This window comes from Chiroxiphia lanceolata, chromosome 7, assembly GCF_009829145.1.
Source record: "Chiroxiphia lanceolata isolate bChiLan1 chromosome 7, bChiLan1.pri, whole genome shotgun sequence".
In the NCBI taxonomy this organism is placed as follows: domain Eukaryota; kingdom Metazoa; phylum Chordata; class Aves; order Passeriformes; family Pipridae; genus Chiroxiphia; species Chiroxiphia lanceolata.
Genome location: NC_045643.1, coordinates 24,970,012 through 25,034,610, shown reverse-complemented (window position 1 = coordinate 25,034,610; position 64,599 = coordinate 24,970,012). Strand labels below are relative to the sequence as shown.

The following is a 64,599-nucleotide window of genomic DNA, read 5'->3' as shown; positions in this document are numbered from 1 at the left end:
TGCAGAATTAATAAATACAAGCAATTTTAACCTTAATTAATTTATTCAAATTAGCTCCTCTGTGACTTAAGAAAGGAGCAGAAATAATTCCTAGTATCTGCATGTAGTAAAGAAAAAAGTGAAATATTTCATATAATGAGCAGTATCATCCCAAGGCACACACAGTGTCATCGCTAAACGACATCTCAATTCTCCCCAAACATGTGTTGGTGGAGCTACTTTCAGTGACTCAAAGCAATAATAGCACTGGTTCCTCTCTAATGTGATTAAACACCACTGAAGTGATGAACTCTAATATCGAAGCAGGCTCTAAGGCAAAAGTTTCATGACATAGTGGTGACTTCAGCCAGCCCCATAATTACAGCAGGATTGCTCTGAGGCTCCAATTCCACCCTAAAACCAAGCCTCTTTCAATGGCTAAATTTGCCATTTGTTTCAATAGGAAGTAGTAAAAATTTTAATGTCTGCCTTGAATGTCTAGCACAAAAAACCTGCAGAAATCATTGCCATCCTGATGACTCCTTTCCCTCCAAGGGATTACTACAAAAAATAACTGACAAGGAAAGCTTGAAATTATTCTTCCCCTGCATCTGCATCTGACACTGTCACATATCTGCTAGTGTCATGGGTTAACAGCAATTTACACAAATAAATCCCAAATCTAATCCCTTCTTCCCTCTCAAATAGCAGCTCCCTCCTTCACACTGCTGCTTTGTCCCCCACAGCTGTACAAACTGAGAACTCACAAGAATTAAAAGATTTAAAACCTGATGTCCCATCCTCCACATTGCAGACTCATTTTTAAAGTGCATCAGAGTCGATATTTCTCTAAAGATCCAGTATTTCATCCTTTCACTCTAATTTCAGTCTGCTTCCAGGTGCAGGCAAGCAGAAATTTAAAATGGGCTCCTCCTCTCGCAGCTCAGAAAGAGCCTTGTTTGGTGGCTGAAGACTCCTCATTCCCTCCCACAGGTCAGTTGGAGGGATAAGGAATAAAATCCTGTGCTGTGAGGATTAAATTAGATTATTAGCCAGCGTGTGCATGCATACGTGCACGACGCTGGTGGGGGAAGGATGAAACAGGGAGGATACAAAAGGCTTATCCTTGCACATCCGCAAATCAAATCCTTCACACAGTGAGTTATCCTGGCTGTCTTGTCCTGAACAATCCCACTGCATGAAAGCGCTTTCCAGAGATGCTGCAAACACAGCTGGATTGCTAATGGCTGCAAACAAAGATTTACTGCACAGGCAGCGGTGGGATAGAGAGAAAGACTGTGAAACAAAGAGCATGTGGAGAACAAGATGGATGAGATTCTGCCTCTGCGATAACCCAATCTGAAATTGGCAGCAGCCAGTACATGACTTCTGGGAAAAATGTTGTGGGTTTGCTGTGTCTTATAATACATTTCCCCGCAGTTTCTAAGGTACCATTTCATTTTGTTGGTATCTACTTTGTACTTACTACCTCTTCCTAAAACACCAGTATTAACTTTTTTCAAGCACTATTTGATACTTGGGCTATTGTTTTCCTCAAAGCAAACATATCTAACACTATCTCTCTGGTCTTCTCCAGGAACCCAGGTGCTCTGCAGTCAGTTGAGCCTAACTATTTTAATTAATTTTAAAGCAAATCAGCCCTACGCCACTGCTAGTCCTATAAAACATAATAAACAAATAATCTGTTGTAACAGACAGATTTAACAACTAATCCAGAAAAATCTGCCAGAATTATTTCAAGTGTAGAAACATGTCTCGGGTTTTCATTTACTTAGCAGTGGGAAATATTTCACCTCTCGTGATACCAGGCTGAGTGGGCCTTGCATCGTCTCCTGCAGAAATCCCTTGGCTAATCCACAGATTTAGAACCCATGAAGCAATCCTAAGTAGAAACCCAGTTTTTAGATGTAGGAAGAAATTTTTAAATCTACCTTCCAAAAAAGTGCAATGTAAGAGGGTATGTTTTTGCTGCTGTTGTTTTCTCATTTCTGCCATATGCAGAAATTCCTCTGCAGTTCGATGGTGCTTGCTGGGTGCTTGCTCCCTAATCCTGGGGGCTGCAGGGCTGCCTCTGCCCGGTGACTGGGATCACGTTGCCCTCCAGTGGCTGAACTGAAAAACCGGGATAAAAGCCCACTGCAGTATTTTTTTTCTGCTTTAGAAATGCCTCCAAAAAAGTCTGCACACCATGAGATTGTAAGAGACAATATTAAGAAATTATGTCATGCTATTTTTAATATATTAATATAAAATTAATCCCTCCCTCCCTGTTCCTTGTAGGTATGCAATCTGGAACAATCTTCGTCCACAGGAATTCATGCTATTCTTTCTCTGGCTTGCCAGGCTTATATATTGGGGTATGGGAAAACATTTAATGAGAAGCCAATACAGCATTTTGGTTTGCCCCTATATTTCAAAGTGTGGCCAAACCCCATTTTCACAGATTGTGCAAAGCAGTTTCTCAATAATACATGACACTGTAACATGTAAGTACTTCACAAAAGTACTCTCAAAGTTTATTTCCAATGGCATGTGACATGAATGCTGATAAACTAATATGTGGCAACAAAGCCACAAGGATTTTAAAAGGTACAAAGGCCTATGAAGTCTCAGTGCCCCAAGGAGATGCCTTGCAGCTGATTTTTTTTGAATATTCAGCATAATAAGGCATTTTCTGTGTTGAAAGTGAAGCTCCATTCATGAATGCCTGTGAGGGCTCAGCACATACACAGATCTGACTGCATCTCAAATTTAGCACCAAGAAAATGTGACTCACACAACGAGCATTTAGTGAGACTTGGGTTCAAGTGATTTGTAAATCAGATTACAGGCAACCTGCTGAACAAAACCGGAGAGTTTAATTCTTAAAATACCATTCAGTTACCACAATCATAAGAATTTCCTCTTTCACTCTGTGTCTCCCAGTTTTTGTAACAAATGAGGCAAGAGTCTCATGACGCCTTCAATGCACGGCCCTAATTTTATCCCAATATGGATTGAAATAGACTATGACATTGCAGGGCAAAAAACACCTGCTTCTGTTCAAAGTATTTGGTTAAGGCTGCAAGAGCAACTTTAATGTCAGAATTTCCTCTCATTTTGGAGCTGGACTTTTGCAGCTTTAATGTTCTGTTTGCTTCTTACAGAAAACCACATTAGATAAATAAAATGAAATTGCTTTATGTAGACTCCTCCTGACAGTTACATGAGATTCAGCTGGGAGGAAAACTTTGGACCCAGAGCATATGCTTCTGCCTTTTGAGCTAATTAAATAATTGACAGCTGTGGAAGACTGTCCATTTCCAAAGGTCATTTGCAATCAGGCAGCAACACAATTAACACTAGCAACAAAAAGTGACTCGAAATAAAACAGGAAATGTCAGAGAGTGCTTAAACAGTAGAGATGTTTTCAAATTAATTGAGCCAGGTGAATTCCTTCTAAGGCAAATATAAAAGTGGCTAAAGCAAGCTCAGGAGCATTAATAATTTCCCTTGGAAAGATGTGTGAGATTACAAATATAACATCTACTTTAAAAAAGGATGAGAGAGTGCAAAGATGTTAGGGAGTTATAGGCTATTTGTGTTTCAGATGCTAGAAAGTAGCACAGCAAATAATCAAACCTTCGATAGGTGCTCAGAAGATAATAACTAAAAAGAAAACCAGGATTTTTTTAAAGGACAAATGGTGTTAAATAATCACACACCTTTTTTTTAATTATTATTTTATTTCTTTTTTTTTTTTATTTGGTAAGAGAGAAAAGGCCTTTCTAGATAGAAATTATTTATCTTGATTTTAATGAGGCTTTGATGCCGTTTTAAATGACATTCTCATATGCTGGTTGGGAAGTGTATATTTTGGTGTATGAAAAAAGAGCTGCAAACGCAGATAGAATGATATGTCTAGAGCTATATCTAGAATGTCTAATGGTTATTTTCAGGAGTGGCCATCTCGAGCTGAACACTGTTCTTTCATGATGCGGCTGAAGACAAAATGGTGCTTAGGAAATGGGGAGATGTCCCCAAAGTGAGGGGAATGGTAAGCACAATGACTGAGAAGATTAGAACTAAAAAAGAAATTATGATTTCCAATTTCATGAATGGACTGAAAAAGGAAAGAAGCCAGGATTCAACCTGTTAGACAAATGTGTCATTCAGTTCACAAGGAATAACAAACAGCAGGTGGAAGAACTACTGGCTGGGCAGTAATTCTGCGGGACAGTACGTGCACGCAATGGAAGACTGATTGTCAGCTGTGACTCATGTGAAAAAGGTAAATATAGCATGGAGAAAAGGAGTTGTAAACAGTTTGCTTGCTTTCCCCCTCTGTGGCACTTGATAAGGCCTCTGCTGGTCTATGACAGCCAGTGGAATTTTTTCTTTCTGCCTGAGAAATGTGTAGTTATTTCATAGTCTGGAGAAGAGAAAGAGACTGCTTGGAGAAAAAGAGGAAGCTGGAAATTTAACAGCTGGGATGGGGGGTGGTGTAGGAGTAAAAGCAACAGTGATGCTCTTTTGGAAGAGGAACTATGAACATGGAGCCTCAGAGTCTCTCAGCTCTATGTAGAAGAATTTGTGGAGCAATTTCTCCTTTGTGGTGATGTGGGATTAGGAGTTCTGGGTGTGCTGCTTTGAAGTAGTTTGTGTATCAGCTGTGATCCACCCATTTGTCACTGTTCAGGAGCCCCTGAGCTGGAACGTCCCTGGTAGCATGCACCAACATACTCACCTAACCCATTACCTCTCCTTACTATGTTTTTCTTTTTTGTTTTCAGGCAAAGTTGGATGGTGTAGTATAACCCTATTTAGCTTTCTAATTTTCCTACTGCAGAGATTTCTTTGTTTCCTAATATACTAATTTCCTTCCATTGCATGAGCTAGGCTGAAAATGGGCAGACGAATAGATGGGAACTGTTAAACCTCCTGAAGGATTTTTTAAAATTATTTTTCAGTTTATTAAAGGCACAGTTTTGTAGTGTGCCAAGTGTTCATGAATTATAGACAGAGGATAAGCCCTGTGCACTTACAGCTGATCCTCAAAGTCAAAGACCAGTTTTGCTTATGAGAGCGGAACCAGCATTTGAGATCTTTTCCCCGCAGGTGTATTTCACAGAAACAGCTAAGGAAAGATTGTGTTAGGCTTGTATCCCTTGGGAAAGGCCATCAGGAATCACCAAACAGGCATAATAAATACTAGTGTTGGTCTGCACCACAGTTTTGGCATATGCTTGCAAGCAGGTGTTTGGAAAGACCTCTTGGGAGAAGACAACTGTGAGCACCTCATGAAACCCAACGCAGGAAGATGCTAACAGATATGCTTCCAAGCTTTGTTTTGCTTTGTTTTGGGTGCCAATTTCCCATCTACTTTGTCTTTCAGCTTGCTGCCAAGCTTGTACTGATGGAAATACAAAGTGTCACAGTGTCCTTGCCCTGCTTTGTTTATCTCTGTAGGAAATTCAGTTCATAATTCCTAAGTTTGCAGTTAGTGTCCACTTTTATGTATGAACCCAGGCAAAGAGTAGGTAATGATTGCAAAGTTAAAACTATTTTTCTGGAGAAAGTTCTACCTCACATAACTCTTTCAATAAAGATATTGGTCAAGATCCCATATGGCTATGGTATTCTTCTTTCCACCAGGCATTTATCCAAAGTTTTACCCTGTGGGTAAAGAAGGAGAAAGGCCAAGTCATCAGTCTACTTTTACATTGAAGCCATTCTCATTTGCTCAGAGCTGCCATAAGCAGCTGGGTCTCAGCTATAACTGTCTGGATAATACATTCCTTCTTGTAAAAAAAAAAAAAATAATAAAGGGAAGCCATTTTCCTTGCTACCTTGTAAAGGCATAGAATGAAGTTAAACGCAGGGCAAGCCCTTCATTGCTACTTCCCAAGAGTGTGCTTATTTCATCCAGGCTTGTTTTTTGGGGGAGATATAACCCAAAAAGGAGTAAGCAGAGCAAGGAGTGAGAACATAAATGGAACTGAGGTCTGGCTCGCTTTGGTGCAAATGAGATTACAGCTGATCACCCTGGATCCTGAGTCCTCTGAGATATCACACATTTATTATTTATAACCAGAGACTGACGTTCTATAAAATGGAAATGGCCAATTAATCACAAGTATCTTTTGGCAAGCTTTTGCAAGCAAAGAACTTCGAATCTTCATCCAGGCTAACCAAGCTCCAGTGACCCCAGATGGAGTTGATTAGTCAAATCTGGTGATTGCCTATAAGGGAGCTCTGTGCAGACTTGTAAATGAAAAAGGAAATGGGGATTAAGGTTTGTTTCAGGAATGATTAGACAGTTTTTCCTTTGAATGGTGGAAATAGCTCTGAGGAAATCTGACAGCACGAAAATGCAAAGGGGGAATGTTTGGGTTTATTGTTTGTGTGTTTTGCCAGAGAGCTAAAAGCCCCAATTTATGTCAGACTGAGAGTTAAAGGATAGGAAGATCACAGACGGAGTTTGATGGTTACAGGTATCTGTGGTTTTGCTCAGACTTTGTAAAGGAACAGGGTGCTGGTATCTGGGCTGGGCATGCAAACCTCCTGCAAAGCAGAGGTTACCACTCCTGGCCCAAATTGGGTTTTCTTGAATAATATTTGGAATTACTACTCTAGCTGTGAGAGTTTGGACCAAAGCCTGGGATTCAGCTTTTTAAATCAAATCTAGGATTCAGAGAGGACTATGAAGGGGTTTGTGTCAATATTCTGTGTCAGCAGTCGGGGCAGCATAAAAATAAAATGTTCATTGATTATGATGCCTTGCAAAATGCTTTTCTGCTGGTGTGTGAAAAACCATTGTTGATTAAATGGATCAGTTCTTCTTTCTCTGTTCCTCTCGTGCGTGTGAGCACATCTGTGTCTCGTGCCTAGACTGCAAGCTATGTTGGAAATCAGTTGAACTGTAGTTTTGGCTGGTTGTGAGCCTAAGGAAGGGCTTTTGGACTAAGATAGCATCATGAATAATAACGATAGTAAGCAGACCTGATTTTCTTGGCTGATTAATCTGAAATCTCCTTAGAGACATTCAGGAAGACTATGCATGGTTTTCTCTGGCAGTAGCTGACTGGGTTTTTTTGTATACCATTTTCCCCTAAAATGTTTGTCGTGTTGCCAAGCTGCTCTGTTCCTTTGATATGCAAAGCACCTTGAAGAGAGAATCCTTCAATTACCACTATTCCCAAAGCATGGCCATGTAGTAAGGAGGGAAAGGGGATTTTTGTTTTCAGACATCTCTCAATATAAAAAGGAAACACTTGTGTTTGCAGGATTGTTCTCCTGGTAAAAGGCTTTTGGAGTGTTTGTGTGAGATTTACTCTTTTGTAGCTATAGTAGTATCACCACATTGTGCTCTGTTTTGAGAATACTTATGGACAATAATGTGAGTTTTGAGATATACCTAGAAGTGAAAGAACACTAGCAACAATACCCTCAAAGGACACGGGGAAGGTAATGCAGAACAAGAAGTACTCAACATATGTGATGAAATATTTGCTGTTCTCATATATCTCTGGTGCCAACAAGCACCAAGATATACATGATACAGCATGTATTATACTTGGATTTTTAGAGTCAGTGGGTTCCAGTTCGATCAAACAACTTGGATGCAGTGTAGTTCAGAAATTCTCTCTGTTGTTAATGGTGAGGAAATCTACTGCTTAATGAAACAATCTTGGCCTGCTGGTGATTCATGGGCAAAATGCAACTTATGAGATGCTTCCAGCCAGTCCAAAGCCTTGTCCTGGTGGTGACAGGGAATGGCTGCTCCCTCAGCAGGCTGTGTCCTGTGGGACTCTGTGGTGCCGTGAGGAGGAGGCTAGAGAGCCCTGGGGACAGGCTCTGTGGGGTGGTGTGCTGTGATGGTTTTGTAGAGTTATTTTTCTTCACAGCAGCTGGTATGGGGTTGTGCTTTGGATTTGTGCTGAACACAGGGTTGATAATACAGAGATGTTTTTGTTATTGCTGAGCAGGGCTTACACAGAGCCAAGGCCTTTTCTGCTTTTTGTACTGCCACGTTGGCAAGGAGGCTGGGAGGAGACACAGCCGGGACAGGTGACCCAAACTGATCAGAGCGGTGTTCCAAACCATATGACATCATGCTCAGTGTACAAAGTGGGGGACGTTTGGAGTGATGGCATTTATCTTTCCAAGTAGCCATGGGGCCCTGCTCTCCTGGAGGTGGCTGAACACCTGCTTGCCCATGGGAAGCAGTGAATTAATTCCCTGTTTTATTTTGCTTCTGTGTGTGGCTTTTGCTTTTCCTATTAAACTGCTTTGATCCCAACCCACGAGTTTCCCTGCTTTTCCGCTTCCAATTCTCTCCACATCTCGCTGGTGGGGCAGTGAGTGAGCAGCTGCGGGGCCTTGGCTGTTGGCTGTGGTTGAACTGGAATGGGTGAGCCGGGAGGTGCTCCAGGGCAGGGCAGCACAGGAGACCCTCTGGCGCTCACACTTGCTCTGCCGCCACCTCTCCTCGGGGACCCCAGTCCACCCAAACCGGGTTTATGTTTGGCTGCTCGCTATGCGCACAGTCACAGGCAGCGCCGCGGCCGCCGTGGCGCTTCGAGGGGGCCCTCCCGTGTCCCGCCGCCAGGCGGCGCTGCCGCCGCCGCGGAACGCGAGGCGCCGCCGCCGCGTTCCCGGGGGGCCGCGTTGCCGGGCGGAGCGCTGAGCGCGGCGCACCGCGTCCCGGCAGCAGCGCCATGGCGCCCGGCGGAAAGGTATGGCAGGGGAGGGCTGGGCAGGGGAACGGGGGGCTGCCGGGGCTGGAACACCATCCCTCACTCCGGTGACTCCTCCCCGGCCGCCCTCCGAGCTACCAGGGCAAAGCTGAGTAGCTCCAAGGGAATGCAGTATTCCTGCAGCATTACTTGCCATTGCTCTTGCTAAAATAACTAGAACTGGTTTTGCCCTGTTGAAAACGCGGTTTGTGTGCCTGTTATGTTTAAGGAACCCTGTTGGTGAAAGCTGCGTTAAGGTCTCTTCTGATACAGGGCAGTTCAGTATATGTTAAACACAGGTTTTGCGTGTGTTTAACACAGGTTTTTGTCTGTGCTGCTGTAGCCATCTCTCTCTTATCATAACTCTTTATTATAACTTCTTCGGCACGGAGAGATCAGAGGTAAAGGCAGGTTTTTTCCATGTCCACCCTTATTAGAGCTTGAGCGAAGCAGGTTGGTTTAGCTCAGGTGTGACAGTGTTGTCCTACAGACACACATGCTGAGCATCTTAAAAGCGATCACCTGAACGCGGCATTACCGGGTGCTCAGAGATAAGAAGCACAGAGGTTATAACAGATGCAGAGATGTACAGAGGAGGATTACCAAAAGAGAGGCCGGCCCTCTTCCTTCCTCTTTCCCCTTGATAGAAGGAGGATTCCACGTACCCGAATGGGCACCGAGCTGGGAGATGGCTGCCTCCCAGAAAAGCATGTCAGCACTTGCCACTTGATCGTCTTTTTTCTTAAGCGAAACAGCAGCTCTTCACTCCTGCGCTGTTTTTGGTTTCTTTGCTGTCTTCTTGCCAGCTGTGAATGGAATTTTACCTGTTTTGGACAACAGGATTGATTCAGCTGCCAGCCATTGTGTGTCCTGAGGCAGGACAGCAACAAAACAAGGCTCTGCAGTTGCTGATAGAGTAATTCCCCAGGCTGGCAGGTAAGCAGCAACAAGGCTCTTGTGAGAGTGAAGTGCAGCCTCAGTTACTGCCTCTATTCCACTCTGAGCTTCTGCACACCTAGCTGACTCCAGAGGCGTTCATTCCTGGCTCCCAGACAGGTCATTGGTGAAGGCAAAGTGAGGAACAGAGTGCCAAGACTGAGTATAACCTCCTGGACAACTCAGGCTCCTCAGCCTTCTTTCTCTCTTTCTCTTCTCCTTCCTGTTCTCAAAGGATGCAGGGAGTTAAACCAGTGTTTGTTAAGCTGACAGGGGAGGTGCACAATGTGTTGTGTTCTTTTGGTCTATGCTTGAAAAGGTACTTGTAATTGCTTGCAAGGCAATATGCAAAAGAGCTTAGACCAACACCTTTTTTTATGTTCATCCCTTTTGCTTTGCAAAAGCAGACTGTGCATCTTGTGTCACTTGACAGTCTTATGATTTATTGCCCACATCCTTTTGGTAGCTTCACTTCTTATGGAATTGGATATATTTTGTATTTTAAAAGAAGGTGACTGGTTACAATCTAAGTAATACCTAACTTTCCTGTGTTCTGCCAAACAATAATTTTTTGCAAGCAGTGTAATTTAAGCCACTGGCAGCCCATCAAGATTTTATTGTATATTTAGGGAACCTTGGTTTAATCAGTGACAATAAATTTGAGCTGGCCTTGGTGGTGCTGGACATAATTTTGCTGAATTCCTCTTGCAACTGCATTCAGATGGATGATAAAATTATTCAGATTAATCAAGGTAAGTGGAGTCTCTGGAAGAACTTTAGAGGAACTTTCCAGGACTTGAACAAGAGAAGTGACAAGAGGCAATTTTACTGTATTCGTATCCTGGTGCATAAATCAATTTAGGGGAAGACTTGGGCAATGTTATGTGTAAATCAGTTAAAGTGATGATCAGAAATACAAAAACATAGGCTAGCTTGGAGGATTTAAACCCCTAAATTGAAATTGGAATTCATCCTTGCAATTTTCAACTAAAATATCTTTGTTTAATTTCCTACTGTAGAAGAGCCCTTAGATTCCTAATACATTTGTGGGGTTTTACAGAAATTGCCCCCTGGACAGAAGATGTAAAGAAAGATTTTTTTTTTTGTATTTTCCACTGAAATGTCTGGAACAGGTACAGGATTAAATAATTTTCTGTTCAATACAGTTATATCAGTTCTGTCATTGTGTCATATTAATAGTTACTGTAAAAGAAACCAGTAGTGATACAGTTTGATTTTCAGGTTTTGTATGTACCCTTTTAACCTTTTAAGTAATTATGCTTATATTGGCCCTTTTTCATTCTTATTCAGTATTGTCTTTCCTTTCCAGGTGGCAACAGTGCTGTGCCTGGATGTGGGCTTTACAATGAGCAATTCTTCCCCTGGTGAAGAGTCCTCACTTGAACAAGCCAAGAAGATTATGACAAAGTTTGTGCAACGACAGGTATGTGTGACTTCATATGTGTAAAAAAAGCTGTTAAAAAGGGAGAAGAGGCAATAGCATCTATGAAAGATTTTCTTCACTTACTAATAGTTGAAATAAATGAGAAATGAGTAAGAATTAGTCCGTTTTTTATGTAGGAGTAACAGTGCTCTTTGTTTCAGCTGTATTTTTTTTGCCTGAGGTTGGATTGGTCATTATTTTTCTTCAGGGCAGTGGAAACTTATAGGGAAAACAAGTACTATTCTCTTTCTCTAAAATGTTCCCACATTCCTAATACATACCACCCTGAAGACTCATTTCATGTACTAAGTCAGCCAATTTTACTTGTTTTTCCTAGGTCTCCTCATGTCAATCTGTTAGTTGAATTATGTCTCGCTTAGTGAACTCCCTGTAAGATGATGTTTTGAGAGGATAGCACTGAAAGTAAGGAAAAGTAAATCCATTGTATTTGGCATTAGTTCAGGTTGCTGAAATCTGCCTAACATAGCTGTGTATGAATCTACCTGTGTTTTTTACCTGTTTTTTATTTTCTGTGTCTCCAGGTTTTTGCTGAGAGTAAGGATGAGGTCGCTGTAGTTTTGTTTGGCACTCGTGGTACTAGGAATGGTCTTGCCAGGGGGGACCAATACCAAAACATTACTGTACATAGGTCACTAATGCTGCCAGATTTTGATCTGCTGGAAGACATTCAAGATGTGATTAAACCAGACTCTGAACAAGCAGACTGTATCCTTTTGCTGTAGAACACTTCTTGAACAGATTCAGCTATGTAGGAGACAGGAGGCCAGTGTTGTGAAATGGGCTCAGATTTGCCTCTCAAGTTTTAACTACTATCAAAGTTAAGCTAATTTGTGGTTGTAAGTTTGTCCAAAAGCAGATCAGCTGCTTTTTGACATTCTTTTAGGCTAGCAGATGGAGTCTTGGCCTTTGGGAGTAATTGCTTTTACGAAGTGTTCTGCTAATTAAGGAGAACAAAGATAATATAATTTTAGGCCTCAAATAAACCATGTGTTTTTAAAAATAGCACTGCAGAATTTGGTTTATTCTTTTTAATAAAAAATATTATTTATGCAGTGTATCAGCAGAAGTACCAGAAACCAGACTGTCGTGGTTTAAGCCCAGCTGGCAGCTCAGCCCCACGCTGACACTCGCTCGCTCCCCACCAGCGGGATGGGAGGAGAATTGGAAGGGTGAAAACTGGAAAACCCATGGGTTGAGATCAAAACAGGTTAATAGGTAAAATAAAAGCCACACATGCAAGCAGAGTAAAACAAGGAATTCATTCACTGCTTCTCATGAGCAGGCAGGTGTTCAGCCATCTCCAGGAAAGCAGGGCTCCATCAGACCTTAGACCTAGGAAGACAAACACCAGAACTCTGAATGTCCTCCCTTCCTCCTTCTTTCTCCCAGCTTTATGTGCTGAGCGTGGTGCCATGTGGTGTGGGCTATCCCTTTGGTCAGTTGGGGTCAGCTGTCCTGGCTGTGTCTCCTCCCACTTCTTGTATCCCCCCCAGTCCTCCTCCCTTGCAGTGTGGTACAAGAACCAGAAAAAGCCTTTGCTCTGTGCAAACACTGCTCAGCAGTAACTAAAATATCTCTATATTATCATCTCTGTTTCCAGCACAAATCCAAAACACAGCCCTATACCAATTACTGTGAAGAAAATTAACTCTACCCCAGACAAAGCAGAATAGAGATTTATCAGGTTGATTAATGTATAAAGTACTTCTAACATTGCCAAAATCACTTCCTGGTTTGAATGTTGTTCTTGTTTGAATGTATTCTGTTGTTAGTTGCACGAGGTGTAGAGTTTTAAAAGAAGGTGATCTATATAGTGTTCCTTTGTGTGTTTCAGGAACATACAGTTCAATTTCCTGTGTTGTCTTCCCTTTTTCTGGCCATAAAATGATTGCTGTGAGCTCCACTCAGGTAGTCAGAGCTGTTTCAGAGAAGTGTGCAGCCAGTCAGCTGGCTCACATGTTCCCAGTTGTGATGAGGAAGAAACCATCAAGAGTTTATCAGACACAGGTGGTTTGAAGGAAAACTTGCAGGAGAAATTGGTATCATATATTTGTTGGTAGATTCAAAGGAACATTCTAAAGATTATATTGTTCCTTCATTGGACTTGAGCCTCTCATTGACAGTTGAAGGATTGGGGTCTGAAGCAGACTTTTAACTGTTTCATCAGGTAAATAGGGCAGAAATAAGATCACAAAACAGACAAGTTATGCAGGAACCTCTTGCACAGTAGTCACTTTAGAAGTATTTATCGCAAAAGAGTGTTCCTTAACTAAAATGCGTGTTTGTCAGTGTTTGGGGGGAGTGAAAACATTGTTTGAAACGTTGTTTCAAAGAAAAAACACTTGTGACGTGGTTCATGTTCTAAATGACGTTTTTCTTAAATTTACTTAGTTCTGGATGCAATTATTGTGTGTATGGACTTGCTTCAGAAGGAAACAATGTGAGTATGTAACTCAAAGCCTTTTACAGAATTCTGACTTTGCACTTTGAAGCTGATTTGATCTGATGGTCAGTATTATATTTCCAGTATGTGTAAATATGGAAAATGCTTTTTTAAAAGAACCAAACATTAAAAATAAACAGCACACTAAAGGAGTCTATCTCTGAAGAGTCCTCGTGAGACATCTGACTTCTCTAGACAATCTGAGAGCTTTCTGAGGCAGCTGGTAACTTTGTAGTACAGTCATGAGCCTATTAATGCCGTTATAGAAGGCACAAAGGCTTCACTTTCTGTCACATTCTTTGTAATCTGTTTTCAAAAAGCATTAATTCGCATGTTAAAATGCTTAGGAAAGGGCCATCAAATTTATATTGCATATGCTACAAATTGAACAAGAAAGGTGACTTTGTTCAGCCCAGGAATTTGAAGCCTGTTGGAGGTAAGGTTTAAGTTTGTAAATGTGCAGACTACGGGGAGTGAACTTGTAGGACAAAACACTTTAAGGTGAGAAAAAATATTGAGACAAGTGTTACAAAGTTGTCAGTGAATGTATTTAGGCTGGAAATGTGTTTCTGGCACTCAGTGAACTAATGGTTCAGGGAAAGAAAGGTAACTGTACTTCCTCTCAAAGCAAAGCTTGAACATGTTGCTAAAAAGGTTGTATGATCTAATCGTGAGTGCAGAAGGTGAGACTTAGTGATGCAATTTGTATTTTTGTGAATAAGGTCTAATCAGTGTGGAAAGCTGAATCAATTTAAAGGTTAAAACTGAGTTGTGAATTAAAATCACTGTACTTATGGCAGTATAACCTTAAATATCTGTGGAACAACTGGTTTTGTTGTTTTGTAGGAAGTTGCCTATATAAGCTAAAACCTTTGATATGGAGTTTACCTTCAGCTGAGAAAATACTGTAGGGTAAAAAAATCACCCTTATGCAACAACATGCAGGTCACAACTCTGTCATTTTAACTGAATCTTGTTTTGTCACTGGCAGACCTTCCTGATGTGTATTGGTACTACTTCTTAGTGTATTAAGTGGTCTTGAAAGTCCCTGTTATCCACTGAATCTACTGAATTAGAGTACTGAAATGGAATCCCCACTAGCAGCAGTAATTTAAAATACATTTTCACAAGAACATACTTACAGCTGCAAAGGAAATATCCAGTATAACCAATAAAAAACCTAACATATTTTGTTAACATTTTATCTACATTGGTGAAAATTGGCAGAATTCCACTCATTTAGATGTAGTTAGTGATTTATACAGTCACAGGGCTAGAGTCCTCAATTTTAGGGGGTAGGAGGAAATAGGGGGAGTCATATAAAGATAAAAATCCTATCATAAGTATGGTAACCTATGATAGAATAGCTACTACCAAGTAGGTTTATTTGTTTGGATTTTTTTCTTTTACAAGTTAATTACTTTGGTAAAGCATCAATTTTGTAAGGAAATATTTAGCAAAAGGCCTTATAGATAATATTTTCAATATATGTATTTTTTCTTATACTTTAAGAGGAAAGAAATATGAGAAGAGACACATTGAACTATTTACAGACCTTAATAGTCCTGTCAGTGAGGATCAGCTGGAAATTATCATAGCTAACTTGAAGAAAACAGGAATTTCACTTCAGTTCTTGTAAGTATGAAAGTGACTGTTATACATGATACCATTTCTTTAAAGGGAAACTATTATGCTTTCTTAATAATGATCTTGAAAGAGCTGGTGATCTGTTGGTGTATGGTTTCTGTAGAGGTGTATCAGTAAGTAATATGGTTATTATAAGTACTTCTGTCAATGATACATGCCATGAAATCCAGTTATGGACCAAGTCCTCCTGATTCAGTGATGTGCAAATAAATGTTAAGATGATGGCTTCTTCTCCACTTATGGTTATAGCTTAGAGCCACAGTCTAAAATGGGAGACAAAAGATCTGTATAAGCAGAGAAAGGGGAAACAGTGAGCCAGAAATAGCCTCAGAAACAGTGGGTTTATCACAGCAACAGCCTAGATCCTTTTAGGTAAGGAAGTTACTGGGAAAAATTAATGAGGTAGTGTTGCAGATATTTATAGCCTGATTCTGATGTCAGTAGAAGAGCAAGTCTGAAGAGAAGGGTTTTATTCACAACAGTGGGCTTGGAAAATGAAAACGATGTCTTACATGTTATAGCAGGAGTCCCTTGATTGTCATGGTATGGGCATTGATCTGAAGATTCAATGTTGGTGCTGAGATCTGTATTAGCTGTTGCATCTGATGGTAACATAGGAAGCCATAGGCCTTCTGGAGAAATTTGTTTAAAAGCAAAACTCTGTGTGAATGTTAATGTTTGCTGTTTATAACAAATAATGTCACAGGAGAAAACTGAAGCCGTAGTTTTACTTACGGCCATTTTAGTATTTACTTTTACCTAGATCCAGCATTCTGTAAGGAAAAATGCTTGAACTTAGTAAATTCATTGAAGCCATTTGCCAACCCATCTGCAAGATAACAGAGAGATTAGGTAGAAAAACATGACTGAAAATCATGGACTGATCCTCCACAAAAAATCTTTTTTTACCTGTGCTTAGGGGAGGCTGAAAGTAAAAATGTCAGGTTCTGTCTACACAACAAAAACAGGTGTGCTTGTAATGTGCCTTGACATGACCCTGCTGCTCATTTGAGCCGTTTTTGGCACTGGAGGCAGTGGAGGTGCAACACCATGAATCCTCCAGCCAGTCAGAGTACATCTTTTGGAGACCTGGTATTTAGCTCCTGCTCCCTTGTTTCCATACCTGTTTGCTGTGCAGGCTAGCACAGATGCTGATACCACAAGTTAATGTCGCAGGTTTTTTGTGTGAGATTTCTGATACATCTTTACATTTTCTTTGTAACATAGCAAAGAAAAAAACCCCTTGGCTAAGAGAAACTCAAGGGAAATGTTGCTGTTACAGCACTGGCTGCAGATTTACACACTATCTCCCAGCCACACGAACAAAGGATGATTTAAGAAATACATGTACGAATGTAAAATACTCGAGGTGCTAGTTTAAAAATAATTTCTTGCTGAACCTTGTCATTTTATTATGGCCTATACTTCCATCTCTTATGCTCTGTTTATAGATTAGGTTGTAACTTCTGGCATATAGTTGTTTTTCCTCCCTGTTATCAGGTGCCAAGCACACACTGAGCACTGTGCAGGGTTAGGTATTATGCAGTTCTCATCACAGTAGTCTCTAGGCATTGTATAGTGAAAGTAGCCTAACTTTTTTGTATCAGAGGTTTGAAACTTTTTGCTGTTATAGTGGCTTTAAAATACTATTTCTTTATTTATCAGTGGATGCTGCTTCCTAAAAAGGTACCTAACACTTTGCTGAAGCTTGATCTTTAATTTTGCTTTATGTGACATTGTTGTGTGTATTGTTAACTCTGCTTATTATGTTTCTTGATGGATAAGTTTCGTGAGGACTAATGAGGTGGAAGTATGGTAAAGATCTGTAGGCTGCTTTTTTGAAAACATAATACAGTGGTAAAGTTATTTTACTTTGTGGAAATGTGCTAAAAGGCATCATGTGGTTCATTTAAAATTGAATCAGATAAAAGACTTGAAAAATCTGCAGGCATTATGAGGGCCACAGAGTAGAGGATCTTACACATCTTTCTTTTCTGTGTTTATTATACCTAGTTAACTCTCCTGTATTTTGAAGAGCAGCAAAATCATTTTATCTATAACCCCTGGCTAAATTTTTAAGTCTGATTCATGAAGTGCAGGAAAATGTGTCATCTTCAGTCAGAAATCCACCAAGTGTTGTAAGCTATTAAAATCTCAAAGAGTAACATTTATTCCAGAAAAACCCAATAGACTCACTGCAGAGAACTGCAGTCCCAGTTGCTGGCATTTGGAGCCAATACAGAATCACAGGCCTGGAATGGCCTTTAACAAGTCATCTAGAGCAATCCTCCCCTTCAGACTGGGTCAGCTGTATGCATGTCATCGCTGACCAGTGTTTGTCTAATCTTCCAGTAAAGATTTGCCGTGAGAGTGGAGACTCTTTTCTCTCCTCAGGCAGTTGATTTTAGAGATTATGGTTTGAAATACCTTTATGAGGTTTCTTGAATATCTGACCTGACTCCATGATGTGATTGCAGTGCAGGCTGAATATGAAGAACTCATTGTTTCCTTCTTCTCTGCAACAGCCTTTTATATGTAAGACTGTCTTGCCATCTGATTCACTTCTCTATGGGCTTTATTTTGTTGAATCTTTTTTCATGGGTCTTGGTTTCTAATCAGCATTAACTTTACTATGTAATCCATTCCTGTATGTGGATACCTTTATTGATGCATGATACCCAGAAACGGTGCATCACTCTGATCAAGATGTTACCAATGCCAACTAGACCCAAAATACTACTTCATTTGTTTTCCAAGCCATGTGGCTCTTTATACATCTGACTGCAGCTAAATAGAACTATTGATCCTGATAAAAATTTTGTTTTGTTTTGATTGGTTATTTTAATAAAGAAAAAAGTCAAACTAACTGCTTCTGCTTGTGTTCTTAGTCTGCCATTTCAAGTGGTTATTGATGACGGAAGTGGAGATACAATTGCCAGTGTACATTCTCATATGCACAGAAACTCATTTCCAATAAAGAGTTTAACTGAACAACAGAAACAGGGTATTGATGTGGTGAGGAAACTCATGCATACTTTGGATGAAGAAGGAGGGCTGGAAGAAATTTATACTTTCAGGTAAACTTGGCTAATCCTGTTTATTGTACTATAAATTTACTTTCTGATTTCTTCTCTGAAAGATGAAATTAATTAAGTAATCAATCCCTTGACTTACTGTTTCACTGAAGTCAGTGAATTTTATAACTTATTGTACACTTAGTCCCTTTCATACAGCTTCTTCAGTAGCTTTAGAATAAGTACAAGAGCTTACAGATTTCAGAGGAAAATGAATTTTCTATATCTATATTTAAAGAAAAAAAACGGTTTTCTTCCACCTTTATTGTTGGAAGATTTTGGAGGTAATGTTTATATATATGGCATTTCAAAAGCATGTTATGGAAAGAGATGAAATTTGTGACATAGTACAGCTAGAACATTTGCATTTCATGGTTGCCTGTGTTCCTTGGTCTCAGACTTCTTTTAGCTCACTTGTTTGATAAACTCCCACAAATGTTTTGAGTAATGTTTGTTGAATCCTGCTCTCTAACCACAGTCTGCTGTGCCACTGTGACAAACAATATACTTTTTCAGCAGCATTCCTAATGCAAGATTTAAAAGATGATTTTTCACTTCTTGTTTCCCCAATGAAAGAATAAAAATTTGTGTGTTTCTGAAAAAAATATAGCTAATGATATATCCAAGACTTTTCCACATAGGTGTTGTCTCAGCTGGGCAACAGGAAAAATGCATCTACATGCCTTATTGAAGTCTGTGTTACTGACTTAGTTTCTTTTCTGCAGTTATGAAGTGTAGTGTTTTAGACCACAGGAAGCTCAGCAGACCATAGCTGTAATGTGATTAAACAATGTAATTTTTACATGAGGGTGGTACCTGTAGGGTTACATGCTGTTGTTCATCATTTTATTTGTGGGGTTTCCTTTCCTCACCCAACTCAGCTGATGGACTTCGTACCTCAGCAGCCAGTTAAACTGCTACTTGGGCATTAGTGTGCATTAGTGAAGAAATATGTATCGCTGTGTATGTGTTCCATACTAGTCAAGAGAACAGTCTGAGTCTCTAGAAAAAAGCAGGCTTTGCCATTGCATCAAAAGACTGCACAGAAAATTGGTATCTTTCCTGGACCGTTTATCCTTTAGGATAATCCATATGCATGAAGCTACCATGTGGCTTGGCCTCTTCTTTATACTTTTTTATCCCAGGCTGTTGCTGCTGTATAAGCTGTTTTTGTGCCATACTTCCAGGGGAAATCCAAAATCTCTGGATAAACAGGCATTTGGCTAATAGATTAAAGCTTTGGTTGAAAAAGTTGTTTAAGAATATGTGAGGTTTTAGATGCAATTAAGTTGCTTATCAGGCTTTAAGAGGCCAGCTTTGCAAATCTGTCAGGATAATTGATCAACTCAGATACAGTCTTCATTTTCCAAGAGTTATTATTCCTGCTGGTAAAAATATTTCAGCACTTGTAAAAATAAATTAGCCATGCCAGGAAAGTAAGTGAGGAAATTTTGTTGTGATTTTTTTAAAGTTGTGATATTCTGGACAGGAATATCCCCTGCCTCTGGGGAAAGGGAATGGAGACCAGAGGACAAGGAACATGTTCTTAAAATACAAGTTGAAATGTACATTTACTAGGGTTTGATTTTTATGAGCCATCTTTGATAACAGGCAGCATTTTTCTTCTATAAGAAATTAAAGGATAGAGTTAATGAATTGAGCTTAAGTGACATTTTTAGGCATTTGGCACTTACGTATTTGATTTTCACATTCATCCTGGAATCTATGTGTTGCAGTACTTTTAATGACGTAGTAACAGATTCTTTTTAAAAATCCTATATCGGCGTCTTTATTGCTAGAAAAAAAAATCCTCCCTTTCTTCCTTTCCCTAGGGAAAAAAAAATAAAAGAAGAAATTCAGTGTTTATCTCATTATAAAAGTCCCAGTGCATTTTCCCCTTTCATTGTGCTTCTGGTAGAATTTTAAAAAAAACCTGCTCATCCTCAGAAACCTGAAAAGTAGAATGAATATTGTACTGGCGTTTTTAGCAGTTGTACTTGATTTCTGCCAGACAAGTGCTTTAATCAAGAGAGAGGTAGATTTTGGGTTTTATCATAATGTGAAAAAGATGAGGTCAGCATTGTGCTGTGCTTCATGCAATAAAAAAATTTGAGAGCTTTCTCTGTGTTGGAATTTTACAGCAAAATAGCCAATATAGTTTGTATGAGCTGAAAGCTGTTCTGAGGTGTCGACCTATTTGAATTCACAATGATATATTATAATTTACTGTAAATTTTTAATTCTTGGACTCCATTGCTTAAAGCTGTGCAATTAAGTTAACACTTTTTAGTATAAAATCATTACAGTTCTTTTTTTGGTGTGTTTTTTTAACTTGTATGTCTACTGATTGGGCTACAAATAATCAAAGTAACTTCTTTCATTCTGAGAAAATACCCTTAAAATAATGAGTTCATTAGTACTGTATTAAAAAAAGTGTCAAAACTTAAGTTCTACAGAAACAAAATACTGTTACTTGAACCTGAATTCTTCACCTTCACCGTAGAAAACATTTTACCACTTAGAGACCCTTTTCTAATTTGTGTTCTTCAGTTTTAGCTACATGTCCTAATTGGGTGAGCGCAGATAAATGTAAGATGCTTAGTAAACAATTGTGTAGTTTCACCACAAGACCTAACACAGCGTCTTTGAGCCTTAATGTCACACCACCCACACTGTAAAGGCTCAACATGGGTATAATCTACTGTACCACCTCTTTTTTCATTCTCTTTTGTGACAAAGTTTAATGATACAGTTTATTTTCTAATGCTTAATGCAGTCTAAGCTGAAACAGTTGGACTTATGCATTTCCTTAAAGAGAGTGTATTGTCTATAACATTTTATTACAATTCACCAGAGTTCATTTGTTTTCCTGATTCCTTCCTTTAGAGAGAGTCTGGAACGTCTTTCAGTGTTTAAGAAAATTGAAAGAAGGCCTATGCCTTGGCCTTGCCAGCTCACTATTGGTTCTAATCTGTCCATAAGGATTGTGGCCTACAAAGCGGTAAGTTCATAAAATCATATATTTTAATGTAATTTGGCAGCAAGTTGGGTGCAGCTGCATCTTTTTTTCCTTGAAGTTAAGAAAATAAAAGGTAAAACAACAACCAGATAATTAGGGTAGAGATTTCTATGTGCTTAGAAGCCAGTACATCTAAAACTGTGGTTTCCACAGCAACTTTAATTCACCATGTTGTATACATGTTAAATAACTAAAATTTACAATGTACAGAAATAGAAGTAATTGCTGTCTATGCTGTGACACTTAATGGTATTGAAGTCGATGAACCTGATTAAGAATGCTGTGATTGTTGAAGCTTTACATTCAGCATCACTGATATGTCTGCAGCTCCAGTGAGACATATGTATCACTTAAGGCCCAGGCACGAGAGGAATTTTGCACACGGGTACGTAAAATGGCAGCTTAAAATGTTTTACCAGCCATTGTTTCAAATCCTATCTCTTGTTATTTCAGACTTGGAAAAAAAAAGGTGTATTTTTTTAGCTTGTTTTTCTTATACTGTTTGGTGGAGCTTGGGCCCAGTCTGTTTCCTTTACATTTTATATGGATTCTTCACACAGTGCTAGGAAGAAGTAAGTGTAATTAAACACGTAAAACGTGTAAATGTCCAGTTATAGAACAGTTAATAGGTAATTATATAGTGTGGCAGTATTGCTGGATCTGGTGAGATGGAGATTAATTGGTTTGTTATTTGAACCCAGGACTAGGAGTCTGGTATATAAGTTGAAATATATCTGGTTTCTGACAGATAAGCATACTAACCTTGAAAGAGATCAGCTTTCTATTTATACTTATTCATAATTTTTTATTAGGCTATTGTACCAGACCTGTTCAAATATGTCGAAAGAGTCCCCTCCCAAAGGTTCTTACACAGAAAGTAATGAAAAGTAAACTGTTTGGGAGAGTAAGCAACATGAACTGAGTGACTGGCCTGAGGTCATACAGCAGCCCTGCTGATGTAATCTATTCTGTCTTTACTGTTTCTGCCTCTTCTACACTTTTCTTCTCATGCACTAGCTGTGTACCATCAATTGCACTTAAGTAGAGAGAAAAGAAAGGGCTGTAGGAAGTAAAATACATAACAAACAAGTTACATGTTATCCTGTGACTTAGACTTCCCCATATGACTTAATCTAAGGGTTTAATGAATAACCAAGAGAAATATGCAGTCAGAAATATGCTGCAGTTCATGTGTTAGGTCTCATACAGATGAAACAGTGTGGTGGAAGCACTGTGGTAGCAGCCAGAGATGCGTATTTGGGGCTGTCATTATTGGTCCCTTATTGGCAAAACAGTGCAGCACTGTGTTTGAGATTTTTTTTTTTTTGCCTTTTCTGGTAAGTACTCTGTATCCTACTGAAATGTTAAACATTCCTTTTCTTTGAATTCTGATATCAAGGTCACAGAAGAGAAGGTGAAAAAAATTTGGACAGTTGTGGATGCAAAAACCCTTAGAAGAGATGATGTGCAGAAAGAAACTGTTTACTGCTTGAATGATGATGATGAGACAGAGGTTCAGAAAGATGATACTATTCAAGGTACAGCATCTTTATGTGCACCCTGAAGACAAAATGAAGATAATGGCTTGTACTCTTAAGTCACCTGAGTGCCTTTTAGTTTATACCTTGATGCCAAGCTGTGATCTTAGAATGTAAGCTCTGCAGGCTGATGGAACACAGCAACTGTTATGTGAGACTCTGTCTTCACATATTTTGGAAATTCTTACTTTTGCCAGTATTAGGAATTATAGTAATATCACCAGCTGGAACTTGGGAGGCACTACAGCTTCCTAAACTATACTCTGTGGAGGTCCATACCTCAGTTTGGTAGTGAGTAGTGCTGCTACCTCTGTTCTGTTTTCAGATCTCCAGCTGTACTGATAACGTGAATGCTTTCATAGCGCTGCTTTTTTCTAGATGAGCAACTGCTCTAGTTATTCTGCAATTGGAAAGATGAAACCATCAAAGGAAGGTTTAGTGTTCAAGAGCCTTTTAGCTTTAAGAGGTTCAATCTGAAGTAGTGGTATGCAGAACACTTCTCTTAGAACCTACAGCTTCTTTCTGAGCAGATTAATTTCCTTAGAAGACTAAGGCCCCAGAAACAGCAGGAAATATGTACTTATTTTTAAAAATGGAGTTAAGCAAATCAGTTTAATTTTTTGCAATTGTATAGATGTATTTTGTTGCTAGTTTTTTTCCTTTCCTTTGCTGTTTGAATCCCACACAAGTAGGGCAAGTATATTAACTATAAAGGGCAGAACTATTCAGATAACAGTATAGAAAGTGCTGTTGAATGAATAACATAAATTGAAAATTAAGGTAAATACTGGGGTTTTTTGTTTAATCTTTTTCAATTGTAGTATTCATAGAGGTGTTTTGTAGCAGTATCAAATAAAGTCCCAATGACAGTGTGATTTTAAGTGGAAATGATAGTTAAAAGCTAGTAGTCTATTTATGTTTTATAACTTCAAAACTATGTATAAAAAAATCCACTTCTTATAGTGAATATATTTTGAAGCATTTGTGACTGTTCTCAGTTAATCTGCTGACTGCTTATTTTAGTAAGTAGTTGTGGGATAGTAGTAAAAAAGAAGTTATGAAAGTTTAGTGTGAACAAAAGAGGCCAAAAATTTCCCTGTCAGTGGTGTGATATTTCTTATGCTTAAAGAGCTGCTGATGCCTCCTGGACTTTTGCAGATCTTTTGAGAAATGTTGTAATTAGAGAATCCTTTGTATTTGCAGTACCCATAGTGAAATTTCTTTCATTCTGCCTGTGTGATTGCTTTTCAGTTTACAGGAAAATATATCTGCTTGTAGGTTTTTCCTCCAGGGATTTACCTCTGTTCCTTCTGCTTTCCTCGCACCTGAGGATATCATCCTTAGTCTGTGGCAGTATAATAAAGTGATGATGTTACAGTGAGGTTATTGGAGCTTGAGGTAGGGGAATAAGCAGTTGGAACAGATGATACCTCTGAGAAATTACAGCTTCCTGCTCAGTGGAAATATGCCTGTGATGTAAGGCATGGGAAGTAAAACACGGAAATGTATAGAAAGACCAGTTCTGCATACAAGAGTGATTTGGTTTTCCACTGTGTGAGGGTGTATTTTGCTTCCAGTGTTAATACCTTTTATTCCCTGAATCTTTTCAGGTGTCATCTCCTGTGGTATGATTTGTGGTATGTTTGAAGTTTTTCATATTATACTTGCAGGGAGTGTTGCAATCTGTTTGCTGAAATCTATTCTGTGAACATAACTTTGGGCAAGATGTTCGGTTCCCTTATTTTCTTTCCTGCTCTCTGAGGGTGCTTGTGTTACATAAAATGATGTACAAGGAGTGCAACTGCTGTTCATGAAGTACATAATGCATATATGGGTGTGTGGTTTTTTTGTTAACAGGGAAAGTAATTTGATGAGCATGTGTGGAACGTAGCTGTGGGGCATGAATGCATTGTTAAAATATTCAGAGAGCTAATTTTGGTGTTTAAAATCGTAGGCCCATATGCTTACCAGATGCTCTTCTCTTGTTCTCCAGGTTTTCGGTATGGGAGTGATATAGTTCCTTTTTCCAAGGAAGATGAAGAGCAAATGAAATACAAAACCGAAGGAAAATGTTTTTCTGTTTTGGGATTCACTAGATCGTCTCAGGTATGGTACTAAATTTCTTCCTGTTCAGCTTCCTGGATTATTCAATACAATCGATTTTGGTTTGAATTCACTAAAGTCAAGGTATTGTGCTGGGTTTCAGTACTTGGAATTGAGCATTTACAGTCAGGTATGCAGGGGTGACTTACTTGCTGAGTCTAGTACATGTAAGCAGTATGTGGTCTTGTGAAGGAGTGAAGCTCATAAATGTGGCTATTGGACCCTCAAATGAAGCCAGAGCCACTGAACTCAGATCTCTGCAAAGTGAAGACTGAAGTATTGTGGTCTCATTTCATCTCACAAACTTAAATGCTGATGCCAGACCTGCAGCAGAACATGATCTGTCTTCTGTTCAGCTCATGCAGCAGCCTTTCTGGCTTTGTCCAGCCACAAGTGTGGCTTCTTTTTAACAGAAGAAGCTGCTCCCTTAACATTATTGTTAAAGAAAGTGTGAGAACTGAGTCCATTTATTCATCGTCAGTTTCATAAGGATTAGTTTGTGAACTGTAACTTTCTTCTTGTTTCTACCATTAAAAAAAAACCCTAAATGTCACGAAGACTTCTTAGAACTTAGACAAAGATAATATCATTCAAAAACTCTCCATATTTCCATGAGATACTTGGTGTTTTTATGCACTTACCTGTACTTGGGGTATTGACTTTGCTATATTCTTTTTCCCTGACAGTTGTAAGAAACTTACATTGAGCAAGTACCTTAATAAAAGTTAGCCAGCACAAGGTGATTTCCTGCAGGAAATCCAGGACTTAAGAACTAGGAAAGCCTTAAGCAAAGGCTTAACAAAACTATTCTTGAAGCAGGACACATGAGGAGAAAGTACAGAGATGTGAGTGCCAAGTAATTGCTGGGAATGTTAGCTGCTCCCTCTTTTTTTTTCTCCTGGATATTTCAGCACAAGGTGACTGAAACTTTACTCTTCTTGGAGTTATCTGGACCCAGTTCTCTTCACGAATCACAACTAAAATGAAATCATAGGGCAGCTCTACGCCTTCTGTTTTGACAGCTCCCAGCCCTCCTGCTCTTTGACATGTCTCAATGCCTGAACAAAATAGAACCCTTGATAAAGGCTGAGGAATCATTACCTTTATCAGGAAGGAAATATGCTAATGAAATAGAAAGTATCTGAGGGAGCTTACTCCCAAACAGGTGTAGCTAAACATTTTTTTACTTTATAGTACATTTGGCACAGAGACTCCTGCGTGTTGCTGGATGTGTGCTCAGACTACTGCAGTGCAGTGTCAAAAAACATATTATTAACTGAGAAACTAGAAAGTTATGTTGACTTATTGAAATGCAAAGCCAGCCTAAATGGAAAGTGTAACCTGGTTAGTCCTTCAGGACTTTGAGAACTTAGTTGTTAAGAAACAGGGGAGCTTGTGTACTGCAAGTAATTGATGGAGGAAGCATGTCGGGCTTGAGCTTACGTGCCCTAAATTGGCCAGAACCAGAGAAGTGTTGAGAACTGCTACATCCTGCACCAGAAACTGGATCTAACAAGGGAAATGTGTCTGAATCCAGTACTTCAATGAGACAATTTCTTGCATCTCTTCATACGTCATTAGCCTGCAGCTTAGTCTTATTATCTTCATTTAAATCTGTAAGATGTATTTCACCATGGGCAGAGTTTTCTTACGCTGGAGGCTGGCCTCCTCTTTTGATTGAAATCTGACTTCTATTGAAAATGGAAACTAAGAGGGAAACAGATGAGGTAAATCATGCTCCTGTAAGTGAGCTGTTATTTCACATGGGTTTTTATTTTCCCACCATTGGTCAGATAGTGCAGTAATACCTCCAACTACATAGTTAATAACTATAGGAATACCATCAATTTCTGGAATATTTTTGGTTCACATAAATATGCATTGAAGAATTAACAATTTGGTTTTATTATTTTTCAATGCACAAAATATTGATTGCTTTTTATTAGTATATACTTTTCTTGTCTGTGGATTTCATAATGGATAGAAATTATAACCTAAAGTGTGCTCTGGTCCTGGCGCTAAGAGTGTGAGTAGTTATGACCAACAGTAGAAGCATATAACTCAGTGGAATAAAATTATTCAGGTGTGATTGCAGAATTAAAATTTAAGTGTATAGATAATTATATCAGGAACTTTTTTGACTCAAATGGGAATTTTCAAGACCTATGCTTTCACTAAGTTTTGGCTCCTAAATTTTATTGTTTGGAATCATAAAACTGACACTATTCAACTATATGTTTTATAAAAATTGTTTCTTTTTAAAACTTAGGAGAAAAGATAATTTATTATTAACTAGAAAAACTGGAACAGCTCCAAATACATAATTAAAGAAGAAATAGAACCACCTCATATTATTTTCCTGAGTTATTCACATCCCTCAGGAAAGAAGATCAGAGGGTGCTTAAACTTTGATTTTTAATTTATAAACCGTGCCATGTAAATTGAGAAATAATACTTGAAAATGTTACAAAGGGAAAATTTTTTTTTTTGCAAACAAAAAAGTTGTAGTGATACACACATCTAGTTATTTATGCTATACTGAACATAAAATTTCCTGAGCTTTTAAAGACAGAAAGCAGAGAATGATTGTAGGTAGAATAATCTGAGCTGAAGAATTGTGCTGTAACACAGTAAATAGGTCTACTCTGGTGCAAGTCGTCACTGACTTCAACAAACTTAAAGTAATTTGCTAAATAAAGAAGGTATAATAAAAAGATGAAATGAATGAAAAAAAATTTAAAAAAAAAAGAAAAAATATAATGAAGTTAGTTTTGAGACTGTAATTTGAAGAGTTTTCTCTTTAACAGAGAGAGGTCATTTTAACCAGTATTCATAGTAGTGTGCAGTCTTTGTGACAAGTTTTCCACTCTTGCAGGGTATCTGTGCTTGTGTCTCAGTCTTTGTATCTCCAACTATGCCAGTGATGTCCCTTCATGAAACTATTTTTTGTTTGTTTGTTTCTGAGCCAGCCATGTTCATGAACAGAATAAACTTCTGCTAACAGAAGTACTTCTTTGCCAGCACAGCTATATATACTCCAGGTTGCTGTCAAAGAAGGTTTATTAATTAAGGATACGACTTTTTTCAGCTCCTTTTTGATGTATCTTTGCTAGAAAAAATGAATAGCATAGATGTGGTGTCATTTGGGTTTGGGTCTTGTATTAACTACTGTGGTTTTTCACACTGACCTTTGAATTACTGCAGATTTATTCAGACTGGTAACAGCTGCAGGTACCACGGTCTTTCATTCCTGCCCATGAGTAGGAAGGTATAAGAATATCCTGCCCAGTATGATTGAATATCCATGTTGTGTGATAAACGGAGATATGGGCTTACAGGGCTTTAACATACAAGGCTTTAACCTCTGTGCACAGTAATTATTCAAGTGAGAAGCCACAAAATTTGATGTTAGTTGTTTTGTAGTTTAACATTAGTGACATTTTCTTTACATCAGGCTAACTTTTGGTCATTTGTATCTAGATCCAGAGGCATTACTACATGGGCAACCAGGTTCTGAAGGTCTTTGCAGCAAAAGGTGATGAGGTAAGGTGAACTGAAGTTTAATACTGTTTAATGCTGAAGGTATTTTGCTGTGGAATGGAAAAGAATAGTAGTGGCACTTGAGATTGTCCTGTTTTTCTGTGTTAATAAATACTTTTAATGCAACTTACAGAAGTCTTGTTCCATTGCCCATTAGGATGAAAATAAATTGGATTAGATCCCAAATGAATACAGTATCTCATGAATAATGAGCACCCGGTCGATATTATGTTTGTGCAAGGGCATGTGGAACCTGAAATTGGAGCTTAAGTCCATTCTCCTGGAGAGCAACAGTGTGTCCTGTCCTGTCCTGTCCTGTTATTTAGAACAGACCTCCAAATTATTTTAAGTATTGTAGGTAAAAGGCTCACTGTGGTGCTTTTAATGAGTACCTTTCAGAGTCTGACTTCCCTCCCTTTCTCTTTCTCTTGTAATACTTCTGAGAGCTCTTCTTCTTCTGGTGAAAAAGGTAGAATGTGCTGGATCTGAAGTTTACTCAGCTTTGAATGGATCCACTATCAGGATGAGATTTGACCTTTCTGCTTCTTCAGTTTTTGAACATGAAAAATGCTTGTGTTCAAGTTACAGCTGAAATTGGAAGTAGTCTTGACTAAATAAGTGCTTTTAAATTCACTGTGAGAGATGTATTTCAGCAGATGAATAAGAACTTGCATGATTCTGTTGCCTCTTTCTTTTCCCCCCTAGAATGCAGCAGTTGCTTTTTCTGCCCTTGTTCGTGCCCTGGATGAGTTGAAAGTGGTAGCTATTGTGCGCTATGCTTATGATAGAAGGAGCAACCCGCAAATTGGAGTAGCTTTTCCGTATATTAAGGAAGCATATGAGGTAATTTTTCACTCTTACCCTTCTGCAGAGAGCCGCCTGAGAGACCCAGAAGCAACACAGTATGTCAGAATTTTTGCAGCATATGTTTCAACTGATCTTAGTTACGAGAGACTATTGAAAGAGCTAAATATGTATATGGCTGAGCAGTGACGGAGGTGGGGGTGGACACAACAATCTTCAGTCTTTTGAAGGGTATAAACATAAAGGATAGAAAGGAATTTTTTAGGGTGGCATGAACTGGAGGAGGTATTTCAGTAAAGAAAAAATGAGGCAGAGAATGTTAAGAAACCAAAACCAACTTTTGACTTTGAAACACAGTAAGCTATGATAAAACCTCCTAAAGTGCCAATATATGGGTTATTTAAAGCATGGCTGGTTGAAACTCTGCACAAGAAAAAGGGATCAGATGGCCTGGCAGGTCTTTATTCCACCAGGAATAAAATGAGGAGTGCAACCATCAGTATCTTATAAAATATAATGGTGTGTTTTATTCTGATTAAAACTGTTGCTCTGCAAATAGTTCATTTAAATATTTTAACACACACAAACATTAGGTCTTCAGATTTTTCTTATGTTTATATTGTCCTGATACGGCACTCTGGGGATACAGATATTTGTTTTTCTTCAGGCTTAGTTGTTTCTTCTTTCCTCTTGCTCAGTGTCTCATCTATGTGCAACTACCCTACATGGAAGACCTAAGACAATACATATTTTCATCCTTGAAAAACAATAAAAAACGCATTCCTACAGGTGAGGTATTTGCTGGTCAACTGGAAAAGTAACCTTCTTGTCATCTTCTAAGATACTCTGTCCAATGAAAATACTCTGTCCAATGAAAACATATGTCATTATTTTGCCTTGGGGAAAAAAACCCCAGCCATTTGGGCATCATTTATGGTGATGTCATCTTGAAGTGTAAGTGTGTATCAAAGCTTTGCCACTTTAAGTTGCAAGCTCAGCAGACTTGAAGTTTGCAGGCTGTCCTTTAAACTGTCCTGTTAAATGACTTCGGGCTCTGGTTGTGGGATCGTCAGTCTCACAGGATCTCTGTGACAGATCTGAGATTTACTCCTCTGTATCCTTTGATCTTTGAACTAATTTGTGAGACTAAATGGCCAAACCTTGTGGGATCTACACTGTGTGATTTTCAGGCTAGAATTAGAACAGAGGCAGCTGCTCCATTGGTGCAAATTTGGTCCTGCAGCCAGTTGCAGTGTGGCCTGTTAACATAGTGCGCAAAGGCAAAGACTGTATTTTCTGTGATGTGTTGTTTATTAAGCTATGCACTTGCTGGTGTCCAGATTCAGATGGAGGGCATCTTTGGAGAACCATAGAACATTGAGCCACACAAAGCTTGACTCACTGTTCTGAGAATTTTGCATAGCAATGAGTCTAAATGGATGTAGTTTAAAATCCACTCCTACTTCTTTCAGTTGTTATGAGATCCATTGAATGGGCACCTGCACATCAGGGTATACATAGCATGCTGGTTTGTTTCTGAAACAGTTTCTTTTTTCTTGCCTGTAACCAGCAGTTTAAGAACAAATTTAAAACCTGTCTTGCCAAAGCAGTAGTTGGCTATTGCGAACTGTGTTAATTTGCAGTCATAACTTTAAAAATTTATATTGTGCCATTTAGTTTTTCAAACCAACTGTTCTCCATATTTTCTAAGTGGCCTATAAACCTTCTGTTGCAAATGAAAACATCTTGAAAAAGAAAAAAAAATTAAAGCAGAAAGGCAACAATAATTGAGGTCTTGGGGAAAAAAAGAAAAGGCTTTATGACTTTACACTGTAGTCCTTAAATACAGCAGAGGTTTATTATTCTGTCCATTATCCATAGTCTTTATTGGTACATCTAAAACTGCAGTGTATTCTGTGGCATGTAATGACTTGGTAAAAATCTCATGTTGTGATCTCATGTGAACCGAATCTTCAGTTATAAATTGTTTCAAGAAATGCATCCATCTGGAAGTGTATTTAATTTTTCTTTGTATGTAATTGCTGCCTTAGTGGATCAGTTGTCTGCTGTTGACTCATTGATTGATTCTATGAATTTGGTTTATGAAGATGGAGAAACTTTTGAGGACCTGTTTAAGCCCAGCAAAATCCCAAATCCTCACTTTCAGAGGTTATATCAGGTGAGGTGAACTCTTTGACATTTTTTAAAAACTTCTTTTGTTGAGGCTTTTCATCTTTCTGTCTTTCTCTGATTCACATTGGAAAGATCTGCATTGTGCAGATGCAGCTATAAAATCTTTTGCTTTTTAAGTATGGGGTAGCTGGTGACTTTTATGTTGTCCCTGACATAGATTTATTTTTAAAATTTCCATTTCCCAGGAAGCAGGAGAAATTATACCCGTGCTGAGGTCTCTGCAGCAGCATCAGTGATATTCACAGGCACTTAGACTAGACAAATAAAAACTTGAATCTTCAGACTGTATTGCAGTGATCACAGTGTGGACATAGACTGTCTTCAGCATTTGGGCAAAGAGAAAAATGAGCTGAAAATCATGGGTCTCTTTAGCTTCTCATTCTGTGTCCTATCACTTTTCTGTGCATTGTTGCATCTAGCAGTGATTTCAAACCAGGTCAGTCTGAGGTGAACTTTTTCAGTAGTAAATGGTTAACATTGTTGACATTTAAAATGTTCCATTTGGGTGTCTAAGCTGATGCACTTTATGGGCAAGCAGAATGGTTTACACTTCTTGCAGTTATTGTATCAAACTGTCTACATTTTGATTTACATCCTTTCATATAATGAAGACTTCCATTGCAACTGTGAGGATGAGAGACTTAATTATACATTGGAATTCGAGTGTTCAAAAAATGACACAGCAAATTTAAAAATAAGGAAAATTATGTTGCAATTTATGCAGCTGCAGAATTGTGTAGTATACAGAACCATGGAGATATATTGAGTGTGTGACTCTTCTTTGAAAATTCACCAAAAATGGTATTATAGCAACTATGTTCATATCTCAGCAATTCCAAATTATTTATTTCAGTTTACAAGTAGGAAGAAGATGCTTTTTAAGTTAAGAAAACTTACCCTAACTTCCCAAAGCCTTGCTACCTCAGTACTGTCAAAAGAACCAAAGGATCTGAAGGTCACTGTGTGTTTTAGGAACACATGTAAGCCCAGTCTTCAAATCCTACTCTGATTGACACCTGAAGAACTCAGTGTTCTCTTCAAATTCCGCCAGTCATATTGACAAGACAAGTGTGCAACTGAATGCAAGATTTGATCAGTAGAAGGTTATTGCAGGGCAAGAGCTTAAAATGAACTGACCTCTGCACAACTCTTATTTTAGGAAGGATTGTTAAGCTTGGGTGTTGCAAAACAAATATGGCTTTTCTTGTAAATGAAACACATAGGGGATAGAATTTCCTCTGTTATATTGCTAGATGCAATTTTGCATTTTTTTGGTTTAGTGGATGTCACCTATCAATGAAAGAGAGGATTTTATAGGTGTGCTATTTGTCTTCTGAAACGGTATGATGATGTTGTCCCAGCATTTGAGTCAAGTGCTGCTAGAAGAGAGTAACTGCGTAACTCACCAGTTTCCTTAGAGGATAATGGGATTTTGTAAGGTGAATGCTATTGGTGGAAAAAGTATTTATTGACTGTTTGAATGTACAAGGTAGGATACAGTTTCTGTCCACAATGCTTGCTGTTTAGAAAGCCCTAAATTACTAGTCCTCTTAGTCCTTTCTTTTGGCTGTGTGCAGCCCCATTTGTGTGTCTTAGTGCAAAATTACTATTAATCCATATAAGTTGTTCCTTCCTTTGCTGCAAAAATGTTCCGGATTTTTAGTATTTTGCTCCTAGGCCAAGTGCCACTGCTGATTCCTTAAGAACTATGGAGAAAAATTATACACCATCTTTTGATTATAGCCAGTAAATTGATTGGGCTGAACAGGACCTATAAATGGTTTTGAAAAATAACTCTGAAGAAAAGGATGAACTCCTCCTTCATTTCCTTGCTTTGTTGCCTCATGAAGATATTTGGAATGATAAGTGACAAGAGCCAGAATTTAAACAGAAACATCAAGCTAAATTATATCTCTGGAAGTAGTGGTAGGCATTAGGAAATGACAGAGTGGGTGGAAAGTAGTTGTTATTGCTTGCTGGAGTGGAAGATGAGGAATATCCTATATCCAGAGTTTCAACTTTTATTCCTTGCTTCCAGAAAAGCCTAAGTGAACTTCCATAGCTTTGTAGTGACAGACTTCCAACGTTATTGTTTAAGTTGTCCCTCTTAAATACAGGGATTTGAAGCACCTAAGATATTTGGGAAATGCAGTGCATTTTATTTGCTAGCCAAGTTGTTCAGCAGTGGTTGTGCAGAGACAGACATGGGGAGAGGTTTGTTGGGATGGTGCCCTGTAGCATTTCATAGTTCATGGAATCCAGCTGCAGAGTCTCCATCTGAATGTGCCATCATGGCTCTCGTTAAACCATGGATAAGTGACCTTAGAGGATTAAGCTGGTTTATAAATGGTTGGACTGTGTGAATATTCTCTTTCAAAACCCAGAGCAACTGGGGAGGTGAGGTTGCTCATGGATGTCTGTGAGGGCTGAAAGCCCTCACAAGTAATCTTATCTTTGGTTGAATTGTTGTTGGAAGGTCATTTTGAAATCGTCACAAACTGGGTGTAAACTGAACTCTGAAGACATTTGTGTCGGGATTCAGTTCACACAGGTTTAACCTCAAAAGCCAGCTAGCTAGTGTAAACTGAGTTGTCCAAATCTACTCCATAATTATGAAAAAGAACTTCGACCAAGTGATTGATCCTTCTTATTTTGGAGATCAAAAGTACATGATAGTTGTGGTTTTTTAGAGTGAGTAGGGGACTGATAGAGACTAAATGCTTATCTTTTAGATAGCTGAATCTCTCTCCCATCTTCTAAGGCTTTAAGTACTATCAGATTCCAGTAGAATTTATAGATTTGCTAAAATATAGTTCTACAAAAGTATGTTCCTAGATGCGGTTTGAAAGGAAACAAGGCAGAATGCTTTCTTGCAGTAAATTTCTGCCTGTTTGTGCATTTGTGCCATTCCTTATTATGGAATTAATGATGTGAAAAGCCTACTTTTACATCTGTTGACTAGTATCTTAGTGTGACCTCTGTTCCTGAAAGCTGGCTATGTCTCTGAAGTGTAAATGTAAGGAAATTAAGAAGAGCAATGAGGAACTGGTCCATTGGTGACAACATGCGTGAATAGAACGGCGAGTCTGGAAGGCAATGATAGTGTGGGTTGCCTTCTAGCCTGTGAAGGTAGGAAGAGTTCTTGCTGGGCGCAGAAGGAGGGAAGCAAGGTCAACTCCAGGTTGTCTGTTTAGCTTAATCTCCATTTAGTACCTGAGTTTTGATGGTACCTGCTATCTCAGATCATCTACTTTAAAAACAAGTACAAGCGGAGGCTGTGGCTATTTGTGGCAGTTTGCTCAGCTCTTACAGCTGCACACATAAAGATTTCAGATATGAAAGCCTGAAAAACATATGCACAACAGGGTAATTAGGTTGTTTGCTTTGTCAGTTTAATTCAATTCCCTAATGTTTTTTTAATACTGGGGGGGGGTTGTATCAGAAGAGCCATTACTGCAGCTTCCAGCAACATTTTTACTCTCTTTCAAAATAATTATGCCTTAAATCATTACAAGTGTTTCCAAATGGGTAGCCTTATACAGCTGCCTCCTTTGGACACTATGTTCTCTAGTATGGATTGGAATCTTAATGGCAGCATGAAAACACATTAGTATTGATGTGTAGCATATGGTCTGGATTTTCTTTATTGGCAGCTTTTCAAAGTGAATACAGGGTTTTACTTGCTTTGATTTTGTTTTTTGATTTAATGTCATGCCTGACAGCCAACAAGGGAGCAAATCTACTGTATTCCTAGTTTACTGAATAGTTACCTTCACAGTGGTGTCTAATGCACCCAGTGCAATGGTAGTGGAAAAAATTTTTCTCCCATGTACATCACATGTTTTGATGTATGTGTATGCATGCTCTGGTATCTGTGTATATATTTGTAAATGCACACACCTCTCTAATGCTATCCCATACTGTTGTAAAGATTGTAAAGATACCTACTTTACTTTTAAATTTCTCAATGGAATTTCTGTAACCCTCCTCATTAATCTCATCTCTCGCCCTCTCTTTGGCTCCCTGACTGTGTGCACTGACTTTAGACTTGGTGAAAGTCCTCTGTATCTCCTTCCATCTGTTCCAACTTTGATGTACATCTGTCAGTCTCCTTCATTCCCTTCTTTCAGAGCTAAGTTCTAAACATACATCTATTCTGTGCTTCATCTGTGCACATTTAGCATTCTCTCTTTCCATTTGCTCTTAAACTGGTGAAAGTTTCTCCTGTGTGCATACCGAGTTTTACTTACCAAGAAGAAAAATTTTCTTTGAGGGACAATGGACTGTGACAATAACTGGAATACATGATTGAGATGTATCTCATTGCCTAATTTTGGAATGTGTAGAAATCTTTCCTATGTGACTGTTCTGTAATAGAACTGCATTTTAAAGATAGTATGAAGTTAAAAATATGAACAATTGCAGATGATTGTTTCATTCCTAGGATTTTCCTAATAATTTTCGTAGAACTCATTCCAGTGAGTGTGGAAACACTTATCTGCATCAGTATTCTTGTATAATATCATGATTAATCTCCTTAAACAGCTGATCACTTTTAATGCACTCGTGAGCTGGAATATTTTCTAGCAATACAAAAGTAGTTTCTTTAATATGGAAGATATTTTGCATGTACCATATGGTGTCAGGCATACAGGCATTATATTACAAGCACATAAAAATTTTACTTTTTGAAAGTTTTACTTTGTTCAAACTGTTTTGTCTCTTGCAGTGTTTGCAGCATAAGGCTTTTCACCCTGACAAGCCACTGCCGCCAATAGAGCAGCACCTTTTAGAGATGCTGGAGATGCCCTCTGTGGTAAAAGAAAGGTGTCAGGCTCCTCTGGAAAGAGTAAAAGCACTTTTTCCCCTGAAGGAAGTTGGCAAGAAAAAAGAAGAGAAGACTGCTCAAGACATCTTCAAAGACAAGTAAGTTGGAGATGTATGATGGATTTTTTTGAAACTTTTTTTTTTTTTTACACTTCAAGTTGTTTTTGCTGGATGAAGCAGGCTCAAAGTCTTTTTAACAGAAAGTCAATGAGTTACACACTGGAAAAGGTGCTGATGGATGGAGAATATTGTGGTGCCACAGTGTGTCTGGAGTATTTTGTGAATAGTGGTGGTAATACTGTTACAGTGCTAGACACACCAGCAACCAGTTTGTAACTTCTATATGTCTGTATTTGCTGTCACAGAATCACAAAATCCATCTGGAATGGACCTCAGGAGGTTTCTTGTACAACCTGCTGCTCAAAGCAAGATCACCTGTGAGGTCTAAACAGGCCTTCATCCAATCTGGTCTTGAAAACCATCTTGAAAACGATGGTGACTATGCATCCTCTCTGGGCAACCTATTGCATTGCTTACTGTCTTCTGATCAGACAGTTTGTCCTTCTGGTGGTTATAAAGTAGTTCAAGGGAGTCTAATTTAGTTTAGAATAAATGCCATGAAGCTTTAAATTAGCCATAAAGTGGAGTCATCTTAGCATGCTTGATTTAGGTCATTCTGTAGCTTTCATTTTGAATACCAATCAAAAGAAAAGCAGCTTCATTATTATCAGCTGTGCAATTAATGTGGTTTTCTTGGAAAAAACCAAACTGTTATGGACTCTTCCTGGAATACCTATTGTTTGAACAGTTTCAAGGTAGGATTTTTTGTTGTTGTTGAATATACTGTATTTAGTTTATTTGTGCTGCAGATAGGAAGAATAAATGCTGAATTGCTACTGCATTGCTACTGTCATCCCAGCCAAATCAATTTGCTCAAACAAAATCTGCTTCTTAGAGCTTAACTTGTTGAAATCTGTAATATAACTAGTGGGGCCCCTGGGATGTTGGAGTGTTCTCAGTTAGCTCCTTCTCCCTTCTTTTTGTCATTTTTGGTTCAGTCATTTCAGCACTAGGAACAACGTCATTGAGGTGCTTTGAGTTCTTGCTTAGCTTGCCTGTCATATATCCTTTACCTTGGATTGGCTAGAGCCTCCTCCACAGTTAGCTTTGGGAAAAAATGACATAAGACTCCTCATTTTGCTGCTCAAGATTAATGACCACATTTCTCTATACAGACTAGGAAACACCTTACTTTTTGTTGTTGTTGTTGATTTCAGTGTGTGCCTGTGTTACCTTGGCATGTCTGTGAATTCATACTGATTAAATTCTCTTTTCCTTACTCTGTGCCCCAGTTTCTCTGTGTGTGTGTGTACATACATACATTTATATGTGTATTTTAAAAAGGGATAGAACCCTTTGTTTAAAAAACAAAAGGGGGGGGCAAATTTGGGTTCAAGCAAGCTAGAGAGAGAATTTAAACAAGAAGCAGTGACCTATTCTTGGTAGATGCTTAAATATATATCTTCCCAAAATCATCTATTTGACAAGGAAGAAGGAAATCTATTTTGTTTAAAAACTGGTTTCCTTTAGAGAGGTGATAAAAGCAGCTATGAAATTGAGATTAATTGAGAGTAATTGAGATAGAAATTGATGTAGGGCATTAAAATGATTTTTAAAAAAATCTGTAAAGGCAGTGAAAGAATACAGACTCAAGTATTAACAGAAGAATGAATGGTAATAAGATTTTAAAAAATTGCAAATAAAAATGGTATTGCTGTAGTAATGAATGGGAGCAGTAGTATTGTCATTGCTACAACAGTAGTGCTAACTGTATGGTTTTGTTCTGTGTTTGGGGAAAAGTTGAGTGATATAACTTATTCACTTGATAAAGACGAGTACATCACTGCAACTGTGCACTGGCACAGGTTGCCCAGAGAAGCTGTGGACGCCCCATCCCTGGAGGTGTTCAAGACCAGGTTGGATGAAGCTGTGAGCAACCTGGTCTAGTGGAAGGTGTCTCTGCCCATAGCAGGGAGTTGGAATGAGGTAATACTTAAGTTCCCTTCCAAACCAGACCATTCTGTGATTCTAAATTCTATATTCTATGAGATTCAACTTATTAAAACTATCATATATAGGCAGTTCACGCTGAAATATTGTGAAAAAGTTGGCTAGAAGATCTCTTGACCATTATTTTTGTTTCCTAAAACCGATCTGTGTCTCCTATCATCATATTAACCAGATTCTTCTGTGCTTAATTTTTAAGGTCTAATGAGACTAAGGCAGCGTAATTGTAGACATCATACCTTAATACAGATTTCAGTATTCAGCATTGATTTGTATCACTTTTGCTAAACTCTCTAGTTAAAAAAAATCCAGTAAAAAAGAAACCATTTTACTTTTTCCTTCTTAGGTTGGCTGTGGAGAGGCTATTACCTCATCCAGCTTTGCAGCATGTGAGAAGCTTCTATATTAATGTAGAAGTGGGTGTTTTAAATTAATCTTGTATTTTATTAATTTTTGTTAAATAGTAATTGCACGTTTTACAGTTTAAAAATACCGCTAATCAGCGCATATTCTAAATGTCAGATCCTCGGCTGGTATAAATGGGTATGGATTCATTAGTTTCTGCTGTGCTGCACTGATTAATGACAACTGTAGATCTGGTCCTAGGCAGTTAAATGTAGCGTCATCATTTATTTTCTCCTTCCTACAATCCCAAAGCATTTTGAATCAGTAAAAATAACGCAGGAAGAAAAAGGTTTCAGGACATTCCAGTTGATTGCCACACACCTTTTGGAGAAAAATATTCTAAAAGACAGTTTTCATTGTTCTTTGCACTTTCTATCAAACCACGTCAATATACAAGATTTTTGGTTTCAGTGGAAGTTCTATAAACTCACTGGTGTTGATAAGTATCAGTTTCTCCATTTCTGTTCAAAACAATCAAGCAACTTGTTCAAGGTTAGTCAGAAAGTCAGTGGAGTTGAGAATGAAGCAAGGTATCCTATCCTTGTCCTGAGGCATAACTAAAGTCATCATTCCTCCTAGAGTGATAAGTAAGGTTATGCTGAATGACAGGAGTTGCTGAGGAGAAGGGATTTCATTTCAGTAGTGACAAAATAAAGTAAAGGACGAGAAGACTACAGAAACAAAGTGAGATAGACACTGATTGTAAAGTAGGGGAGGAGTGTGCTACAGAAAGCAAAAAGGAAGACTGTACAAGTTCTTTCCAATAGTTGATTGCTTCTGTAACGTGCAATGTAATTTTTGCAATCAGTTCTAACCTTGTAGAATACAAAGTGGCACCTTGTCCAGGATCTCTGGCTTTGTCCCTGTGTCCTCAAGCAGTTTCTGTTTTTCCCTACAGTAGTAGAATTTTTCATAAAAACTTGTTACTTTGTTTTGAGATTCCTTGAACACAAATCCTTCTGTTTTGATTGCTGAGTAGCTTTCAGTCATTCTTAAACTGAAATCAATTTTTCTGTATCAGTAGCCTGTCACATTATGTGACACAGAACATAGTATCTGATTTTCTTCCCCTTTTGTGATTATCTGGATTTTTCTCCTGTTGCCAAGATGTGCTCTAAAGTTTAATATGTTCCATGTTACAGTTAAGTTCCTAACATGAATGTACACCTTGGTATATGTTATCTGTAAGGACAAAGCGAGAAAGAAGCCTAAAATCACAATTAGCTTTTTAAAAACAACAAATAGTCCTTTTGAAAGCATTTTGAGATGTAGCTTAAAATGTCATAAGAGAGTTGTGATGTGCTTAATTGGGGCTTGTCTAGCAGATTTTGATGACTGTAAGTGGACTCTTATAAAGCTGTCATGTGCTGATGAAGAGTAGGGGTTGTTAGACTCAAAAGCCACTGTGTAAACAGGTTTGTATTACCTATAAATTCCAAGACAGGAACTAGCAGGTAGTGACTGAAGAGTAAACTAATTGCTTACTTAAATGTTATATTTTCATTGCCATTTCGTGTTTAAAACAAGTCTGGTGAGAACACCAAATATCGTGTATATATAGTGTAAATTATTAAGGTTAACTCAACATACAGGTTCCAAATAAAGTGATTGGAGGTATTTTGTATTTAAAAAGGTGAAGGTGTGTATAAGTAAATTTACACCTGAAATAAGCACGAATAATCTCATACCTTCAACAAGTGATGCCTTTGCTTTATGCTAAGATCAAGTTTGATCGCTGTTTCTGCTGTCTGCTTTGTGCAGTCTATGGGGAAAAATGAGACGTGGTTTAGTGTTGGTTTTGGAACAGTTATGTAATAAAGTTACAGTTAGTTCAGTGCATATTTCAGTAATTTACTGACTCCCTAGTTAGTAGGCAGGACAGTTTACTTCAAGTGTTTATATTCAGTTTTGTCCTTCTCATTTGCAGCAGCGAAGATGAACCCCGCCTTAAGAAGCCAAAAACTGAAGATGAGGAAGAGAGCTTTAGCATCCTAAAACTTGCTGAAGGCAATATTACCTCTGTAAGCATATTTTTACAAATCTGATTATGAAGGGGGAATATTCATTCTCTAAGTCTATTATAGTGAATATGCAGAATTCCTGATTAAAGGAGGGTTTCTAGCTGAAACATGACTGAAATACTGTCTACTTGTACATTTGAGTTTCTGCTAGAGATTATAAAGACAACTTTCTCTGCCCTTAAGCATATGTTAGCATAGGTTTCTGTCAGTCTTGGATATTTTAGGACAGAATTCTTTCCCGGTGTTTAGAACTCTAAAAGGCAAGCCTGAGGATCTGAAGAAAACAGAATTGGAGTTCAGTGGTTGAATTTTGTTCTTGCTGTCTTTCATATCACCTGCAACATAGAAGTTACCTCTTTATAGTTAATTAAAGATATTGCTGAGATTTTAGACACTGTTCTCTGCATTAGTTGGGGTTCTAAATCAGAAATTGGCTTCATCTTGCTGCTAGATCTAACTTAATTCTATAGGTAGGTGAAACCTGTATCATAACTGTGCCCTTCCTTTATTTGAATTTTTTTCCTATGATGCGAAAAACAAAGATTTTGTATTGAGATAATTTCTCTTGTTTTCAACCATGCTATTCTTTCAGGTTCGTTTTTAAAAATATGTTATTGATATTTATAAAAGATTTAAAATCTAAAACGATTTCAATATTCTGTACTCCTAATATAAATTTCTGATATTTCCTGAAAAGTGGCGTTGCCAGATTTAGAAGAAACATGATGAGACCAAGCAAGCTTACTGAAAAGTCCACAAATTACTTTGACAGCAAAGCATAAAAATTTCAAAAAAAACTTAAGAGAATTTGCATTCCTGATAGAAAATTTTAAACAGTGTGGGGGTTTTTTTAATTAGAGAGTTAATGCATCTGTTTTTCGGTAAATGTTAATTTATATTTGACCTGGTTTTAGTTCCTTTCTAAGGTTTCTGCACCTGTATGCTCATTTAGAGTTTCAGCTTTAAGATGTGCCAGAAATGGTAGATGACTTGAGGGCAAGCTTTTAATTTTGGTTTCTTATTGGAATGGCAAATCACTGATTCTGAACTCATGTGCGTGGAAGCTCCCATTCCTCAGTAGGCATCTGGCTGGATTAGGGAGGTCTAAGAGGTCTGTGCTACAGAAGGTCTCAAAGCTGAACTAGCAGGTAATCTGAATTACTGTCCTTGTGTCCTCTCAGCACCAGAGAACGTGGCTGACTGGTAACAGTGCAGCATAGTGAGTGTAAGTTCATCTTGCTCATGTCATAACTAACCTTTGCTGGGAGTACTGTGCATTAACACACATTGGAAGACTTACATTTTATGAGTCAGCATGCAGAGAAGTGTAGAGCTTCTGTTTCCATATTAAAACTAAAAGAAATACCAAGATTCTTGTTGCTCTGCAAGAAGAGAGAGATGGATATTGGCAGAATTTGTATAATTTTTGTACCTTTGTAGGTAGGAAGTGTTAACCCAGCAGAAGATTTCCGAATTCTGGTGAGGAAGAAAAACGCTGACTTCAAAGATGGTAAATGACTTTTTTTATATCTTAATTATATTGGTGGCATCTTCAGGGTTCAGTAAATGCAATCTGATTAATTAGTGCTATGTGAGGTGCTCTGGAATTTACAGGTTAGTTTCTAGTGGCACTTAGCAAAGAAAGGTGTCTCTCGTAATTCCCGTTTCACCTTCCCCAGTTAAAAGTCTCAGGTACCTGTGTTTGAGTAAAAGAGCACTAGACAGCTACACTGAGGCACCTGAGCAACCCCACAGGTGTTTCTAACAGAAGATCCCTTGGTACTCACTGACTGCCTCATTCCAACTGAATCTCAGCTTCTAATTCCCAGGATCTTTCTGGCTTGGTGTGGAGGGCTGTTGGGTATGTGCAGGGTGAGAAACCTGTCTTCTGCAGTCTACTTATTCTGTTCCATGTAGAAAAAAAAAGACTGTGATGCCTGGGATTTAAATCTTTACATGCAAAAATCATTTCTTACTGCTTGTGAGCAAAAGAAAGCACAGGTGACTTTAGGGTGTTATAGGCAGGTAGTATGTGTGTATGAAAGATGAGAGGAGGCTCTGTGTGCACTGACTCTATCCTCAGGATACAGCAAGACAGGGTTTTGATACAGAGGAGAGGAAGAATACAAAGCACAGGTCAGGCACCGTCTTGCATGCCCTAAGTCTGAAAATGCAATGGAACTATCATTTGTTTATATGGTATTTCCCTAGTAGAGTAGCTATATAGAGATATAGGTAATCCAAAGGTATCTTAAAAAGAATGCACAAGATGGATGGGGTCCTTTATCTTTTAAAGGGTGGTTTGAGGGTTGTGGCAACGTTAAACTTGATCTGCCAAATAGTCACTAATGTCATGTTTCTTTTCAAAGAAGGATTTGCAGAGGTGCTTAAGTGAGGTGCTAGGTATTTCAGTAAGGCATTTGGTCCTTTTAGACATAGTTGAGGAGTGTGTTGAGTAGTATATTGACTTGGGATATAGTCTGTTAAAGCCTACATAGCCATTTCTCTCCAGAATTTCCAGACCTGTAAACCAACTAGCTAGCTTTTTACATGGGTTTTGTATTAGATCCAGAAGAAATTGTTTATTGAAAAGATATTTGGAATTGTGTTCTTAAATCTCAAACATATTAAGATGCAGTAAAAAAAACATTGTACAACATATTAGAATACAGACACTGTGAAACAGTTGACTACTTCGTTACAGTAATAAATTTTATCATGTAGGAAAGCTTTAAGGCAGAAATGAGTATAGTGATTACCCTTGGAGATGGCTTAACTAAAGAGTGCTTAAATATGTTCACTTGGTAACTGTGCAAGATAGATAACTGCAGTACATGTTTGGAAAGTTCTGAAATTCTGAGCAATTTACTTTTATTCTGTGTGATCTGCTCTGTAATGATAAGGTGTAGTTAAACAGAATGTAGTGCAGTCACTCATTTAAAGGAGACATAGGAGACACTATAAATAAAAAACACGCTCTGCATATTATCTCTTTCTTTTGGCTAATCCTTTTTATGCTTTAGGGTCTTTTAGGTAGCTTAATACATAAAACATTGTAGGCATGTTTTTAATGGCTTGGTGTATTGCACTCTGGTTATGTAAACAGTTTAATGGCACACATCCTCTTCAGTCCACAGCAAGTCTCTCACCAAAACTGTAAAGTTAGCAGTACCAGAGGATGCCAAGGGGATTTTTTTTCTTTTTAAACAGCTTGTAGGAAGTCCTGATGGTGTATTTATCATCAAAAATGAGTACCAATACATTTCCACCGTGCCCTCACTGGGATTTGATGGTCAGGATTTGTACCATTCCCAGCAGAAACCTTAAGTGCAAGTTGGTCCATGTCTGATACTGTGTCCCACAGCAGACCAGAGCAGGAGAAATGCTGCATTCAGTGTTAGTTAGAACTGGGCCACTAATATGTACATGCATATTTTTAGAAAATCAAAGATTTTTAAATTGTTAAGGATCTTAGGGATAGGTTTTCTGAGACTGGCAGCTCAATTCCTGAAACAGTAATTGACTGGTTTTAACTGACAACTGTAGTTTATTACAGTAGGGATCTACTTAGGATTACATGATGAGTTGTGTTGTATGGTGTCACTTAGTGGTTAATGTTGATGTTCATGTAGCTAGAATTGTGTTCCCTTCTAGATATCTTTACTTTCTTATTTGCATTCAGGGCCAGAGAGACGTCATTTTATGCAGGTCTTATTTTGAGCAGGTTACAAGTACACAGTCATCACAAAGAGATGTGTTCTGATAATACCTGCTGATGTTTTTGTCAAAGAATGCACATAAAATAGATTAGTTTACCTGAGTAGAATCTAATCATTGCTCCCAAGGATGTACAATGAGTTTCTTCATTGCTGTGGCTGCAAAGAGGATTCTCAAATGCTGTGATTCTCAAATGAGTGATTTGCTGTCTTTTTAATGCCAAAGGAGTAGCCACATGACTACCAGTTCATCCTGCTGGACTGTTTAGATGCTTCCATCCGTATCTGCATCTCTGGAGAGCAGATCGTGTCTGGTGTGGTGGGTTGTATTTTCATAGGCTTTTGTAGAAGAAGGATCAGAGGAGTAAAAACAAAGATACTGACACATGCATAGTATTTCCTTTGATTTGTAAATTTTCTGTGAGTTTATAGGCCAGATTTCATTGCATCTTACAGGACTCCTGTCTGAGAACATGATGCCAGAAGTCCTGTAGTTGAAAAGCTTTTTTTTTTCTTATTTTACTGATTGTCAGGGGGGAGAGAAATCTGCAATGACAACTCAACGGTTTATGGACATAAGAAAAAATGTCCGGAGACAAACTGTACCAAACTCTCATTTTTATATTTATAGAAATTTTGTTAATGTTTTTAGTCCTAGGCATTTCTAGAAAAATATAGTTAAAGGAGTCAGTAATTGCACGAGAACAAAGATGATACTTTATTGCAAGATTTTCTGTAGAAATAGGTATAGTTAATTACCTTTCTGGACCTAAGTTAGTTTTTAGAAAAGCTAATATTTAATTTCATTTTTTGCTGGCATGTTTTTGCAGTTTGTCTGCATTTTTATCTTACTGGATGTTTTTTGTGTGTTTCAGAGACTATTCATGCTCTATTGCTAGGTAGGCCAGATGCAATGACTGGTTTGAAAATGATTCAGTCATCAGAAGAGTATTTGCAAACCAAATACTTGAGTATATAGAATCACTTTGAAGTTTTCTGTGTATCTGCTTCACAGAAAAGATGAAGCTAGATTTGACTTTGAAGGGCACAGCAATTGGGTGAGACTCAAAGCTCCGAGTTGCAACAAACAGAATTTGAATTAGATGTTATGGGAAAAAGATAATAAAGATCACAGTGATGGTACTCAAACAAAGAAAGAGGGGCCCAGAGAACTTGGAGACTCTCCATCTTTGGAGCTACACGGAGCTTAAGTCTGTGGAGCACTGAGCCACCTGACCCACAGTGACCTGTTTTGAGTGGGAATCGGGGTCATATGTCCTTCAGACATCCAGCTTAAATCATTATGATCCACACCCACAGGCTATTTAGAGAGATCATTTCAAAATTGAACAGCATCTCATAGGATATTGGAGTAGTTCAACAAGTCTTAATGTTAAAATTCATATTTCTTGGCTTAAAGATGAAGGAAGTCCTCAAAAATTAGGACAGTTTTCAGTTCAGAATTTTTCTTCTTTTCAGTTATAAAAAACTGATACTTATAGAGCAGTGTTTTAAAATTATCAGATGTTTTAACTGATTTGTCAGTGATTCTTAGTTTAAGCACTGTCCCTGAATACAAATCATTACCACCACTAGCAGATAAATCAAATGATTGACAACAACAGGAGGGTTTTGTCTCAGGAAGAACTGTTTTCTTAACCTAATCTATTTTTGTAGGGTGGGGGAAAAATCCCCAAGGAATTGAACTTGGACTGTAATAATGGACAGTTTTGTCTATTATTATTGTGTCATCTGGTTGGCATAGTAATCAAGACCAAGAACTAAACTGAACAAACATGAAAATATAACTACACTTTTGCACTATAACTCTTCAGAGATAACAAGTGAATATAATTGTTCATGACATATTTCACAAGAAATGACAGCACTACTGAATGTATTTTACAGTAGCAAATGTATCTGAATGCCAGCGGGGAAGGGATTAAATTCTGTTAGAACTAAAAGATCTTCTATGATTTTTTTTTTCCTGCCATTCTTCAACCTTTAATAGCTACATTTGTTATCTAACCAGTCAGGCAAGGTAGAAGGAGGAAACAGGAGATTAAAATTTCTTGGGATGTTCTGCAGAATGTGATGGTTATTAAGAGTACTGGAATTCCTGTTAATGCAAAATGTAGAAGTCTGTTAATTCACTTCCTTAAATATGTGTGTGGGATGAAGTAAGTTGGGGGGGAAGGAAAAAAAGTTATAATTACACAGCAGTGGCCTGAATAGGCTGTCAGTTTGTAACTCAAGGACCTACTCTTCAAAACTTCAATGCCTGAAATTTGTCTGGGACACATCAGAGTTAATGCTTATCACAGCTTAGTTGAAAAGTCATCTTTATGCGGAATACGCCTTGCTCCAAAACCAGGGATATCTATTTTTTGCAGCACCCAGACCCAAAGATTCAGACTAATGAAAAGGCAGCAGGAAATCAACAAAGTTCTCAGACCTAGAAGTGTAAAGGAACAGAGTCCACTTTGAAAATTTCCAGTTATAATCCTTATCTACTGTCTCTGGTATGGTCTTTGGCCCCTTGAAATAATTTGGTAGTCTAACCAGAACACAGGAATTTTCTCTATTCTAGATTCATTGGCTTATCATTTAAGGGAGACCAGTGGACAGAACCAACTTTAGCCAAGCTGTTTCAAGATGTTAGAGGAATCTGACTTAAAATACTGTTGCCATGTAACCTGTTTGCTGCATATATTATGGTCTTTCAATGCCTAGTAAAACACTGTAGGTTTCCTTTGGTTCCTTACAACAAATTTCAAAAGGAGGCGGCTCACAGTCAGTAGCAAGAAGACGTCTTTTCTTCTGATGGCTGCCAGGGCAATCAAATGGAAAGAGATTTTAAAAAAATAAATGCAAAAGAAGTAGTAGAGTGTCTGATAATTTCAAACAGTATGTGCTGGAATCATTCTGACAATAAGGACTTTATTGCACCCTCATAGTGCCTGGGTTTTAATTAACACATTCAATGAAAAGGCAGTGTTTAAAAAGCCACCACCACCACTGAAAACACCAGCAGGACTTGCTTTTATTAGTGCAATTCATAAGAAATTAGAACATTTAATGAGAAAATCATTAACCATGAAAAAAATGGACTGACTTAACTTGGGGAGCTTAAGTAGTGAGGCTTCAATTTAGTTTGTCAGCTACTGGTGAAATAAATAGAGAGTGAGCTGATCACCTCTGGCGCAGTAGGCACTTCAACACACTTTCTTGTGCTATAGCTGCTGTTGAGCAGAACCATTTCAGCCTCCTTTTCTAAAAATTGTCAAAAAACTAGTGGGGAGAATATCAAACATGCCTTGTTTTGCTCTTTTCAGAGATGCTGTCCTTCAGATTCAGTTCAATTGGGCATTTTATAGAGAATAGTATAACAGCCTGTGCTGTGTATGCTCACAGTGAGCAGAGTGGAATACAGTACTTAAACAATGTCTCCATGTGTTTACTTCTCCTTCTTTTCCACCACTCTGGCAGATGATCTTCTCTGTTGATGTAGCTAGCCTTGGCTGAAAGATTTGCAGTGACAACTGTGCCCATAACATCTGGACATAGGAAGGGCTGTATGTCAGGCGAAAGGTTCTGCTAATCCAGTAATTGGTTTTTAATAGTACGAGAACAGGACAGGCAGATGCTGTGACTTGTTCAGAATGCTGTCCTGAATTTTCTTCCTTGATGGCAACATCACTGTTAATCTCCATTGATAGAGATCCTCTTTTAAGAATTATAAGAACTTATTCAAACATTTTTTTAAGCTGTTAAAACATCAAGCAGCCTGTGCTGGAGGGGGTTAACTGGTTTATGTTTGAAGAGGTACTTTTTTTTTTTTTTGTAGTTCTTAACCCAACTCTTGGCTCTTGTTTTGAGAAAGGCAGGGAACTATCAACTCCCTATTCATCTTTTTCAGAATGTTTCTGAGTTTATAGATCACTGTTGTATCCTCCTCACATTTGTCTTTTCCCAGGCTGAGGTGTCTGCCAGAGGGTAAAATTGGACAGTTCCTCATTTGTAATTAAACATAAAGTAAAGTACTAAAATCCAGTAGAAATTAGTAGGGCTTGCAGAGCTCTTGAGTGACATTTTTACTTGTCTTGTTTGCAGTGGTTTACAGCTATTTACCTTTTAGGATCTGAACAGTAAGGATAAAACTGGTGTTCCCCTTCTTTTTGGTACAGGTCTCACTGTTTACCTCTGCTTCTTTCTGTCACACAGGCACAGCTTATAATACTTATCTCTATAATGATAAACAGTGTTGCCCTGATGAAAAAAATCATTGAACTACCTGTACAGAGACAAGATATACTCTAATGTCAATAACAATGAGGTAGTCTTTTAACTGCAATCACCCTACAGATGTTGTTTTGACATTATTACACCTTTCTTGTAAATTTAATGCTTTTATTGAAATACGCATCTATTCAAGGATGTTAGGGTGTATGCTGGTGTTGTAGAACATAATCTCCCTAAGCTTTAGGATCCTGAATGTTCTGGTTTTACTTTTTATCAAACAAGCGAGGCCAGCGCTTTTTTCCTTGGCTTTCAGGGAAAAGGCTTTTGTCTTGGACATGCTTGGGGTTTTTCCTAGTATATATAGCTATTCCAGAGAGTCTGAAGTAATTCTCAGTAGCTGAGATAACAATAATCAACTTGTGTAGCTTGAGGCACTGTGGGTATGATTAACTATTTAGATGGGTGTGGAATAGAAAGAGTGCATCTTGAAAGTGTGCATCCTTTGATTTATTTATTTATTTCTCCTTGTCTTCCAGTGAGTCAGCAGTTGATAAACCGCATTGATCAGTTCCTGGAAAATAAAGGTTCACAGTACTACATGAAAGGGATCGATTGTATCAGAGTTTTCAGAGAGGAGGCCATGAAGGTAATGTTAATATGTGAATACTCTTATCTCTTTCAAATTAAAGACCTGTTTGCTGTATTAGAAACTTGATAATTTATTGCTGCAGCAAAAAGAATTGATTTTTAGGTTAAAGTATGTTTGAAAATTTAGAAAGAGTTGCATTTTATGCAGGCTTTTATTCTTACTGGAATGGTGACTGGCTTCTCTGGTATTATTTGCTGTTGTTCATTTTCTTTTAAACATAAAACAGAAGGCCTATGACCCGATGCTGGTGTAAGAAAAATAAGCAATCCTACAATTTTCTTCTTCAATAAAGCTATTTACAAGGAAGTCTTTCTAGCTTTCTGAAAGGCAGTTTTTGTGGCTCACCTTTCCTTAGAACTCGTAGTTTTAATAGAGATAAAACCCAAATTCTGTAGTGACTTTTGCATTCACTGTGTTAGATGACTCATGAAGAATTAAGTTTGCAGTGCTCTTTAGTAGTTTAAATATTCTTGTTTACCATTGGTGTTTTTTTTTTTTCAGCTGTCCAAGGTGCAGTGCTTTAATGACTTTCTGCAGGCCCTGAAATCAAAGTTGGAAGATAAAGCCTTAGCTGATTTCTGGGAGATCATGATACAAGGTAGGATGTCATTAAGAAAAAACAAAAAAAACCTCAATTTCTGGTTGTATTTCCATTTATCTATTATGTAAGAGGAAAACTTTGTTAGCAATGGGACACTTAAATTACCCCACAGCAGTATTTTGGTATGGTTCATTCCTGCAGCCTGTTTAAAAATGTCTAAAAAATCTTTCATGTTGCAGCTTCCTTTTCTGCACTAATAGTTTCATATCAACAATATTCATAATGCCTTGCCAAGTCTTGTTGCAATGGTAGATTAATTGTGGAAGAAGAGAGACAAATTAAATGTTACGGGATAAGGAGAAGGAGACACAATTTCAGCTGAATTTCAGAATAAATGGAAGAAACTCATGCAGCAAAGATCTAAAAAGATTCTTCCAATTTAAGCTTCGCAAAAGTCATAGATAGCATTGAAATATGTCACTGATCATTTTGTATTTAAGTAACCTAAAAGACAGAATATGTGGTAATATGACACCTACCTGATTAAACCGGGAGATACAAGGCAGTGCCATTCTAAAAGACATTCAGAGACTACACAAGTGATAAATAAAGGAACATTTTCACAAATACGAAACACAGTAGACTAAAAAAACCATCTTTTACATCATACTCATGTTTTTAATTGGAGCCAATGCTAAGAAAATGTGTTAAATGCCCAGCTGTAACTCTTAAGAGTGCATGGTATAAAATGCAGTGATGTGCTTTTGTATAGTACCTTTCAAAGTGATAAACTCCAGGCACACTGTAATGTCTACTTCATCCAACTTTTGCAAAATACAGGACGGGAATTTGTTTAGTAACCCAAAAAAACAGCACAAGACAACACTGACAAGAATATTATATTCAGTAGTGTTGTAAGGGACCTTCTCTGAAGAAATTAGAAAAAAGAAACCAATAAACTTTGAAAGCAGAAAACTTAGATCTTTCAAAGCCATGCTGGAACAATTTTTAGGTAGTATGAATCCGAGTTTTTGACAAACTGGAGTATATTTTTTAGGGGAAAAAACCCCACAGACAAAGAGACATGATATTTTCATATTAAATATGGTATCTTTTTTGAGAGCATGGTGAAAAGAAATCATGGTGCTTTATGCATAATCTAACTGCTCTCAGTAAGCAGCTGAAATTGTGTTTTGCTTGCTGCTACCAGGAGGAGAAGTCCTGTTTTCCCTGATCTTGCCACATGACCCATCCCTTCTTTTCTACCAAATGTGGTGTGCATTGGGCCTTGTCATGAGTGACTGCAGTCACCAAAAGAGGATGGATGTAAGTTAATGTGTTAGTAGCTCAGGAGCAAGGCAGGTCTGTTTGACAAGTTCACTTGTTTCATGGAACTGCCATGGGGTTCTACGGGTGTTACACTTGTGCTGCTGCTGAACCTTTAGGAAACTACAGTTCTTTGCTCTCACACCCACAGCTGCTTATTCAGGCACAAGCATTTGTGTGGCCAAATGGTGAGGAGATTCTCTGGGGGGAGTGGGAGAGGGCGGGTTCACTGCACAGGATGGAGGTACTGGCACAAGCAAGGAGCCAGGTGGGCCAGGACCAGCACTTTGGTAGTTAAGACTCTAGGTAATCACAGCATAAGTGTCTGTATGCTAGGAGTTAATTTCTTCTAAGGACGTAAGAGCATGCTGTGAATGACTAAAAGTGTAATTTCTAATAGATTTTCAGCATTTCATCTGTGATCTATGATTTCAGTGTCTCATTAGTTTGATTGTCATAATATTAGCAGTTTCCTAAATGGATACTTCCACAAGCTTATGAATATGCTCATTAATTTATTTTTATATCATAGTTTATATCATAGTTGACTCATTTATGCAAGTCACATTTTCCTTTGAGCAATATTTTTTTTTTTTTTTTGCTGGTAATGATGGACACATTAAGAAGTTGGCATTTGGAACACGTTTTTCATTTCTAACATAGGTTCATTTTGGGAAGCCTTCTAATGATGTTTTATATATCTTTTTCATTTTTCAGACAGAATTTCTTTGATCAGTAAAGATGAAGCACAGGAAAGTTCAGTGACCAGCGAAGAGGCTCAAAAGGTATTGTTTTTTTAATGAGCATCTGTTTGTATAGAGACCTTGCAGTGGAACAGAAGACTTTCTTACATGGATAAACTTTTAGGTGAATGAAACAGGATCAGTATGAAGGAATAAGAGTGTCCTTTTGCCACACAATTGAAATTGCCCCAATTCAGAGCAAAAATAATTCTTTAGCATGTATAATGACGTTTTACTTTAATTGGTCTTTAGAAAGTAGCATGTATTGACATTATCTGAAGATATCCTCTACAAAGACTAGAAACTTCAGCAACTCTGTGTAGTGGAACAGCAGTATACTGTTTACATATATAAGATCCCTATTTAAACTTCACAGAAAGAAATGTCTTCTCACGGGTAGCACGAGCTCAAAAATCAAATACTTTTTATTGTCTAAACATGTTGAGAACTCCAGCCGTTAAGGTTGTTATGGCTAGTTTTCATAATATATGCAATGATACCAATATTTTCCACTTTATGCAGCCCTTGTGATTGATGGATGACATAGGTGATGCTGGTGTTATTTGTGATCATATTAGATCCTTTCGGAAATGAGAGTTTTGGAGTACTTGCAGGTATAATTCCTACAGATATACAGCACTTCAGTAACTGCAGTGATGAATGAAGGATGTCACAGTTACAAATGACTGAATTTTAACAGGCAGAATGCTGCCTTCTGTTTGGAATAAAGCAGAATTCAGAGCTGCTGTCAAAAATTGTATTTGTGTGGAGAGGGTAAGATGGGGATTATTGTATCAGGCTGCTAGTTTAGGAGAAAGAAGGTCCTTGTATTACAGACCCCCTGAAGGTAAACCTGTGGCTAAAATCACTAAGTATTTTGCAGAGAAGTAGCTTTTATAAAAGAAGCCACATTGATTTTTGCAACTTTCAGACCTTCCATTAGCAATAGCCAGAAGTGTGTAGAAGTAGGTTCTCAATGAATTAGTTAATGAGCGGAAAAACGTTGTATTTTAGAAACTGCTTTTTTCATCTCTAACAGTTTACCTCAAGGTGAAGAAGGCACAGAAATGTCATGAAAATGGAGAGCCAACAGACTAGGAGTCCAGAAAGCTGAGCATGTGTGCAGGGTAGAAATGACAAAGTATGATGATTTTTCTAGACATGAAGGACCTAATGGCTGTTTTTCATTAGACATAAATGTACAGAGCAACTCTTTTCCCCGGTGGTGGTTTTAAAGAGTATCAGGTTTTTTTATTTATTTATTTCAAGTGCTATGAATTTACTTGGAAACTTCTTAAGACAATGTTCTTCTTGAGAACTTTACTTTCTAGTCTGAAACTACCATTGATGCTCAAAAAAATATGCTAATGCTGTGTGAAATAGCTGTTCCTTAAGGAAATCTCTACTAACCATCAAGACCTTACACAGCATACTGTTGTCTTAACTGTGAGCTTGTGGTAGCTAAAAAGTACTATGCCTGCATAGGAATGCAACACAAAGTACTAAGGACTAATTTACAGCTGCCAGACTAAGCTGAAGCAAAGCTGGTGACTTCAAATTAACATTTCTGTTTACCATCATCCTACAATCAGCCACATGTTGCAGTACAGGAAACTATTTTGTGATTGATTGAAGGTCATACAATAGCCATATGTTCCTATTAAATTGGGGGAATGAGAGAATGCAAGAAATCAGTGCTGCAGCAGAGTTCTCTAACATTCTCTAACTTACCTTAAATTCCAGAGTAATTGGGTTGCATCTCTTTCCTAACTAGGCAGTTGGCAGTCCTACTTACTCACTAGGTAGCCACCTCCCCACACATTGTCCAAACTAAAACCAGAATGCTAATTTGCCATGGTCCATCAGGGGCTCATATGACTTTTTACTTAAACTGTAAGACTGCATGTTGTTGGAAGAAGATGCGCAGGGATAGAAAATTTTATCTTGAGGCTATGGTGCTGGTCTAAAATCTAGTCCTCTTTGGTCCAGTTAAACCCAGTCACAGGTTTGCTGTGTGATACAAAGTCAGCATTTTCGGAGGTCTGTAGTAGATTGCAGAAGTGGTTAATTTTTTTTTTTTTCTGTAGTGAAGACAATATCCTTCACTAAAAGATTATATTGGATTTTTCAAATATCCCTCAATAGGGTAAGATGCAAGTTTTCTTCACCTCTGTAATAAGTCATGTGCAAACCTGTAGGTCACGGGGTTGGCTGTCAGTGTGGTCCTATGTGACACAAAAGCCTTTTCCCTTACATCCTGGTTCTTACCTGATAGTAGTTTCAGGACTGTTTTGGCTCTAAGATTTCAGGTTTTATAGGGTTGCTGTCTGCAGGAGAAAGGAAGGCTGCTTATTAGAGAGGTAACATGTAAAAGTTTCCTTTTTCTTTTTTGCTTGAGGTAGAAATAGTCAGAAGTGGGTAGAAGTAGGTTCTCCATGAATTACTTAATGAGCAGGAAAAGGTTGTATTTTAGAAACTGCTTTTTTCATCTGAACCATGGTAGGTTATCCATTCATGTTTTCCAATCACTGAGAAAATGATTTTAGGTAGTTTTGTTGGGTTTTACTTTTTTTTTGTAATAGTGGAGGTACTCTTTTTAGAGCATGAGGATGATAGGTTAAAAGAGTAGAAATGTCAAGTGCTTTTTCTGGTTGCATTGAGGAAGATAATGGATTTCAGCACAGCTATTATATGTAATTTCCTTTTGCATAAATGTAAAATACTTTTTTGGAAAAAAACCCCAACTTTCAATATTCAGCATTTGATGGAAATTTCAGGTTTCAATTTATTGCAAATCTTCATCATACATTTCTCTAGCTTTTAGCTTTCTTTACCTAATATAGTGTGAGAAAGCTAATTTTGAAAACTTTGAAAAATGTGCTGCTTTCAGAAATGCCATTTGACTCTTAATTAAGTGTGTAAAAATGAAATTTGATCTGGCACAAAAAGCCTTCGAGAGCTGACAATGTCATTAGCTTTTAGTTTCATAGTATGTGCTTTATATTACTACTAGATTAGTAGATTAAGAACTCCTCCAACAAAAAAGATACACAGACATACAGCATCTTGAAATTCTAATTCCTTCTGTCCTTGTCACATTCTCTTTTTTCAGCTACCAAATCTCCATGATAAGTTGAACTCCGCACATTAAAACGTGTGTTGTCTGTGGAGTGACCTTTCGACATTCCTCTTGGATGTTGCTGTTTAGGATGTAGGAAAGGTCTGAGCTTTGGCTTCTGAGACAACTAGGCAGAGGTTGTCTACATCCTCTATCTTTGTGTTAACCAAATGTAATGTATTTGCTTTTCATCCTAGTGCATATGATATCTGGTTCTTTCCCACAGGTGGGATGCAGCGGGTAACGTCACGGTATTTTATCCCGTGTCTGAAGCTGTCACGAGTCCTCTAGAGAAGGATCAGAATATTTTATTAGTTTAAAATAGCATTTAAGCTTTTCACAGTACAGGTATATTGTCTCAGAGGTTGGTGGTGCTGGTGGGTATCCCATGGCCTCTTACACAAGCTCCATGGCTGTTACAGTTTGGGTCCTCAGCTGAACAGCAGTTTGCTTTCAGAAGCCATCTGTTTGCACAAGAGTTACATTAAGCAGGGTATTTGTAGCCTGTTTAATGTGGTTATTTTCTAATTAGCTGTTCTCTTCCATCACCTGGAGTTACAGTGAGGTTGTTTCTTAAGGATAATGGAACTCAAAGTCACAGAATGTGGCTTTTCTACCTCCTCTGCTTTGCATCTGTTTTTTATCCTGGGCAGAGTTGTTCCTGGCTCTGTATGTTTGTTCTGGTGTATTTTAATAAGGAAAAAATATTACTCTATATTAAGGATATTGGTAAAAAGATTGTAACTAAAACTTGAAGACAACTGGATGCTTTTTTAAGTAGGAGTCAAGTATTGATATTTTTTTCTACCATTCTAGCTAATTTTTTTATTTTAGGCTGAGGGAAAAATAATTCAGAGGCAGCAGTACTCCAGGTATTGTCTATATGTTTGATTTCAGTTGTTGTAGTGTCTGAGCAACATACCTTTTTCTTCTGTTTATGAATGTCATGCTTTAAGTGAAGGGCATATGGTGAGTTGTATCAGCAGCTACAGCAATACAATTTTACGTAATGAATTTTCTAATTTTAAAGACTGGCATTCTAACCATCTTGCATGTTTGAGGGTGGCTTGTTTTTTTTCATTCATGTCTTTGTTCATTTGTTAAATGTTAATTGAATTAAGCAGAGAAACTTCTACACAGAACTAATTCTGTGCTCTACACAGATCTAGAATGTTGTACATAGGAAATATCTTAAGTCACTGATCAGCTCATGTATGTATTTCTATCAGTGGGGACCAGTTTGTTATCCTCGAGTATTTTGTAGCTACATACAATATTACTTTTAAAAATTATATTTTTTTAAGAACATAAACATGACCAAACGGTAGGGGACAAAATTTCATCTAACCCAGAATCCCGTATTTGACAGCGGACAAAAACAGATGGGTAGGGGAAAGTGTACAATCCCAGGCTCCAACCACTGATGTCTCAAGAACTTTTTATGCTTGAGGTTGTTTCTGTGAACTTAGTAGATTTCAAATGATTTCTCTTCTGTGAAGTTTCCCCATCTCCCCCTGAACCTAGGGGCTAATATTTGCAGCATCCTTATTGTAGGGTGTTATACAGCCTTAACCATATGTTGTCTGAAGAACCATATCCTTTTGTCTAGTTTTTGACACATTTCACCATAAAATCCTTTAAAAGCAAGTTTAGGAAATTTCTTGTATTTTAAGATGATTTTGGAGAGGGGAAACCAGAAAAACTTTCTTCATGATTTTTAATTACAGGTGGATTTATTTTGATACAGGGAGGAGACATTCTGTTAAAATAGCCTGAAATGCTCTCAGCTTTGTCAGTATCACATAAATACGTTTGTATTTTCAGTTCTTGGCTCCAAAAGAAAGTAAAAATGAAACTCTGCCTCCCACAGATGAAGGTGGTGATGTTGATGATTTGGTGAGTACTGTAAAGATATGATGTGGCTTTAGAGTTCAACTGTAACTGAAAGGTACAATGAGAGAGCACGAGTACTTCTTAAAGCAATAGATTAGAGTGCATGGCTTAGAAAATGCTAAAGGAATTGAGTCAGAAAAGAGCCACATGAAATTACTTATTTGCTATCGTAAAAGTTAACCAGGTGTGTAATTTCATGATGGCAAATACTATGTTACTACATAACATAGGTGTTTACATAGGCAAAATATGTCCTCTAGTGTGTTACAAAACAGCCAGTGAGGCTGCTCATTTGATGGTGGATTGTTATAATTTACTATAATAGCATTTAACAAAGCTTGTATTTCTTGATCAGCCATTTGTGTGGGTTGAAAACTAAAATTGTTTAAGAAAATATGTTTTAATCTTCTCAATTAAACTTCTCTATATAGACTTGCTGAAATTCAAGGATTTCAAGAAGGTTTTTAATAAATATTTTAGCCATCTTTTACAGGCTGAGTCATTACAAGTCTGACTCCAAGGCTTAAGCTGATGGTGTAGATGGTTTCAAAGAAGCTTCAATAACAGACAGATTTCTACTTTTAGATTGTACTTTTTAAAATTTATAAATTGCACATATGTTTATAGGAAGATGAAATTTTTAAGTTTGCTTTTGTACTTTAAAGAAGCTTAGTAATAAGCTCTGTGCAATCCATTTATGTTACATGATAAGGATTTCCAAATTTGCTTGTATATTCTAAGTGCTAAACACATGTAATACATAACTTGAATTCATTGCTGCTCCCTTCAAATCTGTTTCTTCTGTTTGCAGTTGGACATGATGTGACTGGGTGATATATGGTGACTATACAACCAAAGTTTTGGAAGAGATCTCCCTGTGAGATGGGGCACAAAAAAAGATGCTAATGAGAAGACAGTACATCCATCTTTATTTTCTCAAATGAGAGCAGAAATCCCAGAAACACTTCCAGTTGATATAAATATCATCTGACTTTTCAAAACTAGAAAAGAAGACTGAAATGACTGAAATGAAGTGTTTGGGAAGTAATAATAGCTTTAAGGCATCTTCTTTTTTTTTTTTTTTTTTTTTTTTAAGAACACTGAATCTAGCTTGTCCTTGGTATTGCTTTGAGCTAAACACTACTCTGGTGCCTGAAATTCTTGTTACATTGCCTGGGAAGGAAGACAGAAATGTCACAGTGAGGTTACCAGGTCATACTGAATCTTTAGTGGAGGTAACCCCTTGGCATTATGGTTACAGAAAGGAAAAAGTCACTATTTTCATGCTTTTAAAGAAACCCCAACCAACCCCAAACAAAAACAAACAACAAACAAACTTGGGGGAGGAGGGGAACAGGAGGAAATTCTAGGCCAGGGACTCACGAAGTAATAGTTTGAAATGCAAAACAGAATCTAAAGCACACAGCAGAGCCACGTGTGCTGATTTTGCCACACTGTACCCAAATCAGTAATTATAGTCATCTCTATATTACAGGTTCTCTATTCTGTCAGCTCAGCAGCAACTTTAAGTCTACCCCTTTCTGTTATACTTTTTCCTGTTTCATGTGCTGGGATTTTTGATTTGTTTAGACTTCTAAGTAGTACAGTTACTGCAGATACACCTGGTGCTAAGGGGAAGAATGAATCGGTTATATCTCTGTTTCAGACACTGCTGATAACTGCTAACACAGAGTAGAAGAATCCATGAAAGCTGTGCACTGACACCTGTGACAGATAACTGATAATAGTTAACACTGGGAACCGGGAGAGCAATCCAAAGTAGTCAAATACTGCTTAGAAAGAGAATACTCAAATTTGACTACAGATGAGAGAAACAATAATGACACCTTCACACATGCTTGTTTGTTACAACCAGATTAATTCCATTATGATAAATGTATAACCATACTGTAAAAAATGGTATTAAGATCATAAAAAAAAGAAAAAAAATCATGATCTGTAATTCCAAAATGTTGTGGAATATCTGCACTTCATACTGACCAACAGCTCCCCTGTGGGAAACAGCAGTTGCTTTTTGTCCCTTCTTCTCTTGACAGCAGCCTGCTCTCCCCTCTCTTGCATCCTGTCCCAGGTGAATTCATTGAAAGGGTTTCTCAAATGCAGATGACTGGGAGTAAGTGATCTTTGCAGATCTTTATAGCATTTTATATTTCTCAACTGTAAATAAGAAATATTTGATCAGTGTTTTGATTGTCTTTTAAGACCAATTTATGGAGTACAGCATGGACTGGTTTGTTTGGGGTTTTTTTTACACTTCATTTTTGTTTGTTTGTTTGTTTAATAAAAATATTTTAAAAATTGTTTTTTGTCGTCTTCAGAACCGTGTTTGCTAAAATCAGGTGACCAGCTATGCAGTACCTAAGAGAAACAATCTAAAGTCCCTTTCCTGGGCCTACAGTATGAACACAGAATATCGAAATTCCTCTACAGAAGCAGAGTGTAATTACTTATGCTATTCTTTACAAACTCTAAATTTCACAACAACCCGATAAAATAATTTTTACCATATTGTAGAGATGATGAGAAAATCCTGGTAAAGACCTCAGATGAGATAGAATTACTTTGCAAATCAAAACAAGGATTAGGGCTTTCTGTTTCTTTTGCACCAGTTGACCACATTTCCAGAGTGTATTGCTTCTGTCAAGCAATAGACATGTAGTTCATGGAGAAGTGCTGCATAGATCTTATTGCTGCCTGTACAGCACAGTATGTACAGGTAGGCTCAGTGTGGTAATTGAGTTGATAGTACTGAAGAGAGGAATGTGAATTTATGACTAAAAACAAGTGAAAGCAAATTCTTAAAAGACAAGTGAAGTGTCTTTCATTCTGCCCAACCTTCTGAGTACCAGTTATCAGAAGCTTCTGATCTGTCTTACTTAGGGTCTATCAAATAGCAGCCTGATTTTGCACTTGTTCTTATTCGATGACTGGAAAAGATCTTACACTTAGTTTAAGCTTATCTTTTCAGTTATAAAGTCTGAGAATACTCATTTCGAATTGCAGTACTGACCAGTCTTCAGAAGCACTAGAGCAGTTAGTTGTCCACTTCAAAAGCAAATATACAGGAAACACCACACAAGAAATAAAGAGTTCAGCCTTTTTTCCTCTTCTTTGGCTGGCCCAGTAGCTGAGCGTACCAGACAACAGCCTCATTGTCATGTCACATCAGCCATATTGTGTGTTGCCTAGTCCACAGGTCCTCTTCCTTCTTCTCTTCCTTAGTTAGGAGTGTGGACTAAAAACCAGTATTTTGCAGTGTGGACATTGGGAGGCGGAAAGTATCCAGAGGTACTATACCAAGAAGTGTAATTAATATGCGAGGGAGCTGGGATCATAGCATGAAACTCTGAATACTCTACAGAAAGATAAAATACTAGTTTTGGAAGTCACAGAGGAAGAATCAGGCTCTTCTGGTGACAATGTATCGTGAATCTGAAGTATCCAGGCCATATCAATTCAGCAAATGAAGGTGGTTGCTCTGTCACTGAATAGTGGGGTCTCCTGACTCTAACACAGTTCTCAAGTTTGGTTGCATTCATTTTTGTATTCAAAAACTCAATCTGTGCTCTTGGACAGTAATAAAAATGCCACAGAAGTAGTGGAAAATAACTTTCAAAACGTTACATAGTTGAAGACTTGTGATTTGTGTGATACTAATCAGCTTGAAATGAATGTCAGGTCAATAATATGGTGTCAACATGTTTGGAGAGTTCTGAAAGTAAGGCTTCATCTCTGTCCTTAGAATGTGGCATGAAAGTATTACACATACCATGAAAACACTTCCAATGTGAGGAAATCTGTTCTGCTGCACTGTGGTCTCTTAGTTGCCAGGGTAGATTTTCATCTTCCTAACTTCCCTGATGTTTTGGTTTTGACAGAATTATCTGTCTGATGTTGGATCAGGGTCTTTGGAATTAGAAAATGAGGAAGGAAGAGCAGTTACTGGAGAATCTATTTCAGTTGTGAATTCTACAAACAGGGGCCATCTTTATATGCTTTGCTTGAATGTGACAGAAGGTAAAGGAGGAGTTCCCTGGTGATCTCGTGGCTTGGGGATAATCTGGGAAGAAGACTTTTGGCTTGCGTTTTGTTAAACTGACAGATACATTGGTAGATATTCCCGCTGTGCTTGTAAGCAACAGAGTGGGTTTAGGTTTGTTCCACCTTGTGAAATGAGCAGTTGACTTTAGCTGTTGATTTGTGACAGAGAAAAACTCATTTCCACCCAACCTTCGGCTTTGTTTCCTTTTCCCTTTTGTCTTCATTCTTCTTCTCTTGCTACCAGGACAGTAATGGAGTGCAGTGCAGGGCAGCACTTAAGAATATCAGATGGGAAAACCTCTGAGTTTTCTTGTCCCTCTTTTAAGATGCAGGTTACAAAGATTATTTAAAAAGCAATATGTTCTAGTACTAGCAGGGGACTGGAGGTCCACCCACACTTGTGTTTCTAAATGCTTTGAAGAACTACTGCATAGAAAAGTACAGTTCTCTCTATAAGCCTCCACCACGTAAAGGTGCTGGTAAATGAAGGCAGCATTTTCTGCAAGAGGTGACTTGTCTTTCTGGGTGGTGGTGTTTATATATATAGGATTTATGTGCACTGTTTTGAAGGCAGCTTTGGGAGAAGTTCTGCACCAGTTTGGACTCTTCTTTTCTTGCAATTACTGAACCTGAAAGTTTTAGAGGATTGGATTACACATACTAAAGAAAATAAAGGAAACCAGAATAGTTTTCTTTTGTAATACTGTCATAATCTAATATGGAGAACTAAAATAGATACATTAAAAAAGATAAGGCTGTGATTTTTAGCCTCTCTTACCTTTTCCAAAGGATGAAAAAACACACTGAACTCTGTATAAAAGTTTGGAATAGAGGCAGAGATACTTTTTGCTATACAAGAAAATTACTTGGAAAACATTTGAACATAGCTTAGCTGAAAGTTTAATCATATTTTTCCATGCAGCAAGTTTTGTTTAAGTGGAAAGGTTATTATCCCACTCTAACCTCCCCCTTTTAGTGTTTTGAAATAGTACTTGCATTTAAAAATATAAAATAACTAAACAGAAACTAGAAAAGCTGTCCCTTCTAGTTTTTATGGATGAGGCATAACCTTAGTGCATCTGTGAGCTGAGTGCCTTATTATAGAACCTTCACTCATCTGACTTTCTCTGCCCATACTTATTGTACTTCAGTGACTCAAGTTGGACAGAAGTTAATCTGCTGCTTCTTCCCAATAACTTTGCGAAGCCAGCATGACTAAGACATAGTAAAATGAAATCTGAGCTTTTTGATGCCTCACCAGTACAAGTCTCAACTGCTGACCATCAAAACAACCTCTTTTACCAGCAACTTGCAGTACTTTTTGCTGTTACCAAATAATGAATTATTTCACACTACTAAAAAGTACTCAAACTCATATATATATATATTTACTGGTGTACTAATTTTTAGGACCGCTCTGTATGCATCAAGTCAAGTGTATGCACTCCTATGAGAATTTGGGAAGTCTATGATGGAATTAGTAGGTTGACCATAGAAATTTATTTACTGTTGCTTTAAATGTATCAAACCAGAGGATTGTTTTTCTTCACAATCTTACTGAGTTCCAACTCTGTCTCATCCTTTCTTCCTATTTTAATGTGCAATAATAGGCAGTAATAACTGTCATTTTCTTTTCCTCCAGAAGGGAGTGAATCTTGAAGCTTTCAAGATATTAACAGAAAACAGAAATACCTCCAGTGTAGGGTATAACTAGAAACATTTTCTATCTGCTGTCTGAGACAATGCATAAAGGGAGAACAAGCCCCTGAGGAGACCAACTGTGGTGCAGATATTTTTGCCTGGAGCACGTGGATCAGACATAATGCTAGGTAAAGGAAGGTAAAAGAGCTGTTAATACCTGACTACTGGAGTTTTACATGGCTTGGATGTATGAGAATTCCTTCTCCAGCCTGCTAATGCAAGTAGTCAAATGATAAAGGTTCTCTCCCCATGGAGTCAGTGCATCCACAATGTGAAGAAATAGCCCCCTGTACTCTGTGACTTTTCACAAGAGTTACAGGAGCTGTATCAGAATGTTTAGGGACCCTTTACTTACTAAAAAAGGAGGAGGTGGCAGGGACAGAATTTTTTTTCTTAGGTCCCAAGCAGGGCAGCACAGAAGGCCCTGATCTGAATGCACTTTTGATGGCTAGCAAACATGGAAAACTTGAGGACACCTGCCCTTGCAGGGACCATATGCATAGCTAAGCTGGTTGGGTTTGCTGCATGTTGTTTGTAAGGGGCCTGTGGCTCTATCAAAAGGGATGATTCAAAAATTTGTGAGATCTTGTGGCCAGGCTTCTTGGGAGATAAAGAAGGTACTCTAGATGAGGTGTGTTCTGTAACAGGTGGAATCCTCAGTGATGTAGTAATAATACTAAATCAACCTGTAAGTTGAACGGAGAAACAGGCTGGGTCCCCTGTAGCTCCATTAAATTTTTTAATTGTCTTATTTCCTAAGAATGTAAGAGAGCTAATCTGGTTCACTAGTGGAGGACAGCAACGGTAGGGTTTTATTCCTAGTTCTGCAGAAGACTCATATGGGGCCACTTACTCATTCTCTCTGCCTCTTGATTATCCTCCCTTTGCAATTGGGGAAAGTTGTTTACTTTTGGTGTCTCACAGGGAAGGCAGTTGAAAGACTTTTGAGGGACTTCAGTTGGATGAGACTTCATATAGAGAGGGTATGTCAGTGCAAAAGTTTTATGGCAAAAGATTTAGGAGGTGGGAGTAAATGAAGAAAAAAGCAAGTTATTGTGATGTTCCCTGGGACACAAGGAGAACATGATCATTAGTCTTGAGGAGAAGTGGAGCAGCGGGAATTCCATTAAGTGTCTCACAGGCAGCAGGAATATGTGAGAGGCAGACATTAAACAGACAAAGATCGAGATATTCTGGAGAAATGGAGGATCAGTTATTCCACTTAATGACTTTGAAAGGCAAGGAGAGGAAACAGATGAGGTTTCAAAGCTTATTATTAAAAAGAACAGCCTTTCTATATCTCTTTCACAGTCCAGAAAGAATGAACTGTTTTACATAATGAACATTTACTTACAGTTCTCCCAGACACACACACACTGACCTACTTAAAAATGCAAATGGTCACAAAGTTCCCTTTGGGCAGCAGTGACAAAATCAATGTGGAAGGAATAGGGTTAGTCCAGTAAGACAATACGTAATTGGGTTGTAGCTTGTCTGCAAGAGATTTCTCTGCAGTCCTCAGGAAATGGGAGCTTTAGCATTTGAATGACTCATAGCTCAAGGTCTACACATGAGATTGTGTATAATCCCTGTTAACTTAAAGCTGATGATGACTCAGAAGTAAGAACTGTGATGAAACAGAGGGCATGTGAAAAAGAATAAACATTAAGAGAGAAAAACCTTTTGCTACCAACAGTTCAGTGTAACTTGAAACACAAGAACAACACATACCCAAGGGGACCACTGGAAATCAAGGGAACATAAAATTATGCATATATTTTACACAGTCAGTGTGTGCTGGAAGGCAGG

The 64,599-nt window shown here is 38.0% G+C and overlaps 1 protein-coding gene across 5 annotated transcripts; it reads left to right on the top strand.

The window, feature by feature from the left end:
- Positions 1 to 8,635: 8,635 nt before the first annotated feature.
- Positions 8,636 to 58,117, top strand: XRCC5 (X-ray repair cross complementing 5). 5 transcript variants are annotated; one of them, XM_032693613.1, is made up of 22 exons: positions 8,700 to 8,717; positions 9,558 to 9,653; positions 10,984 to 11,097; positions 11,640 to 11,823; positions 13,510 to 13,558; positions 15,074 to 15,196; positions 18,097 to 18,285; positions 21,169 to 21,283; positions 22,701 to 22,839; positions 24,833 to 24,945; positions 28,423 to 28,485; positions 29,188 to 29,325; positions 29,985 to 30,075; positions 31,338 to 31,465; positions 36,209 to 36,405; positions 40,706 to 40,799; positions 42,240 to 42,309; positions 49,294 to 49,403; positions 49,908 to 50,004; positions 51,991 to 52,058; positions 56,959 to 57,030; positions 57,839 to 58,117. In XM_032693613.1, the coding sequence occupies exons 3-22, from the start codon at positions 11,020 to 11,022 to the stop codon at positions 57,851 to 57,853; spliced, it is 2,133 nt and encodes a 710-aa protein (XP_032549504.1). In that variant the 5' UTR covers positions 8,700 to 8,717; positions 9,558 to 9,653; positions 10,984 to 11,019; the 3' UTR covers positions 57,854 to 58,117. The 5 variants fall into 5 exon arrangements, with proteins under 5 accessions (XP_032549502.1, XP_032549504.1, XP_032549503.1 ...); XM_032693611.1 differs by lacking the exon at positions 9,558 to 9,653 and having other exon boundaries at positions 8,636 to 8,717; XM_032693612.1 differs by lacking the exon at positions 8,700 to 8,717 and having other exon boundaries at positions 9,524 to 9,653.
- The last annotated feature ends 6,482 nt before the right edge of the window (positions 58,118 to 64,599 follow it).

Bases quoted from the DNA above. Each gene is read 5' to 3' on its own strand.
- XRCC5 (XM_032693610.1), top strand. From the start codon at position 10,379: ATGATAAAATTATTCAGATTAATCAAG. The intron at 11,098-11,639 runs GTATGTGTGACT...CTGTGTCTCCAG, and splicing joins CAAAGTTTGTGCAACGACAG to GTTTTTGCTGAGAGTAAGGA. The intron at 18,286-21,168 runs GTAAACTTGGCT...TCCTTCCTTTAG, and splicing joins GAAGAAATTTATACTTTCAG to AGAGAGTCTGGAACGTCTTT.